Genomic DNA, 68,220 nt, shown 5'->3' with positions numbered 1-68,220 from the left:
GGATACAGTGGTGAGTGACCCAAACAGAGATGCCTGTGCCACACAACCGGCTGTGTGATCATTGCAGCTGTAGTAAGTACTGTACAAGAAAAGGGCAGCAACTCCACCCCTGCGGATACACCCCAAAGAACTGAAAGCAGGCACTCAAACAGATGCTGGTACACCCACGTTCACAGCAGCACTATTCACAACAGCCAAAGGGTGGAAGCAACCCAAGTGTCCATCAGTGGACGAATGGATAAACACAATGTGCTCTGAATATACAATGGCCTTAAAAAGGAATGAATTCTGACACATGCTATCACATGAATAAACTTTGAAGACATTATGCTAAGTGAAATAAACCAAAGGCAAAAGGACAAATCTTGTATGTTTCCACTTCTATGAGGCACCTAGAATAGACAAATTCATAGAGACAGAAAGTAGGAGGGGGGTTCCCAGCGGCTGGGGGAGGGGGGATTGAGGAGCTCGTGTTTAATGGGGTCAGAATTTCAGTTTGAGATGATGAAAAAGTTCTAGAGATGGATCGTGGTAATGGTCTCACAACAATGTGATTGTACTTAGTGCCACCGAACTGTACACTTACAATGGTAAATTGTATGTGATGTATCCAGTGTATTTTACTACTGAGGGGAAGAAAAGTTTTGCCTCTGCTATATTACAAAACAAAACAAAACACAAATTTCCCAGGGACAGAAATTAAAAAAAAAAAGAAAGAAAGAAAGAAGGAAAAAGACAGTGGTCACGAGAAGGGGCCCTATTGGGTGTGGGGCAGGCTCATTTCCAAGGAGGACCTCCCTGAAGGGACAGCTGAGGCCTGGAGGACAAGGAGTTAGCAAGACAAAGAGGATGGGTGTGCGCTCTGGAAGGGGCCAAGCACTCCAGGGGACCAAAGTGTTTTAAGGAAGGCAAGTGACATGAGGTGGCAGTGCAGAGCCTGGTAAGGATTCTGGACTTAGGAGGAATGGGAAGCCAAGGCAGGGTTTCGCATGGGTAAACAATACAATCGGATTTGAAAGTTTAAAATCACTCTATAGGGACTTCCCTGGTGGTCCAGTGGTTAGGGCTCCACGCATCCACTGCAGGGGGCGCGGGTTCGATCCTTGGTTGGGGAACTAAGATTCCGCATGCCACACACAGTGCGGCAAAAAAAAAAAAAAAAAAAAAAATCTGTAATTTAAGTGAGAAATGGGTTTAAGGAGGGTTAAAAGAGGATGAGAGAGACCATGCATGTTTCCAGGGAGATGGAGATGATCCCACCCACCCCGGACTGTTGGAAGGAGGACCCAGAAATAGCAGGGAAGGGCCCAGACCCACTAGAGCCCCTCCTAGCCCCTCCCTGAGCTCCCTCCTGCAGAAGGGTCCCTCCAGGCGTGGCTCCTCCCTGCTTCGAAGGTGATGCCTGTGTCTTTCTGGCTTTCTGGGATCACGGAGGGGAAATGGACAGCAGGGGCGTTGTGTAAACACTCCTACAGCAGGAATCACTCAGAACAGGCCTTGCAGCTGTGCCAGGGGATATTGAACACCACAGAGCGGGGAGGTCTGGACTGGGAGCCACTGGGTGGGGCTCATCTCCGTAGCAACCAGAAACAGCCCCAGACAAGCCCTGGCTGGGCTTACTGATGGAGGAGCAAGGAACTCGTGTTACTGAAATACCCGTGGCCAAAATGACACGCCCTGAAATAGCTCACTTTCCCATCACCAGCGCCCCATGTGGCATCTCCCACTCTGTCTTCAAAGCCCAAACAAACAACAGCAAATGGCACAAAGTTGAGGGTTACCAAGAGTTTTCTTTCTCTTGCTGGCTTATTGGAAGATGATGACTGGCTGAGTGATAAAAAAAAAAAAATACGGTGTATCAAGCATGAACTGGGTCCATACACTCAGGTACAAAAAATGTCAAATTTGGTATTTTTCCTAAATCATAAAATTTGATTATGAGCTGCCCTTTGCCAAGAGGGAAAGGAATTCAACCTCAGGCATGTTTTGGGGTTGGGGTCTTCTGTCCACTGGGGCAGCTGCTGAGATTGCCCGGTGTCTGAGCCCAAGTGGTCCTTGTATGGAGAGCTTCCTCTCCCTTGAGCCAAGCAAGGTTTAGAGATTGTGACCAGCTGTTGTCTTTCTGCTCCAGCCCCTTTGTGTTAGTCTGCTAGGGCTCTCGTAACAAAGTATCACAAACTAGGTGGTCTAAACAACAAAAATGCATTGTCTTCCAGCTCTAGGGAGGCCAGAGTCAGAGATCAAGGTGTTGGCAGGGTTGGTCCCTCTGAGGCTTCGAGGCAGGATCTGTTCCAGGCCCCTCCCCTAGCTTCTGGTGATTTGCTGACAATATCTGGCAAAATCCTTCTAGCACTCTGCCGTTGTCTTCATGTGGCGTTCTCCCTGTGTGTGTATCTGTATCCAAATTTCCCCTTTTTAAAAGGACACCAATCATATTGGATTAGGGCGCACACTAATGACCTCATCTTTAATTATATCTGCCACAGCCCTGCTTCCAAATAAGGTCACAATTTGAGGAACTAGGGGTTAGGATTTTGACACATGAATTTAAACGGGGGACAAAATTCAACCCATAATATCCACCCTCTAAGCTGGGCTCCGTGATACAGGGGCTGGGACTCTGCATTTCTCCACTACCTGCTTCTCCCTGCCGGGCTCTGCCATCAGGGGGCGCTAGAGGGCTTGCAGGGCTGAAGGAGAAGGGGCTGGCGGCTTCCCAGCTGCTGGCGGTTCCATCATCACTGGAAGGCTTCTTCACTGGGGCAGCTGCAGTTCCTTAGCGGCAACTAAATGCACTTTGTAGTTTTTCCGACCCTTGCAGAACCAACTGCCTGGAGCCCCCTTCAGAGACACCAGCACCAGCAAGAATGTGCCCCCTTCGGAGAGTTGGGTTTTAGTTCCCAGCGGCTTTCCCTTCAAGCGTCTGTGTTTTAATTATTCCGACTTTGCCTTTTGGTCCCCCAGTCCTAGGTTCAGGCACCTCTGCGGCACCTTAGAATTATTTTTTTTCACCTTTTCAGTTACCTAGCGACCTAAGCGACATGGCTAGCTTTATACCTGTGTTAATTCTTTTTTGCCTCTCCCGTTGCGGAGCACAGGCTCCGGACACGCAGACTCAGCGGCCATGGCTCACGGGCCCAGCCGCTCCGCAGCATGTGGGATCTTCCCAGACCGGGGCACGAACCCGTGTTCCCTGCGTCGGCAGGCGGACTCTCAACCACTGCGCCACCAGGGAAGCCCGGCAGGCGATTCTTAACCACTGTGCCACCAGGGAAGTCCCTAGTTAATTTATAATGTTGTGTTAGTTTCAAGTGTACAGCAAAGTGATTCAGTTACACCTACATATATATATTTTTTTCTTTTTCAGATTCTTTTCCATTATAGGTTATTACAAAATATTGAGTATAGTTCCCTGTGCTATACAGTAGGTCCTTGTTGTCTACCTATTTTATATATAGTAGTATATATAGTATATGTTAATCCCAAACTCCTAATTTATCTCCCTCCCTCCCATTAAGCAATTTTTAGATAAATTTTAATGGCATTAAGATTTATTCTGGGGGACTTCCCTGGTGGTCCAGTGGTAAAGAATCCACCTTGCAATGCAGGGGACGCGGGCTCGATCCCTGGTCAGGGAACTAAGATCCCACATGCCGTGGGGCAACTAAGCCCACATGCCACAACTACTGAGCTTGAGCGCCTCAACTAGAGCCCACATGCAGCAAACTACAGAGCCCACGTGCTCTGGAACCTGCGCGTCACAACTACAGAGTCCACGCGCCCTGGAGCCTGCATGCCACAACTAGAGAAGAGAAAACCCACACGCCACAACTAGAGAGCAGCCCGTGCACCACAATGAAGATCCCACATGCCACAACTAAGACCCAACGCAGCCAAAAGTAAAATAAATAAATAATAAATAAATCTTAAAAAAAAAAAAAAAGAATTTGATCTGGGAACTTAGTTACCTCTCCCACCTACCTGGTTGTCTTCAATCAGAAACCCAGTGACCTCTGGCCAAGCAGTGGCTCTCTGACCATACTCCTATAAATTGTCCCTTCTAAGAGGGAACCTCTGAATTGACCCTCAAGGGAGCTTTTCCTTTGCGTGCAATGTTGCAATAAGATTTTTTCTATGCACTCATAACTAACTCATAACTAACAGTGTTCTTCAGCAACATGTAGTAGGGTAGATATCGTTTCAGGAAAGTTGTTTCGGTAAAGCCTCTGCAGCCAGCCACCAGGGGGCACAGCCTCCAGGGTTGCCCCAAGATGCCCAGCCATCCATGAGCGGGAAGAGGGAAGCTCTTTAGAAGACAAAACTCAGGTTTGTCTTCTAAAAGATTCTGAGGAGAGTCTATGGGAAGCAGGGACCAGTTCTGGAGTGGGTGCTGCTTCTGAGTGGGGATTAGAAGCACTGGGGATTAACTAGGGACTGGGGGCCATCACGAGGTGAATGGTTTAGTATTGAGGCACCCCCGCCAATAGTTGGGAATTGCAAAGCTTGTCTAGGGGTATCACTGGTAGGAAAGCAGCAGTTGCTGAGAGAGAGGGGTGTCGTTCCCTCTTACGACTGCTGCTGACTCTGGGAGAAACCAGGTTTCCTGCTGGCTCTGCTGCAGGCTTTGTCCGTGTCTCTGTGAGTCTGTTTGTGTTTTGTAGGTAAGTTCATTTGTGTTGTATTTTAGATTCCACATATGAGTGATATCATATAGTATTTGTCTTTGTCTTTCTGACTTACTTCGCTTAGGTATGTCAATCTCTAGGTCCATCCATGTTGCTGCAAATGGCATTATTTCATTCTTTTTTATGGCTGTGTAGTACTCCATTGTATATATATACCACATCTTCTTTATCCATTCAGCTGTCGTTGGACATTTAGGTTGTTTCCACGTCTCGGTTATTGTGAATAGTGCTGCTATAAACATATAGGTGCATGTATCCTTTTGAATTACAGTTTTCTCCAGATATATGCCCAGGAGTGGGATTGCTGGATCAGACAGTAGCTCTATTTTTACTTTCTTGAGGAACCTCCATACTGATTTCAATAGTGGGTGCACCAACTTACATTCCCACCAACAGTGTAGGAGGGTTCCCTATTCTCCACACCCTTTCCAGCATTTGTCATTTGTAGCCTTTTAATCATGGCCATTCTGACTGGTGTGAGGTGGTACCTCATTGTAGTTTTGATTTGCGTTTCTCTAATAATAAGTGATGTTGAGCAGCTTTTCATGTGCTTCTTGGCCATCTGTATGTCTTCTTTGGAGAAATGTCTATTTAGGTCTTCTGCCCATTTTTCAATTGGGTTGTTTGATTTTTTGATGTTGTATGAGCTGTTTGTATATTTCCAAAATTAAGCCCTTGTCAGCCACATCATTTGCAAATATTTTCTCCGAGTCTGTAGGTTGTCTTTTCGTTTTGTTTATGCTTTCCTTTGCTGTACAGAAGCTTGTAAGTTGACTAGGTCCCACCATTTGTTTATTTTTGCTTTTATTTCTATTGCCTTGGGAGACTGACCCAAGAAAATATTGGTACGATTTATGTCAGAGAATGTTTTGTATATGTTCTCTACTAGGAGTTTTATGGTGTCATGTCTTATAGTTAAGTCTTTAAGCCATGTTATTTTTGTATATGGTGTGAGGGTGTGTTCTAACTTCATTAATTTACATATATGGCCGTACAGCTTTCCCAACACCACTTGCTGAAGAGACTGTCTTTTTTCCATTGTCTATTCTTGCCTTCTTTGTCAAAGATTAAGTGACTATAGGTGTGTGGGTTTATTTCTGGGCTTATTGGGTCTTTTTTTTTTTTTTTTTTTTGAGTCACCGTGCGGCTTTCAGGATCTTAGTTCCCCAACCAGGGATTGAACCCGTGCCCTCGGCAGTGAAAGCGCAGGGTCCTGACCACTGGACTGCCAGGGAATTCCCTTATTGGGTCTTGATATAAAATGTACTTCTTACTGTGGGTCAACATTAAAAAAAAAAAGGAAAGTCACCATCTGATAAACTGCTCCCTAGTCTTTTCAACATCAGGACACACATAGAAAATGATTATTTGTTTAACACAAATGATACTTGTCCAACTTACTGGGGCAACTAAATGAAGCTTCTTCGAGCTTAAGAGGTGACTGGAACAGGGTCACCCTGGACCCTGCCTGGCTGTTCTGTGGTGATGGGCACAATATCCCAGGCAAGCCCAAAGCACTCAAGGAGCTCCAGTCTGCAGAACAGGAGCAATTACAGCTCAGCAAAAAGCGATCATTTCTGGGAACAGCCAGAGCCTGTGTGCACTAGAAGGCAGGAGTGATCTGAGTTCTGAGACCTGGGCCCAAACAGGGCCTTTTGCCACCGACTTGGTTCAGCAACGAACTGCCCTTGAGCCCCTCAGTGTGGGTCCTGGAAAGCACCTGACCTCTCCACCGCCTGGGAGCGGTCCTCACAAGGCATTCACATGATCACATGGTTTTATAAAATTTGCAAAATTTGGACACTTAAGCCAGAATCGGTTAAGCCTGCTATCTCGCTCCACTCAGACTTCCTCTTCATCATGTTTCCCCTCCTGCTAGGAGGCCTCAGTGTGGCCACAGCACTGTGTGTTCATAATCGTGTATCTTAGTTCTAAAACAGGGCCTCCAACGTTGGAGAGGCTTCAGGCCCCACAAAACCCGCCTCTGCCTCTGCCACCAACCGGGGTCGCAAAGGGGTCAGGGCAGGACTGCGCTGTTGTCCCACCTTCCCTCTTAGGGTCCTTGTAGCAGCCATTCTTGCACACCCATTACTGGGTGGGTTTTCTTTTTCTTTTTGAAATGTATTATTAATATTTAAAATGCACACAGTAAACAAACAGTACAAAAGAGCATGCAATGCACAGTAAGTCACCTGCCAACCCCAGTTCCCAGAGCTGAGCTTCAAAGGGACAATGCCCAAAACAGTGTCTGGTGGATCGTTCAAGAAAATATCTAGATCTAGATCCTATCCTATTTTTTATACAAACAGAAGTATATTTATACACCAGTTGTACAGACAAACCTTAGCAATCTTTCCACATCAGCACGTAGAATATGACTTCATTCTTTTCCACCGCTACATAGACTGTATGTGTGGAATTTACCCTAACCCATTAGGGCCGACTTCATCATGTCCATGACGCACTACTGCACTGCACTTGTCCTGCAACTTCCAGGTGGTTTTGCGCAAGACCTCACAGAAGGCTGTTACCTGTTTCATAATATTTTCTAGTTTTTGATCCTTCACCTAGGAAATCTCACTCAAAAGTCAAGTCAAGCAGGTGGATCCCAAAGTTGGCCACCACGTGTCAGGAAATCAGCTGTTTGCTAAAAAATCAAACTCCGATCCCTTAAGATTAATGTTGCACCTGCGCCGCCCCGTGGGGAGTAAGACCCGTCCCCTCACCCCCACAATTGCGGGTAAAGCTCCACCTCGGAGGTGCGGCAGTTTACATAACTACCGCGGCCGAGTGGAGGCCGCCCAAGTGCTGGGTCACAATGAGTCATTCCCAGTCTGCAAGCTCCGGGTGTCACAATTATGCCCAGTTCCATTCAGCTCCTCCGCGTCCGGTTTAAATCTTCCAGCCCGTTAAACGCTGGGAGGGCGGGACTGCAGAGCCAGAGCGTTCTAGAGCGAGCAGCGCCACCACGAGGCCAGCTGTGGTGGAGGCGGCGGTCAGGTGCCGGCGCTGGGCAAAGGTTCTCCTCCCCGCACGGAGATTCTCACCGCCCACTTCGGAGGGTGTGGGTTTGATTTCAAGGGAGGGATGGCAGTTTTTCTTGACTGTTCTCTCCCAGAACAGAGACTGATTCTTGGACTCATCTCTCTAGCTCAGTGACTACCCAAGTGTGTGGCGGGGAGCAAAGTCATACAGGAAGTGCTCCCCATACGTTTGCGGACTGAATGAAGATGCCCCAATAAGTGTACAACGCTCCCACAGCAGGTGTAGGTTATAGTCCCCATTCCGTGCGTATGAACTTTTGCGTCCAGGGCCTTTACGACGAACTTCCCTGTGACGCGCCCAACTATTTACGCCGGTCCCTCGGAGGACCGGGTGGAGGAGGGTCAGGATTAGTTATGCAACAAGCGGAGTCAATCCGGGCCTATGGTCTTGGAGACTACAAGTTCCAGAATGCAGCCTTCCGTTAGCGTAGTGAGAGGTCGAGGGAGCATTGCCTTCTGGGAACTACAGTCTTGAGTTTGTTTGTGATGCGAGCGAAACTAGGGGGGAGGGGGAGAGGGAGTAAACTATTAGCACGTGACGCCAGGGATCAGGTGGTAGGGCCAGCCTCCGCGCAAGAGCTGATTGGCTGACTCTAATACGAACGACGCCACTAGGGGTGGGCCGAGGAAGGGCGCAAGCGCACTGCGTTCCGAGTCTCGGGACCCTTTTCCGAGAGACTATGGCGCTCAACAAGAATCACTCGGAGGGCGGCGGAGTGATCGTCAACAATACCGAGAGGTGAAAACACTACGGAAGGATCCTGGAGAACTGAAGGGCGGGCGTCGAGGGTGTGGGTAGTGGGTGGTGGGTGAGTGGGCGGTGGAGAATAAACCCGTGAAGAGGGGAAACTGATGCGGGGGGTGGGGGGTGGGGTAACGGCTGGGGGCGGGGCTGAAGGAAGGTGGGTGAGGCGTGAGGGAAGGGCCGGGATGTTGCAGCTGTGGGATGGGGGTGGGGCGGCTGGCTAGGGTAGGGGTTTGGAGAGACGGGTGGGGGTTTGGAGAGACAGGCGGAACCTGTGGGTAGTTCTTGAGCCCCTGTCCCAGAGTAGGTGACTTTAAGAATTGGGAAGCGCTTTAGACAGAAATAATTGCCGTTTATTGGGCGTTTACTCTGTGTCAGGGACTACACCTCTTTTGCTTTTCTCAATATGTAAATCCTGTGCGGCAGATACTATTACTATCCACATTTTACACGTAGGGAAACTGAGGCACAGAGCTTAAGTAACTTGCATGAGATCACAGAGCTGTAATAGGAAAGGAGTCCGGATTCCAAAGTCAGTAGCGTTAATTCCCAGTATGTAGCCTTCCAGTATATTCCAGAACTGCTGTTTCCAGATGAAAAACTGAGGCCCAGAGGTGAAATTACATAGCTAACGTTTGTCACATGTTTGACACGTTTTCTGTAAAGGTCTGTCTTTGCCTCTTTCCCTTGAATTCCTGTTGGCTTGGGTCACTTCCCAGAGCAGAGGTCCGCCAGCTTCAAGGTTCTTCCTACCCACCCCCCGACAATTCTGTCTCTCCTCCACCTCTGGGCTCCTTGGATGACTTCTCTTCTCTTGCTCCTTGGGCGCTGAGAATCAGACCAGCCAGCCCTGGTTGAGCTATGCTGACCTGAAAGCACTTTTTGAAGGAGCATAGGAGGAATCTGAGTCCCCACAGGAGACTTGGTGGGATCAAAGTCTGGTAGCTGATTGAGGCCAGCACCCAGCCCAGGGCTGTCATCCGGGAATGCTTGATGAGTCAGAGGAGAGCACCCAGGGAGCCCAGACCTCAGAATATTGACTCTTCCTCCATCTTACCTGCTCAGCGACTGGCCGTCGCAGCCTGTTCCTGGTAATGACCTCTTTTCTCTGAGCTGTATTTTTCTCTTCTGGTACTGGTTCTCTTTCCCACTTACCCCTCCCCAGTGAAGGAAGTTGTGATATCTGGGAGGCGAAAGGAGACAGATGGAGCCATGTGAGCTTGGCCCTTGCTGTCTTGTAATCAGAGAAACTTCACGTTGCCCTTAGTGTGTAGCTGCTCGGTGCGCCAGTCCTGGACCCGGACGGACCCTTTTGATGCCATTTGGTAACATCTCCTGGGACTATCTCTTTCTCTCTCAGTGAGACTTTTCTGGGCCAAGAATGTATCTATCCTGCTGGGCCTCCTACCCGGTTTAGGACTCATTGCTGCTAAATAATGATGTGCCTTGTTTCAGAAACTGCTTCAGCCTCATTTCTGAAAAAATTATGTAAACAGTAATTGAAGTCCACATTCAGCATTTAAAACTTGATATGTAAAATAGTGAACCTTACTCTTCAAATCATGAATCCCTTTGAGAGTGATGAAAACTGTGGTCTCTCCCAGGAAAAAGCACGTACGTGATCATCTCAAGGGCTAGTGGACTGATACCCCTGCAGACCCAGCTTCAGAACCCCAGGTTTAAAGGAACCCTGAAGTGAGCCCTTTGGTAATGGGTAGAGTCATGTATTAAAATGTTTGTATATCAGATTGTAAAAAGTAAGCCAACAAAAACAGAACACCTGTCATAAGGACCTAGAAGAGCATCGAAGAGCTAACCCAGATAATCTAACCTGATTTGAGGGATTATGGCGTCTCCAGAGCCCTGTGGCTCTTCCATGGCACTGGTCACTTTTTTTTTTTTTTTGGCTGTGCCTCTTGGCTTGTGGGATTTTTGTTCCCTGACCAGGGATTGAACTCTGGCCCTCAGCAGTGAGAGCGTGGAGTCCTAACCACTGGACTGCCAGGGAAGTCCCTGCACTGGTCACTTAGGGGCTGTGTGTGTGGGGTTTGGGGGAAATTCTATGGACCCCCAGCTTGCTTATCTCTTCCATGGCTGTGTTAGTAGTTTTCTCACATCAGTGTTGAAGCGGATGACTTGCTGGCAGCTACTAATAAGCAACTGCTACCCAGGAGGGTCCAGTCCCTGAGGGTGACAGATTGTGACTCCAACTGTCTCATCAGGGCATTTCCTCTTTTCTCATCACAGCATCCTGATGTCCTATGACCATGTAGAACTTACGTTCAGTGACATGAGGAATGTGCCAGAGGCCTTCAAAGGGACCAAGAAAGGCACCGTCTACCTTACCCCGTACCGGGTACGTTGTACAGCGAGACGGTTGGTTTGGCGAGTCAGTTGTTTTGGAGACTCATGGCTCCTGGAGGCTGATGGAGTCTTCGGTCAGCCTCAGCCTCGTGAGTCTAGTGGCCGCTGAACCCTGGTGAATGTTAGCGTGTTTCTGTCACATGCTCCTGGTTCTAGAACCACCAGCCTCTCTTCGCACAGCAGAACTGATGGCAGTGAATCCGTGTAAGTTCCAGAGCTGCTGCTGCAAAATCTCTCTGTAGTTGGATGCAGCTGCTGGGATGACCTGGGCCTGGAGGGGATACAGTAGCCTGGCTGCAACCTCGGGGGTGGGCAGAGAGACCGGCCAAACCCTGCAAAGCGAGAAATGCCAGACTGCAGAATGGGCCTTGCCTGAGAGTTCCCCAAGCAGACTCTGAGAGACTTCCAGAGAAACACAGATGGATATTCTTGGGAGAGGATCGCTGCCTGCAGCTATCCCAGAGTTAGACTTAAGGATCGTTAGAGGAAGAGGAGCACAGGCTTTAGTGGAGACCGGGGTGGGGGGGTGTCTCAAAACCCTATCTCTGGGGGTTCAAGCTGGCATCTTCAGTCACAGATTGAAGTCATGGGGGTAAAGCAGAATGTTCCCCACGTGCAGGGTGGGAGACGCTGGCTGTTGGGCAGAGTCTGCAGAAAGGTTAGGATCATCCCTTCTCCTGGGATCTGCCACCCGCTGCCATTCCCTCTTCTCAGTTCTGTGAAGCTCAGGCTGAGCTCTCCCTTCAGGAGCCCTTCCCTGCTTCGGCCCTGCCTCTCTGCCCTGGCCTCGCAGGCCCTCCACTTAGGCTCCACATCCGCCGTCTCCTCACCACCACGTCTCAGTGGCAGAGCAGTCTGTCTTGCTCCCACGTGCTGTCTGAGCCACACATTTTTCTTGTGAAGTCACATGTCTGGCCTCTCCAGCCCGGCTGCATCTGAGGCTTTTTACTCTAAAAAGCGCTCTCCGGGGCTGGCTGGTGCAGAGAGCGCCCTGGGGCTGCCGGGTGCTGGCTCGGGCCACCCGCCCCGGCCCTGGGAGGTGATGGCCTCCCGCACATAGGAGGCGATGGCCGGGCAGGCCATGGTTCGGGTGGGGATGGCCCTTGTTCTCTCTCTCTGCAGGTCATCTTTCTGTCCAAGGGGAAGGATGCCATGCAGTCCTTCATGATGCCGTTTTATCTGATGAAGGACTGTGAGATCAAGCAGCCTGTGTTTGGAGCAAACTACATCAAGGGAACAGTGAAGGCTGAAGCGGGAGGTAGGTGACAAGGGAGCTTGGGGACACCGACGGGGCTTCCAGAGAGGTGCTCTGGGGCATCTCTGACTGCTGCCCTGGAGGTGTCCTCTTTGGACCCTATCACTCTAGCCGTGTCTTCTTCCTGGCTCTGGATCAGCTTCCAAGACCAGCACTTGGGCTGCCAGCTGTTCAGCAGGGGGAAGTTGCCAAGAGCTGGAAAGTGCTAACGTTAAAGATGACGGCTCAGGTCACCTTTTCAGAGAGGGAAGTCAGCAGGATGACTGTAAACCAAGTGAAAATGCTTACTGTGAGCTGGGGAGTGTGTTCAGATGTTAGGTGTGGGAGGGAGCTGTATCAGGTTCTTGGGAAGGGTCTTTCCCCTAGAGCCAGGCAGAACCCGCTGCCCCTCTGTAACGCCCGGAGAGGCCCTGCTTGGTGTCAGGCTCTTTGCAGACCCCAGAGACCCCTGCGTCGAACTCGCCTTCCCGCTCACGTTCAGCCTGGCCCGAGCCTTGCTGTTGAGCTCACAGTTCCCCTTTGGACAGAAGCCAGGCTGGAGGGGCCCGGGGTTCGTCCTCAGGCCCCCGCGGGATGAGAGACCTGTTCTGAACTTGAACGTCAGTTGTTGCTGGGCGTGCTTGTTGCTGAGAAGCTGCCTTACTGGGGGTGGGAGGCCTGAGTGCAGACGTGCTTACAGGGCTGCGCAGTAAGCGGGCAGGAGGTGGCCGGTCTGCAGCACTGGCGTGCGACGTGGGTGGTGAGCCTCCTGGCCATTGGATGGGGCCTGAAGACGATGAAGAGCCATCTCTTCAGACGTAACCTAAGTTCTTTTCTGGAGCTGTTGATGCCCTGTTCCCTTCTCAGGTGGCTGGGAAGGCTCTGCATCGTACAAGTTGACCTTTGTGGCAGGGGGCGCCATTGAATTTGGGCAGCGGATGCTACAGGTGGCATCTCAAGGTATCAAGGCTCTAAAAACCAGGGGCCAAGGCCGCATTGAATGTGTGTGCTGTTTGCTCATTTGGGTTTGTTTACTTTTTGTTTTGTTTTTTAAGCAGTCAGGAGATGAGCTTCTGGGCCCCAGGCTGCCCAGGGCTGGGAGTTGGGAAGGAAGCCTGTAATGAAATCACCCTCCTGTACCTCAGAGGCTGGGTTTCCCCTGCCTGGAGCAGCTATAGGACATTTTAGCAAAGCTGTTTGGACTCAAGGACATTTTACTGTGGCCTCATAGAAACAAACAGAAACTCAACCATTAAGCTACCATCAGGCAACCATTTTAAGTCCCCAAGGGCTGTGTTCAGCAGACCTCCTCACCTCGTCCCCAGCCTCACCCAGCTCCATTCTCTACCCCACCTCTAGCCTCCTTCTTCCCTCCATCCATCCCTCCACCCCTGTCCTGGACCTCCTCCACCCCAGCTCTGACCTCTCTCCCCATCCAGACCCCTCGCCTCATTCCTGACCGAGGCGGACTCCAGTGGGGAGGGGTGAGGTGTGTCTGCTGTGCGCATTCCTGGGACCCTGCAGCTCCCCTCGGCAGGCGGTGGGAGCGCCCTCTCCCCAGAACCCAAGGCCCGCGACACTCATTTCTCTCTCCCCTTGTGCTATAGCCTCCCGAGGTGAAGCCCCCAACGGAGCCTATGGTTACTCTTACATGCCCAGCGGGGCCTATGTCTTCCCCCCACCAGTCGCCAATGGAATGTACCCCTGCCCTCCTGGCTACCCCTGTCCACTGCCCCCAGCTGGTGAGTGTGTCCTTTGCTACCCACGCCTCCCCCTCCCACTGACCACCCTCACCCAGGCCAGGGGATTGTAGAGGGGAGACTTGTTCTTTGGCTTCAGGACTGACAGAGCAGCTGGAGGGGCCTGGGAGGGTACCAGCTACAGGAGCCGGGGCTGGGCTGCTCACTGGGTCCCCGTCACTCTCTTGCCGAGCAGAGTTCTATCCGGGACCTCCCATGATGGACGGGGCCATGGGGTACATGCAGCCCCCGCCGCCGCCCTACCCTGGGCCCATGGAGCCTCCGGTCAGCGGCCCCGATGTCCCCTCCACTCCTGCAGGTGAGGGCCCTGGCTGCTCCCCGTGGTTGCACGGAAGCCCCAGATAACGAATGACCACTGGCCTAGGGACGATCCCAGGGGACCGGCAGCGTGGTGGCCTGGTGGCGAAGGGGTAGATTCCAGCCCCCACTCTGTCCTTTAGCTGGCCACGTGCCCTGGGCCCAGGAAGGTCCCCCTCTGCACCGGAGTCTTCTCATCCACAAAACGTGCCAACGGCCCCACCTGTGGGGCTTGTGGTGAAGATGGGGGGTGGGGGGCAGGAGGTGTAGAGGGACCAGATGGGACGGTGTGGCACGCGGTAAGTGCTCAGGAAGGGTTCTCCACTGCTTTAGTGATGGAACTGCGTCCTCAGCACCCGCCGCCCCGAGCACCAGGGGGCCAGGGCCGTGGGGGCAGCGGAGGAGGCGGGGAGGGCTTGTCCCCGGGGCTCTTCCCCAGTTTGTGTGTTCTCACAGCTGAAGCCAAGGCCGCCGAAGCAGCCGCCAGCGCCTATTACAACCCAGGCAACCCACACAATGTCTACATGCCCACGGTGAGCGGGCTGGTGAGCGGGGGCGGGCGTGGCACTGGCGGGACCCCCGCAGCCCCAGTTTGCTGGGATTTAGGGTCAGGAGAGACCTCGGCTTATTCCGACCCTTCTAACGTGATCTTTCCTTTCTTCTTCAGAGCCAGCCTCCGCCGCCTCCTTACTACCCCCCAGAAGATAAGAAGACCCAGTAGACCGCTCACACCCACCTCCTCCCGCCTCTCTTTGCTCTCTCCTCCCCTCCCCTTGGGGCTGAGTCTGGGGTGGGGGGCGGGCCTCGTCCTTTCTCCAGGTCTGATTATAAAGCAGTCGCCAGGAACTAGCCTGGCAGGGGGAGGGCCCCTTGACTTGGATGAATATAAAGCAGTCGCCAGGACCTAGCCTTGAGGGGTGCGGGGAGCGGTGCCTCCCAGCTTCCCACGTGAGCCCAGAGCCCACAGCGCTTCCCTCTCAGCATCCCCGGGGGGCGTCCGCCTCGTTCCTGTCCTGCTCTCATAGCTTCTACCCACGGAGGGACTCTCTGGCCACCTCCTCCGCCGCAGTCCAGCTCTCTCGTTTTGTAGCCACTTCATCCTCACGAGCTTTGCCCTCCCCAGGGACCCTGCCAGGCCCTACTCACATGCCATCCACCTGGCTGTGCAAGGCCACCTGTCTGCCGGACTGTCAGCCCACGTTCCATTCCCAGCCAGCCTCAGCCCCCGTCACGCTCGCCTTCCCTTCCCTGTCCTTGGTCATCCTGTTGCCACTGCTTTTGACTTCTGGAGCTTTCCCACGAGCCACCAGGGGGTGGGTGGCGTGAGGGCCAGGCTGCTACAGCTGGGGAGGGAGCCCCTCTGCTTCCCTGCTAGTTTTTCTGGAATTTGTTTCCCTTTGCCTTCTCTCTTTTCCCTCTAGAAGGGGCTTCTTGGACTGGAACTGCAGAATGCATGTCCACTTGGGGGCTGCCGGGAGGGCTGGGAACAGACCCCTGGGGCGCTGACCATGACCTCTCGCCAGCCCCTTAGCCTGCCCTCTTCCCTTTAAGCTTCTTGCCTGGTTGGTGATACGCCCCCTGGATGCACTAAAATTCGCTCCCGTTTGCTCCTGGCCTGGCTGTGAAGAGAGGAGATGGTTATTTAAAGAGAATTCCCTATTTATTTGACAAAAAAATTCAGTTAATATATTAATGTGAAATAAACCCTGTTTGCACCTTGATTTGTCTGCTGAAAATGTGAACTTGTGAAAATGAGTGACTGGACCCTGCCCGGCTCTGCGTGTGGTGACGAGGCTCTTGGGAAGGAGAGCCATCTGGCTGCTTGGGGCCGGGGGAGGCAGTGTTCCCTCCCGTGTGAGAGTCCCTTGTTCTCTTGGCCTATTTGGGCCCAGGATGCTAAGGCCTCTCCTGTGTCCATTCTGTGGCAGTTGCTCAGCAACTGTGCCCACCCGCTGAGTCCCCTGGGGCCTGGCACAGCCCAGCAGCTGCTCTGGGTGGGAGGCGTTGGCAGGAGGGGCCGGGCTGGACCGGAGTTCCTGCGTCCCCGGCTGCTGTGCTGTGCTCACCGCCTTGCCTCGTGGGGGTTAGAGAGCACGTCAGTGAAGGCCGGCCCTTCAAGACTGGCCCCTGCAGCGCGGGCTCTGGTGCCACCCTCCTTGTGAACCCTGGGGCCGGGGCGGGTGGGAAACGGCCACCGTCCATGCCCAGGCCTGCACCCCCTGGACCCTGGCCTGGAGGGCGGCCCTGGGACCCTGTGGTGGAGCTCAGCCCAGCACCGATGCGTCCATTTTCCTGTCCCTTCTGGGCCAAGTCGCCCTGTCAGGAGAGGCTAGGCAGTAGCGTCCCCAGCCTGTTCCTTCTGCAGCCCCGCCCAGCAGCTCCTCGGGTTGGCTGAGGCCCCTACAAGGGCGTTTGAAGGGAGCAGCCGCCCGACCATCCTTATGGGGGCCGGGGCCGTGGGGCCATCCCTGCCCCGCGCAGCCTGGCCCTGTCACCTCGGTGGAATGTCACCTGGGGAGCAGAGCCGGCTGAGCGGTTGGCTGACGGCTGGGGAGGCGCCTCTCCGGAGCCTCCACCCTGTGCCCTGCCCACCCCTACTCCAGGTCTGCGGCCGGTTCAGGGAGACCTGAGGTTGAGAACCCCACCGGCCAGGGGAGCGTCCCCCGTCACCTGGATGCAGCAGGCCCGCTGCCCCCCTGCCCTCATGCCCGCTGCCCACGGCACTGGACCCTCCCCAGGGCCCCTGTGGGAAGGTGGGGTGGGGCGGACCCGCCCACCTGGTCTACCTCTGCCTCCAGCCCAGCTGAGTTCCTCCCAGGAACCCAGCCAGTGGGAGGGAGGAAGGAAGGTGCAGGGGCCTGGGAGCCGTGGCCCCCCAACCCCAAGGTGGTGAAACCCCGACCTGACCCTCCCGTGACCTGCCCTTCCTTCCCTTTCCCCTGGCACCGGTGGCAGCCCTGGGCTCTTTGCATAACCCTGTGGCTTCCCTATCTTCACCCGAGGCAGCGGCACCACAGGCGGAGGGGAAGGGCAGGGCTGGCCACAATGGCGACGCTCTTCTCCCAGACCCAGCGGCGCCCTCCCCTTTCACGCCAGGCCATCAAGATAAGACGCCGCAGAGTCAGAGATCTGCAGGAGGCCCTGCCCCACAGGGCTCAGGAGGTAGGAGGGACCTCAGTGGGGAGAAGAGCAGGCCTGGGTGGGGCTCTGCCCCCTCTGGGTGCGGGGTCCCCCCTCTTGTGGGCTGCGGCTGAGGATGTGTGCCCCTCTCCTGCCCACCCTAGCCTCTGGCAGAGCCTTTGGGGTCTGCAGAAGAGGGTCTGCCATGTGTTCTCTGGGCCAGCCTGGGCCTCAGGTCTGGGATCTGAGCCTTTCGGTGGCCCCTCCCTCTCGCACCCCAACCCCAGCCATCCGCTGCTTCTCCAGTCCCAAAGATACCCGCTCCACTAGGCAGGGAGTGTCCGCTAGGGGCTGGGCCTTCGGGGGCCAGCTGAGCAGCCCCCAGGCCTGCTTGGCATGAGCCCCCAGTCTCCCACCTCTGCTGCTGGGCCTCACTTCCGCCGCCGGGGTGCGGAGCGGAGCCGCCCGATAAGCAGCGCTGTTTCCTCTGGGCAAGGAAGGGAGGTTGGGGGAGGTTGAGGCCACGGGCGCCTGCTGGTGCAGCTGAGCTGGCACGGCTGAGCGCCAATGGACCCGAGCCACGGCGGGCCAGGGGATGAGGAAGGTGGCCCGGGTGCCGGACCCCCGGGAGCCCTGCTGTGGGAACAGGTGTGCGGCACTGGTGGGGCTGGAGGCCAGGTGCTGGGGCCCCCTCAGCCCTCGGGCTGGGCCTGCTCTGTGAGGAGCCGTTCCCGCGTCCGAGCCCTGGTCCAGGCCTCTGGGACACCTTGTCTTTCCACCTCGCTCCCCAGATCGAGCCAACATCCCACCACTTGTCCCCTGAGGAGGTAAGAATCGGAGTGTTTCCGGGGCGCAGAGGGGTGCTGGGAAGCAGCCCTGCATCCTCCCAGACATCCCCCTAGGCTGCTGGCCGAGGCTGGGTCTCAACCCCCTCCCCTCCGCTGCGCGTGTGGACGCCTGGTCTCCACCTTGGGCATGTGCCGTGAGTGCCAGGGGTGGCTGGTGGGGCTCAGACCTTGTGGTGGGTGGACGGGGGTTCCCAAGGTGACCCTGCTGTGTCTCAGCGGGCCCTGCTCTACGAGGAAGCTCTCTACACGGTCCTGTACCGCCTGGGTCAGCCCGAGCCCACCCATGTCGGGGAGTCCTCTGAGCTGCTGCGATACCTGCAGGAGGTGAGGCCAGCCCCCACTCCACCTGCCTCCCTGCAGCCTGGCCGTGTCCCCCCACTCCCACCCCGTGCCCCAAGCTTCCCACACTCCTACACCACCAGGCCTTCCATATGGAGCCCCAGGAGCACGAGCAGATGCTGCGGCAGGTCCAGGAGCTCGAGGTAAGCCTGCCAGGGCTGTCCTGAGCAAACACGGGGGCTGGGAAGCCCAGCTCCCTCTGGGACTCAGGCCCCACCACTTGTCGCTCCAGAAACCAATATTCTGTCTGAAGGCCACGGTGAAACAAGCCAAGGGCATTCTGGGCAAGGATGTCAGTGGTGAGTAGGCCATGGGGGGCCCTGAGGGCCTTCTTCCTGGCTCCTTCCTCTCCCCATCACAGCCTGTCCCAGAGCTTGTGATGCAAGTTCCCATCTCCCAAACATCCCCTGGGGCTCACTTTGGTGCTGCTGGCCCCTTGTCCTTGGAGCCTGGGATGGAGAGGGGTAGGGGGGCGTTAAGGACTCTCCCTGGGAGCCTAGCCAACACCCCTCCCCTTCCTCCCCAGGGTTCAGTGACCCCTACTGCCTGCTGGGCATCGAGCAGGGGGTGGGTGTGCCGGGGGACAGTCCTGGACTCCAGCGGCGGCAGAAGGCCGTGGTGAGGCACACCATCCCGGAGGAGCAGATCCACCGCACCCAGGTCATCACCCAGACACTCAACCCCGTCTGGGACGAGACCTTCATCCTGTACGTCGCCCTGCCCCCGTTCCTACCCGCTCTGGGCCAGCAGCACTTCCTGGCTCGGGGGAGGAGCTTGGTTTGACTGGAGGAGGAGCCTGCTCCCGAGGCAGGCAAGACTGACAGGAGGCCAAGCAGGACACAGCAATGGCTTAAATGCCACGTGCTGGTGGGCGGCGGAGGGTCAGGCACATCTGGGTTGATCTGGGGCGTAGCCTGAAGCCTTACTTTAAAGGAGAGAGAGATGCCGTTGGGAGGGGAGGAGGGTTTGCAGGGAGGGACTAAGACTTGGCAGTGGGTGATACTGGGTGGCAGTTTTGGGGGGCAGGCTCGGGGCTGAGGGAGCCTGTGGCCTGGCCAGGGGTCTATCCCTCCAAGACCCTCAGCCATGCTCTCTTCTCACTACAGGGAGTTTGAGGACATAAGCAATGCCAGCTTTCGTCTGGACATGTGGTGAGGAGCATGTCCCCCCCCCGCCATGTAGGGGTTGGGAAGAGAAGGGGGCCTGGAGGTGAGGGTGGCAGAAAGGGGTTGGGGGCTCCCAGGACACCCTCTCCGCCTCCTGCTCAGACCTCTGCCCCACCAGGGACATGGACACCGTGGAGTCCGTCAGACAGAAGCTCGGGGAGCTCACAGATCTGCACGGGCTGCGAAGGTGAGGGCCGTGGGTTTCCCGGGGAAGGAGTCGGGGCTCCTGCTGCCCTGCCCCCACATGCATACTGGTTGTTGGGCTGCAGGCTCTCACCTGGGCCCAGGTGGCTGCAGGTAGGGAGCAGATTCCAGCCTGACCCGGTCAGGCTCCTGGTCCCTCTCCCTCACGGCACCCTGCCTGGAACAGGATCTTTAAGGAGGTCCGGAAGGACAAAGGCCAGGATGACTTTCTGGGGAACGTGGTTCTGAGACTACAGGTGAGTGGAGTGGGGAAAGGTTCCCGGGAGAGAGGCAGAGAGGGGGTGACGAGGGGATCAAGGGAGGGGTTCCAGGTCTGCGCCAAGCGGAGCCTGGGGTCTGCCTCCCGTCACCTCCCCTGCCCCCGACCGGGTGAGGCTCCTGCGGCTCACAGGTGTGGGCATCCCCTGCCCGCCCGGCCTGCCAGGATCTGCGCTGCCGGGAGGATCAGTGGTACCCTCTAGAGCCTTGCACGGAGACCTACCCAGACCGTGGTCAGTGTCACCTCCAGTTCCAGTTCATTCACAAGCGGGTAGGTGGCCCAGCTGGGTGGGGAGGAGGGGTGCACTGGGCGTGGGGTCCTCTGCTCACGGCCGCGCCGGCCCCCCTGCAGAGAGCCACCATGGCCAGCCGCTCACAGCCCAGCTACAGAGTGCATCTCCACCTGCTGCAGCAGCTCGTGTCCCACGAGGTCACCCAGCACCAGGTACTGCCCTCCCAGGGGTGGGCAGGGCCAGGGTCTGCGTGTCAGGTCCTCACACCCTCCGCCTGTCCCCTCAGGCGGGCAGCACCTCCTGGAATGGGTTGCTGAGCCCCCAGGCTGCCACCGTCCTCTTCCTCCACTCCACGCAGAAGGACCTGTCCGACTTCCACCAGTCCATGGCGTGAGTGCCCTTCCGAGCCCGAGTGCCCGAGGGCCGTCTGCGCCACACCACCCTCTCCCTCCCTGAGTGCCCTCCTGCAGGCTGACAGCCCGAAGTCTAACCCTCAGGAGATTTCTGTTTGGGGCCCAAATTGTATTTTAAGTTTTGAGTCAGTTGCCGACTTTTAAAACTCTGGAGGTTTGCTGTGCAGATTCACATCACCAGTTTCCCGTGAAAGCTTCGTGCTGGAATTGCAGGGCTGTCGCTTTGCCGGGCTGCAGGTGGTCAGAGCAGAGCAGCGTGCCCTCCCCCATCCATCACAGTTGCCACCTGGGCGCTTCGTCCCCTGACACTACCTGAGTCCTTCTGGGCAGTTGAGTTTGCCACCCCGGGCCCAGACCCCAGGGCCATTGAACAGATCTGTGCGCTGATGCTCCTGGATCCGTGTTGAGGGCCTGTCACCTCCCCTGAGCCTTGTTAGATTACGGGAATGCCAGGAAGGACACACAGGAGTTTGTAGATTTTTCCATGCACGAGAGGAGTAGGGGCACAGCCCGGGTGCTGCCAGGAGGAGGACTGAGAGTGGGAGCTGACACTGGCATTCAGTAGGGGGTCAGAAGGAGGCTGGCGGAGAAGGGCAGCTTCTAGGACCAGGGGCAGGTGTGTATTCCTGGATGGCTGTGGGGAATGCAGGTGAGGCTGGAGACTGGAGCAGGCACGGAGGGTGAGGGCCTCACTTGCCTGCAGGGCCTCAGCAGGGAGTGCGGCGCTGTATCCCCGCCTGGCGGAGGCCTGTCCCTGGGCTGCTCTTCTGCCCCAGCCTCCTTCGCCCTCCCTCTTGTCTCAGTTCGGTCACCTCTGTGAAGTCTCCCCTCGACTCTCTGAAGGGATGCTCTAGCTGAAGTTTTACATGTACTTGAAGGCTCGAGTCTCCAAATCTGATTTCTCAAAAGAAGCAAGAAGTCCTGAATTTTAAAATCACAAATATTCTAATTTAAGAGATGGACAATTCATTTACATGTTTGAAAAGCACTAATGGGAACAAAAACAATCCTGTGGGTTACCTTCAGCCACAGGTTTTCAGCCTCTGCGGGTCGATGGGGATCCCCAGGAGGCTTTGGGGTGGGGGTGGGGTGGGGATAACGCCGCGCCACCTGCCCCTACCCCACCCCCACCCCCTCCAGGCCAGGCCAGGTGAGCTGTGGGAAGGAACGTGCCCCACTTGGCCAGGCTGAGGGCTTCCTGTCTGCCGCAGGCAGTGGCTGGCCTACAGCCGTCTCTACCAGAGCCTGGAGTTCCCCAGCAGCTGCCTCCTGTACCCCATCACCAGCATCGAGTACCAGTGGATCCAGGGCCGGCTCAAGGCAGAGCAGGTGGGCTGGGGCGGGGCGAGGGGTGTTGGGCAGGCAGGGCTCAGGGAGCGGCTCCCCGGGCCCCATAAAGCAGCCCCCGCCTCACAGCACCGTCCTGGCCCTGCAGCTGGAGGAGCTGGCCGCCTCATTCAGCTCCCTGCTGGCCTATGGCCTCTCCCTCATCCGGAGGTTCCGCTCTGTCTTCCCCCTCTCCGTCTCCGACTCCCCAGCCCGGCTGCAGTCTCTCCTCAGGTCAGTGGTTACCCCCCGCTTCAGTGGAGTCGGGGACGGGGAACAGCTGGGGCACCTCTGGGGTGGGGAAGCCTGCCGGCGGAATGAGTGGGGGCTACGGGGCAACGGGCATCTTGCACACGGCTCTCTCTCCCCACAGGGTCCTGGTACAGATGTGCAAGATGAAAGCCTTTGGAGAACTGTGCCCCGAAAGAGGCCCCCTGCCCCGCCTGGTGACCGAGGCACTGCAGGTATGGTGCCCACCCTGTAGGTGCGGTGCCTGGGCCCAGCAGCCCTCCCTGCTCACTGTCTCTCTGCCCACAGACTGGCACCACTGAATGGTTCCACCTGAAGCAGCAGCACCATCAGCCCATGGTGCAGGTGAGGGGGCTCGGGTGAGGAGGTGGGTGGTGGGACAGGATGCTTGCCCCTCAGAGCCCTGCCTGGCTCACCTCTGCCCCTGCCAGGGCATGCTGGAGGAGGGCAAGGCCTTACTGAACCTGGTACAAGACATCATTGGCGACCTGCACCAGTGCCAGCGCACCTGGAGCAAGATCTTCCATAAGTGAGCAGGCGGCCGGGCCGGGAGGCAGTGCAGCAGGGGCTCAGAATGGGGACCAGAGGGACCCCGCTGTGTGCCGCCAGGTCACACCTGCTGCCTTTCCTCCAGTGTCCTCAAGATCGACCTCTTCTCCATGGCTTTCCTGGAGCTGCAATGGCTGGTGAGCCTCACCCACCCCCCGCCCCACCCACCCACCCACCGCGTCCCAAGGCCACGCCCTCTGCCCTGGCTCTGGAGCTCCGCCCACCATGCCTTCCCTTCGCAGGTGGCCAAGAGGGTGCAGGACCACATTGCTGTGGTGAGCGGTGCCGTGACCCCGGAGATGGGCGAAAGTCTGTTCCAGCTCTACATCAGCCTGAAGGAGCTCTACCAGCTGGGCCCGGTCCCCTCGGAGAGGTGGGCAGCAGACTGGCTGCAGGGAGAGGAGGGCCCGAAGCCCGCAATGGCCCCGGCTTTCCCCAGGCTGACCCTGGCTCTCCCCAGGGATGGCGTCCTGGCCCTGGAAGGCTTCCACCACTGGTTCCAGCCGGCCATCCCCTCCTGGCTGCAGAAGACGTACAGCGTGGCCCTGGAGCGGGTGCAGCGCGCTGTGCAGATGGACGAGGTGGGGTTGGGGCCTGGACTAGGGGCAGAGTCCCACATTTCGGGGTGTGGCTTGCAGCTCTGCCAACCGTGTGGCACGTGCGGAAGCGGTTAACCAGCTTTGAGCGGTGCTCTCGAGGCCAGCTGAGTGCAAAACCCTGCCTCCTGTTATATTGGGTGGGGGGGACTTGGCCTGGGGGCTCTGGGCAGAGCCCTGCTTGTTCGCCTTGCAGCCCCCGGCCCAGCTCTGGGCTTGCTGTGGCTCTAGGAGCCCTGGATGCTTGCAAGTGCAAGGGGGGAGGGAGAGCATGGATTTGGCCAGCCTTGAGCCCTCCTTTCTACACACTCCCCCGTCTCCTAGCTGGTGCCCCTGGGTGAACTGACCAAGCACAGCACATCGGCTGTGGACCTGTCCACCTGCTTTGCCCAGATCAGCCACACTGCCCAGCAGCTGGACTGGCCTGACCCAGAGGAGGCCTTCATGATCACCGTCAAGTTTGTGGAGGTGCAGCCTCATTCCCACCCCACGATTTCTCCCCAGTTCTCATCCTAGCAGCCTCCAAAAGCCTATGTCCTAAATCCCCCAAGTCACTGAAATTCCTTTGCCTCCCCCCCCCCGCCCCCCGCATCTGCCTCTCCTCGGCACTCCCCACCCCCATTGATCACGCCCTCCTCACCCCAGGACACCTGTCGGCTGGCCCTGGTGTACTGCAGCCTTATAAAGGCCCGGGCCCGTGAGCTCTCTGCCGGCCAGAAGGACCAGGGCCAGGCAGCCAACATGGTAAGGGCCAGAGCTGGGGGCTGAGGCTGGGCCGGGGTAGGGGTGGAGCCTGCCAGTCCTGGCACCATTCAGGAAGCTCGGCATCCCCGTGCCCACGCTCGCCTGCAGCTGTGCGTGGTGGTGAACGACATGGAGCAGCTGCGGCTGGTGATCGGAAAGCTGCCCACCCAGCTGGCATGGGAGGCGCTGGAGCAGCGGGTAGGGGCCGTGCTGGAGCAGGGGCAGCTGCAGAACACGCTGCATGCCCAGCTGCAGGGCGCCCTGGCTGGGCTGGGCCATGAGATCCGCACTGGCGTCCGCACCTTGGCCGAGCAGGTAATTTGTTTGACCCACAGTGACCCCACCCCACCCATCCTCAGCCTGAAGTACCCTCCAGCAGGACTTGGGCCAATGTCCAGCCCCCTTCCCTTCCTGAACCTAAACTCAGGCCCCAAGCAACCTCTCCTGAGCCCCGACTCACACCCTGGCCTCCCTCCTACCGTTTTGTGTCTCCAGCTGGAGGTGGGCATTGCCAAGCACATCCAGAAACTCGTGGGCCTCAAGGAATCCGTCCTGCCTGAGGATGTGAGTGGCCCTCCCTGCGTGCTGACCTTTGCGAGCAATGTGGGTCAGGGATTGCAAAGGGGCTTAGGGTGGGCAAGGGGCTGAAGGCCATGGGGTGTCAGAGATAAGTCCCCCAGACTTGGGCAAGAAATGTTCCCTCCTGGCCTCGGTTTCCCCCTTAGATGCTAAGAGGGTGGGGTTGGGTCATTCCACCGGCTCTCCCAGCACTGACCGTCAATGTGGGAGCTGCAGTGGGGGAGGCTTTAGACCTTGCAGCCAAACAGCCCCGGGCATGACTCCTTCTTAGCTGCCTGCTAGCAGAGCTGTTCTATTTATATAGGTCAGCTGACCTCAGGCTCGTCATCTGTCAGCGGGGATAATAATTACACCTGTGCTTGCTTGGGAGCATGCTACTCATTAATTCATCAACTATTTAAGCACCCACTTTGTCCCAGGTATTGATTTAGGCACTGGGGATATATATCAATGAACAGTGTGACAAAAATCCCTGCCTTCCTAGAGTTTTCATTCTAGTAGAGGAGGTGAAAAAAGAGCTAAGTAGATAACTATAGCTACGGCTGTTATTAGAACTATACATATATGTGTGTGTGTAAACATATATATATGTATACACACACATATCATATGTTAGTTAATGATAACCCCTCAAGAGAAAAATAAAGCACACAAGGGAATGGAAAGGGTCAGAGGACTGTGTTTTTAGATAGTGGCCAGAGGAGGCCTTACTTGGAGGGTGACAGCTGAGTCAAGACCTAAAGGAAGGAAGAGAAGGAGCCGCGAGGATTTCTATGGGAGAGAACAGCATGGGCAAAGGCCCTGAGGCAGGACCAGGTCTGGCAGGTTCAGGGCTATAGAAAAGGCTATACTGTCTCCAGTGTGGCTGGAGCCGACTGTGGTCAGGGGCTGGCTCTGCACACATTCCACAGATGCGCAGGAAAGCTCCTAGCCCCGTTTCCTCTCCGGGCCAGGGCAAAGGCATGGGGGTGGGACCAGAATGGGCCAGAACCAGATGTGCTGCCTCCCCTCCCCAGGCCGTTCTGCCCCTGATGAAGTTCCTGGAGGTGGAGCTCTGCTACATGAACACCAACTTGGTGCAGGAGAACTTCAACAGGTCTGCAGCAGCCGCCTGCCCTGTGGCGCCCCATCACCTCCACCTCTCCTCCCACCCGCCCCTCCTTCCCGGCCTCAGCATCCATCCTCAGGGGAGGATGCAACCAGACTCTCTTAAACGCTTGCTCCAAGGGTCAGGGCGCTCATGGCCGCACAATGCTATCCATTTCACCTTAGGCTGAGCTGAAACCTGTCTGTCCTTTCTCCCTTAGCCCTGGGCTGCGTCTTCGGGAGGCTGCAGCTCTGCCCTCCCTAACATTACAGGCAGCTGGTGTTCCAGGGGAACTTCTCGTTAGGGTCTCTCTCAAAACAGGGCCCAGCACACTGGGCAGCCGTGGGTAGAGGTCAAGGGCATGGGCTCTGGACGACCTGGATTCATACTCCAGTTTCACTGCTGCTTGGTGGGTGGCCTTGAGCAGATTACTCAAGGTTTCTGTGCAGATGGTCATAGTTCTGGCCTCTACTGAGGACTAAATGAGTCATGTGAAGTGCTGAGAGCAGTGCCTGCAGCAAAGGAAGTGGTTGATGACTGAGCTGCTGTGACGACGGTGACGGTGATGATGACAGGTCCTCCACATGGGGCTGCTGGCCCCCAGAGTTCTGCTCCTGGTGGGGCAGCGGGGCTTCAGGAGCCCACCTTCTTTATTTCCTAGGCCCGAGAATGCCATTAGTTCAGCTCTAATCTTCACACAAAATAGAGTTTAATGTCTACTAAGACAGGGGCTTAACGTACCACTCACTGCCTCAGAACATTTAGAACAGTGTCTGTGCATAATGAACACTTAAGTATGGGGACTAAATTAACTACTTTTATTTTTTTTATTAATTTATTTTATTTATTTTTGGCTGCGTTGGATCTTCGTTGCTGTGCGTAGGCTTTCTCTAGTTGCGGCGAGCGGGGGCTACTCTTCATTGCGGTGCGCGGGCTTCTCACTGCGGTGGCTTCTCTTGTTGCGGAGCATGGGCTCTAGGCGCCGGGCTTCAGTCGTTGTGGCACGAGGGCTTAGTTGCTCTGTGGCATGTGGGATCTTCCTGGACCAGGGCTCGAACCCATGTCCCCTGCATTGGCAGGCAGATTCTTAAGCACTGCGTCACCAGGGGGAAGTCCCCAAATTAACTACTTTTAGTATGGACCACCCAATTTTTTTCTAAACTTTAAAAAATTTTTAGACCTCCCCCATTCTTTTTTTCTTTTTTTTTTTTGGCCACACTGCACAGCTTACAGGATCTTGGTTCCCCAACCAGGGATCAAACCCACGCCCCCTTGCAGTGGAAGCGTGGAGTCTTAACCACTGGACCACCAGGGAAATCCCTAGATCTCCTCCATTCTTTCATTTTTTTTAATATTTATTTTTATTTACTTACTTATTTATTTATTTATTTATCTTGGCTGTGCCGGGTCTTCATTGCAGCATGCGGGCTTCTTAGTTGCGGTATGTGAACTTCTTAGTTGTGGCATGCGGACTCTTGGCTGCAGCACACGTGAGGGATCTTAGTTCCCCAACCAGGGATCGAACCTGGGCCCCCTGCACTGGGAGCACGGAGTCCTACCCACTGGACCTGGACCACCAGGGAAGTCCCATCCCCCCATTCATTTTTTTTTTTTTTAATTTATCTTTGGCTGAGTTGGGTCTCCGTTGCTGCGCACAGGCTTTCTCTAGTTGCGGCAAGCGGGGGCTACTCTTCATTGCAGTGTGCGGGTTTTTCATTGCAGTGGTTTCTTTGTTGCAGAGCACGGGCTCTCGGCATGCGGGCTTCAGTAGTTGCGGCGTGTGGGCCTGGTAGTTGTGATGCACGGGCTTAGTTGCTCCGTGGCATGTGGGATCTTCCCGGACCAGGGATTGAACACGTGTCCCCTGCATTGGCAGGCGGATTCTTAACCACTGCACCACCAGGGAAGTCTCCTGCACCCCCATTCTTTTTTTTTAAAATTTATTTATTTATGGTTGTGTTGGGTATTCGTTGCTGCACGCGGGCTTTCTCTAGTGGCGGCGAGCGGGGGCTACTCTTCGTCGTGGTGCGAGGGCTTCAGTAGTTGCAGCACAAGGGCTCAGTAGTTGTGGCTCGTGGGCTCTAGAGCACAGGCTCAGTAGTTATGGCGCACAGGCTTAGTTGCTCCGTGGCATGTGGTATCTTCCCGGACCAGGGCTCGAACCCATGTCCTGCATTGGCAGGCGGATTCTTAACCACTGTGCCACCGTGGAAGCGCCCCACCCCCGTTCTTAATTACACATTTTTTGTGCTTATCTGCCTGACTCCACTTTGACAAGTGAAATTTCAGTTATTTCAGTTGTTATTAGGATGGACTGTGGCTTGGTTGCTATTTTTTTCTCGCCGCAGGTAGTACATGCTTACCCATGCTGTGTGCTGAGATCCTATTCATTTTGGTCACTCCCATCTTGACTCATGATTCTGTCCTTGGGGGACCACCCTTCTGCTCCTTTTTTGGTTGGGGTTTGTTAATCCTAGTGAGAAGGATCCTTCACTAGCTTCCGAGACATGTTGGACAGGACTAGGCCTGTCTGCCCCGCCCCCTGCCCTCCTTCCCTCAGCAGACCAGCCCTCCCTCCCTCCCCTGCCTGCAGCCTGGGCCCCAGTCCCACCAGTGAGGCAGGTGGAGGGTGGGGGTGGGGAGGCACTGGCGAACGGGGGTGGGCCTGGGTCCCACGAGGCCTCTTCTTTCTCAAGAGCATCTCCGCTTCCTCCTCCTCTGTCCTCCTGTCCTGTGTCCGGCATCCCTCTGCACGGCACCCCAGCCTTCTGACCTTGCTGTGGACCCACACGCTCACGGTGCTGGCGGAGGTGGCCGCTTCCCAGCGGAGCTGCCCTCTGGCTTCTAGCAGGCTGAAGATCGCACTACAGGTAATAATACCAGTGACAACAATAAAATCCCTGGTGGGAGAGTGCCTGGGGGTCACCTCTGATGTCTCGCCCCCTAGAACCTGGAGGTCTGCTTCTACGCAGAGGGCTGTGGCCTGCCGCCCGAGGCGCTGCACACGGCCACCTTCCAGGTAGGGGCCTTTTGGTTAGCTGGTGGTGTGGGGAGCCTGCCTTCCTGTGCTCACCTGTGTCCAGGACCAGCTACGTGATTTACAGGGCCCAGCACAAAATGAAAATGTGGGCTCCTTTAAAAAAACATAATTGACGGCGCCTCCCTGGCGGTCCAGTGGTTAAGACTCCGCGCTTCCAATGCAGGGGGAGCAGGTTCCATCCCTGGTCCGGGAACTAAGATCCTACATGCTTCGTGGCACAGCAAAAACCAAAAACAAACAAACGCCCCCCCCCCCCCACCAAACCAACAAAAAACCCCTCCACGTGTGAAGTTCTTCTAAACACGGTTGGGGCGGGGGCGGCTTTGAGACACACCTGTGGAGCCCACCCTGTCGGTGCCTCTGGCTGTTGCCAGGGCAACCCTGCCTGTGGTCCCCCAGCGCCCAGTGCTTTCCACTTCACGTTGTCGTCTCCCGTTGGCTGCAAGCTTCTGAAGGGCAGCACTGGGCTGCGACTGTGTGACAGTTCAAGTGACTCCTCAGCTGTGCCCCATCCCCAGGCTCTGCAGAGGGACCTGGAGCTGCAGGCGGCCTCCAGCCGGGAACTCATCCAGAAGTACTTTTGCAGCCGCATCCAGCAGCAGGTGAGTCTCCCTCCTCCGCCGGGCCCCTGCGCGCCTGGAGCCCCGCCTCGCCCGCTCAGCCCCTGCTGACGCTGCCCCTGCGCCCCGCCCCCAAGGCAGAGACCACCTACGAGGAGCTCGGGGCCGTCACAGTCAAGGCCTCCTACCGCGCCTCCGAGCAGAAACTGCACGTGGAGCTGCTCAGCGCCTCCAGCCTGCTGCCCCTGGACTCCAATGGTGAGTGGAGGCTGCCCCAGCCACTCTCCGTGTCCCCACTCTGGTCCCCCGAGTTCCCGGGGGCTCTGCTCGTCCAGCCTGAGCACTGGGTGCATTTCTGCTGGATTACCAGGAGGGGGCAGTGCTGCTGAGCGGGGCACAGCTGCTGGCGTGGGCACCGGCGGCGGGGCTGGGATATCCTCGGCCAACGTCCCCTCCCCGGCCACTTGCCAGGCTCCAGCGACCCCTTTGTCCAGCTGACCTTGGAGCCCAGGCACGAGTTCCCTGAGCTGGCCCCCCGAGAGACCCAAAAGCACAAGAAGGAACTTCACCCACTGTTTGATGAGACCTTTGAATTGTGAGTGGTCCCACTAGCCCTGGACCCGCCTCAGGCCTGCTCCTCCCAGCTGAGGCGGGCCGAGGGGCTCCCCTCAGAGGACTGGGTTTGAGTCCCAGGGAGGGAGCACTTGGGACAAGTGTTTGCTGGCACAGGCCTCAAACCTGCTCCCCTACAGGTGGAGTGAGGCTGCTGGGGAGACTCTCCCAGTCTGAGTCCAGTGTTAGAGGCTTGCTTTCAGGGAAGGGTGCTGCCCCTGAGGTCCTCTGTTCCACCAGTCAGGTGGGCCTGGGTACACAGGGGCCCCTGGTTTAAAACATCGGCCCACAGTCAGAGCAGGCACCATGGTGTGTGGCCCAAGGTACACCAGGCTGAGAGCTCTCAACCCTAATCCCACGCGTCTGGGCGAGCCCGCGTCGGGGGCTGTGTGGCCACGGCAGCACGTGGGGCAGGCAGCTGAGCCCGGCTCTGCCCCCCGCCCAGCCTGGTGCCTGCTGAGCCGTGCCAGAAGGATGGGGCGTGCCTTCTGCTCACGGTGCTGGATCACGACACGCTGGGGGCTGATGACCTTGAAGGGGAGGCCTTCCTGCCGCTGTGCTCGGTGCCGGGCCTGACGGGGACTGTGGAGCCCGGCGACGTGCCTCAGACCCGCCTGCCCCTCACCTACCCTGCACCCAACGGTAGGCCTGAGCCCTGTGAGTGTGGGCCCTGGCCCAGCACTGGGGATACAGGGGAGGGGCAGCCGTGAAAGGCTCAGGGGCCCCCAGAGGCCGAGTTGGGGTCAGAGGAAAGCCTCCTTGGAGGTGGAAGCCTGTGGAGCCAGCCTGGGGGCTTGTGTTGCTGAGATCTCGCGCCTGGTCAAGGACCAGTGAAGGTTAAGTTAGGCCAAGTGTGTGCGACTCTCTCTGGTGGGATAAGGTCACCAACAAGTTTGCCTGGGGAGAGGGGCCATTTCTGTGCCCAGGGGGCACGTTCTTGCAGGGCAGTCCCCAAGCTTGATAAGAGGGGTAGGTCTTGTGTTTGAGCGCTCACCATGGGTCAGTTCTAAGCACTGGACACATGTTAACCCTCAGTCCTTACAACCACTCAGTGAGTCAGGTGTTATCGCTACTCTCCGAATGAGTAAACTGAGGCACGAATTGGTGGACTGGCCCAAGGTTCTTGTATGGAAAGGAAGAGTCGCCACCTGAGGCACGTCAGCCTCTCGCGCCGCAGGTGCGCCCCGCTGCCCAGGCGTGGCAAACGCGTTTCCTGCCTCATCTGTCAGGCTGTCTTGCGAGCTTGGCTGGTGTGGGCCCATGGCTAATTTCTGGAGAATGGGGCAGTGCTGCAGCCCCTGCCACTCCCCGAGTCTGACCCCCAAATGCCTCTCTTTGCAGGGGATCCAATCCTGCAGCTGTTAGAGAGCCGGAAGGGGGACCGCGAGGCCCAGGTGTTTGTGCGGCTGCGGCGGCAGCGAGCCAAGCAGGCCTCCCAGCACGCCCCGTGGCCAGGGCGGCAGCAGCGGGGCTTGGGTCCCTGGGAGGCCTGTGTTCCCCCCACCACAGCGCAGCCCTCCCACCTGGCCTAACACTCCAGGAGGGCCCTGCAGGTCGGGGGAGTCCCAGTGTGCGGGGTCCCGCTGCCAGAGCCGGGGCCCACAGTGATGGGGGCCCCATTCGCAGTATTTATACCCCCTCCTTCCTCCCCTCAGCCCCAGCCTCAGCATTCTCTGCCAAGTCCAGCCCCTGGGGGAGCAGAGACAGCTGTCTGCACCCCTTACCCCTGCTCCCCTCGTAGGGAAAAGCCGCTCTGGCAGAGGAGGGGCTCAGCCCTTCCTCTCCTGGCAGGCCTGTTCCAGCCACTGAAGTGGGGGGCCAGGTGCCTTGGGCCCTATTCTTCAGCAGCCATAATGAAGGGAGCCTGGGTCCTCTCCTGAGGGAGCTGCCAGCACCCAGGCTAAGGAGCCTAGAGCCAGGGACCTTCTGGCTCTGAAGGGGTGAGAACTGGTGGGCAGTGGGGCTGGCACAGTTTGGCTATCTGTGTCTGCTGAGGACCGCTCCTCCTTGGGACAGTACCTAGAAATTTTCTTAGCAAAAATAAAAAAATTAACAATACATCGTCCTCTTACTAAACATACTGTTGGCCTGCAGCGGGGCCTAGGTTACAGCCAAGCCATCACAAACCCCTCCTCAGCCCTCAGGAGAGCCTGGGCTGCCCCTGACTCTGGGCCCCAGCCCACCGCTCACTCCCCGTTACAGAGCAGCGGGGTAGGTGTGGAGGTAACTGACGCAGCAGCAAAAGCTTCGAACCAAACACCACCAGACGTATCAGGTTCTGTCGCCACTGCCCAACACAGGAGCCTGGCACTCGTGGGGGCACCCCAAGAGTGGGGGGGCCTCCCAGGGGTGCAGGCTGAGGCCGAGGGGCTGCTCTGAACAGCAGGGCTTAGAGGAATGGGGCCCCAGACCTGCCTGGGGGAGTGGCCCATATGCTGGGAGTCAGAGCCTGAGGCTCACTTCTCATTCCAGTGTGACTGTGGTTGAGTCACCTAACCTCTCTGAGCCTGCACAGGTATGATGAGTGGGGGGAGGTCAGATAAGACCATGTCCAAGGCTTTTTTCAGCGCTGCTCCTCTGAGACCCATACAGAAAGCCCACAAGGTGTGTGTTTTCCCACCCACCTAACAGGCCAGCTAAGAGCAGGGGAGGGGAGGTGGCTGAAAGGCTCCCTCAGGGGGCAGGCCCTCGATGCTTTTATGAGCAGGCACTGTCTGTTCCTCTGAGAAGCTAGTAGGGGCCTTTTTGTCTTTTGGAAAACATTAAGTATACCAGTTGCATCTGACGATAGAGCTCTGAAGAGCCCTAGGGCCTGGGAGGTCTCTGGGTCCAGGGCTAATGGTCCCCATCCCATCAACCCCAGCAGGCCTGCGTCAGAACACTCAAGCTCTGTCTAGGAGCCTGGAGCAGCCTTTGGGCCTGGATGGGCCCAGAGTGCCTCAAGGCCTCTTCAGCTATCTAGCCACACCTCAGGGGTCAGGCACGAGCCTTTCCCATGGCTGAAACCTGGGCTGGGCTGGCTGAGGCCCTCCTTTAGGGCCCAACTCCCTCCTGGGTTGGGTTGGCAGAGGCCCTCCTTTAGGGCCCAACTGTCCCTCACCCCGACATAAACAAGCTACCACCGCAAGTTCATATTTTATTTCCAATACGTTTGGAGCTTTGATTTTTGCGTTTTTGTAAAAAAGTTTTCACTTAATTCGTTGAAAGCCCTTTCGTGCTGAGCCCAAGGGGGCGCCTGGGCCGGGCCAGACCCTTTGCAGCCCTCTTGCTCCCACCCCAGACCCCCAGTGCTGGGAGTGGGGTGGCTTCCCTCTGCCCACTCTGCCCTCCCACCCCCTGCTGCATCTCTCTGTACAGAACAATTTTAAAAATGGAAGCTAAGACACAATATACATCGGACAGGCACGCACACACATGCACACAGGCGTCTGCTCCAAACGGGCAGGACGTCAGCTGCACTCAGAGAGCACCAAGGAATGCATACGGAGCCCCTCCTGGGGAGGAGGGCGGGGCCTGAGCCCCACCTTGGTCCTCACAGTCCGCAGCTCCTCCCCACCTATTGCCCTGCTAGCTGCCAGAGGGAGGGGTGGACAGCACGGAGGGCTGTGCAGAGGGGAGACAGCTGAGGGCAGCTGGGGGGTGATGGAGAGGGCAGTGCCAGCCTGGTAGGTCGCCCTGGGGCCAGGGAGGCTGCTCTAGGAGCCCGGGGGTGCGGGGAGGACTGGGGTACACCCCCGGCCTCAGGTACCTGAGGGGTAAAAGGCCTGGGCTTTGCCCCTCGAGGAGCTGCAAGGGCCCAGGGTTGGGAGTGGGGCTGGCCCCACGGCTTTGGCCCGCCAGCCTGGACTAAACACGCGCTTGGTAACCCTAGAGCTCGGCGGGCTTGGATCCCCCGCGCTCAAGCCTCACAGCTGGGAACCAGGTCTGGGCCCAGGTCCTCCACACCCCTGGCTCTCGCCCTGGCCTGGGGAAGTGGGGTGAACAGGGCCTGCCCTGAAGGCTTGTCCCCTCCCCTTGGCCCCTTCTAGCTTTCCACCCTTCCCTGCTCAGGCCCCAGGAAGAAGTTAAAAATAGTTAGTTCCTACATAAAAAAAGAGGCTGAAACAGATTCCCTGCCAAAAGGCTGGTGGGAGAAGAGGGGCCTCTGTCTCTGCAGTGGGAAAGGTAGGGAGCGGGCAGAGGGAGGACTGCAAAATAGTTTTTTCTCTTAAAAAGTGCTTGGTGAGTCTGTTTAAAGTGTGTGTCTATATCCACGTATAGATATACACACAGACACTGTTCACACACTGGCCGCCCACGCACACCTACACACATACAGAAATGTATACATAATCATATACATACATACATACATACATACATACATACATACATACATACATATATATACTTTAAAAAGTCCTAGGGGAGAAGATCTGAGCCAGGCCGGGGCCAGGCCTGCAGGGTCACGACTGGAGGGCGTGGGCCCGGCCTGGCTGGCAGACGGGGCACTCACTGCCCTCGGCACAGAGCTCACACAGCACGGCGTGTTGGCACGGCAGCACCGCTCGGTTCTGCTCCTGACACTTAAGGCATTTCACCGACTGCATGTGGAACACGGCCTGTGGGGAAAGGGACATCACGGTCACCGGCCCAGCCCCATGTCGGACAAAGAGCTCCCCCAACTCTCACTGTAGCCCCTTGGGATGAAGAAACTCGACAGTGTGCTTACAGGCCCCAGCTGATAAGGAGGAGGGCAGGGTCAAGGGGCTGGCTGATCACCTCAAGGCGCCTCATCTCTGCTTTCAACTGCAAGGCCGAGTGGGGCTGAGTCGGAGCTGCGCGTGGGGGAGTGGGGAGGGCCAGGGCCGCTCTACAGCTCCAGCCGGACAGGCTTTCCCTCGCACAAAGGCTTCTGCCTCTTGTCTCGTTTGACCTTATAATGACCCTAGGTCCCCAGTGAGAACTGTGGGGTCTGGAGAGGGTAGTGACGGGCCCGAGGTGACACGGCTGCCCAACGAAGGGAAGTATACTCTTCCCACTGTGCCGCACTCCCCTGGGGACCCAGAAGGGCACCGAGGAATGCAGACAGGAGCCCTGGGGACTAACCATTCTGGAATGTCTGCTGGCGTGTGCAGAGCTCACAGGAAGAGAAACTTAGGGCCCAGGCGTACTAATGCAGCTCAGCTCAGTGCCTGCCCTCGAAAGTGCCAGGGGTGGGCCCTGGTGTCCATCTACCTCCAGGTTTCCCACCTCCCCAGTGAGTGACTTTCTATTCCGAGCTCCTCTCCAGCAGGCTGGCATTTTGTGTGAGCTCAGCGGGGACAGAGGCTCTTAGGAGGGTGGCCATCCCTGGAGCAGCAGGGACCCATCCAAGTCCAAGCACTGGCTGAGCCCACTGTACCTCCCCACCCTGTGCTCCCCAACCTCCTAAGCTGACCTTGTCCACTTGCTCCAAGTGAGCCCGCAGCTGCTTCTGGAGAGAGTAGAGGGTGGAGAGTGAGAGGGCTTCCAGGTCGGGGAAGGTGGGCAGGGCCTGCGGGTCGGGGGCCGAGTGCAGCCGCTCCAGCTCCTCCTGTAGTTTCTTCACCTGCACCTCCAGTGCATCTCGCTGCTCCCGGGCCAGCTCGCACTCAGCGCCTGCCGCGCTGGCCCGCTCCCCGGCCTCCTCTGCCTCCTTCTTCCAGGCATCACAAGCCTATGGGCCCAACACGCAGCACCTTGTCATGATGGCCCCCCTGCCCTTGCCCCCCACCCCGAGAGTGCATCTCTGGGAGCCCGTGTGGGCCACTGTGGCTGTGGGGCCTGCGGGGGAGCTGGGTCAGGTGTCTGGGAAGTGGGGCAGGGAGGAGGGCTGATGCTGCCTGCAGAGAGGAGAGGTTTCAGGACCTGCAAGAGACCCTCTGTGGGCAGGGAAAGGGGCTGAGCCCAGCACAGCAGAGGAGCACCAGGCAGAGCTGGCCAGCACCTCCAGGGGCAGCCATGCTGTGGCTGGACATAAGGCCCATCTCAGAACCTAGAACCCTGGACCTAGAGCCCTGGAGAGTCAGGGCTTCTGGGCAGAAGCAAGCAGTGCTATGGGCCCAGAGCAAATAAGCAGCTCACAGAGGGAATTCCAGGCCTGGGATACCAGCCACCCCAGGGTCCTGACCGGCAAGGCAAGTTTTTCCACAGGGGGAGAGAATAAGCCGAACGGAGTTTCTGCTCTGTTCCCCAGGACCCCTGGCCACCCCCAGCCCCTGTGCCCACTCTGTGTAAGACGGGCTTGGGCTAGATGCCACAGGCCCCGGGAAAGGCGGGTGGGCGGGGCCAGTACCTGTCTTGCCTGCTTCCAGGACTCCTCCCACTGCTTGATGGTGCCGTTGGCTTCATCTAGCTCTTGCCGAAGCCGGGCCAGCTCGGCAGCCCCGGGCCCTGACAGGAAGGCAGGGGAAGTGCCCGGGGAGAAGCTTCCAGAGGCAAAATGCTCCCAGATGCTGCTATTCATCCCATTCAGACCTGCCCCAGGAAGGGGAGGAACATCAGAGCTCCGAAGAGCTTTGGGCTTGGGCCTGGCCCCCGCCCTGTCCAGCCCTGCCTGGGGGCCTCCAGGGGCTGGCTGTGCAAGGCTCCAGCAATGTCAGGCTGGGGGATTTCACAGGGATGCGCAGGTGCCACCTGTTACTCATCAGCTATTTAACTTCCAAGTCTCAGCATCCCCGTCTGTAAAGTGGGGCTCCCATCACTTGCCTCACGAGGTGATTCAGGGGACTTGGGAAGTGCTGTAGGGAGAGCAGTCTGGGAATGTGGCAATTTGCGAGCCCAACTTCACTTTCAGCCTAGAGAACGGGGAGCCTTCTTGCACCCTGATGTGAGGCCCAGGAGGAGATTCAGGAAAAAAGACTTGGGTCAAGAGCCTCAGATGATGGCAGAGCTGGAGCCGGAAGAGCACAGGGAGCCCTTGGTCCATCCCCCTTGTTTACAGTGAGGAAACGGACATAAAACGTGTTGCCAGGAATCACAAAAACAGTTACATGGTAGAGCCAGGACACAGCCAGGGCGTCCGGCTCCAAAGGCCTACTCTTTGCAAACAGCTAAGCTGTGTGCTCATCCACCGCCCCCTTCACCCACTCATTCAGCAGATGTTTAACTAACACCACGTGCCGCTGCTCTGTGGCCCCCAGGACGGCCCCTGTCTTCTGAGGGAGACTCATATCCACCTCTGGCCTCATTCTGCCCACACATATCATTCTAATGACTTCTTTCTTGCTTCCTTTCCCACTAATCCAGCCAGGATGTTCTGGAACCAAACGGATTTAAGAGAGTCTGTCCTCCAAGCAACACAAGTGCACCTACATGACCAACGTCATCCTGTATGGAGATGCGAGGCTCTCCGCCCTGTCCTGGAGGCGAGAACTTGGGGTCCCTGCTGAAGCAGCCCTGGCCAGCGGCAAGCCCCACCTGTGCTTCTCCTCCCGCCCGGGTGGCATTTCCGCTTGTGGAGAGGCGCCACTTCCTCGGGGAGCCCCACCCAGGTTAGGTCCCTCTATTATTCTGAATCGCAGCACCCAGCCTGTTGCCTCCACATGACAGTGATGGTCTCTAAGTATGATGTAATGCCTGGGCGCCTCTGCCTCTCCCGAGAGACCGTGGCTCCATGCCAGCAGGGACTGCTGAGCTCACCTTGTATCCGTAACTATGTGCGGAAGGAAGGAATGCGTGGCCAGTAATAGGGCTGCAATCAAGATACCTCCAGAATACGGGCAAGCCGACAAACATAACAGCAAGCACCTGAGCCGGCAGCATCACCACCAGCGGTGAAGGGGCACCTGAGCCGGCAGCATCACCACCAGTGGTGAAGGTGCTGCACTCATCTTCAGAGACATTAGGGAAGGACCCAAAGCTGCTCAGAATGTCAAAGCGCAGCTCAGAGGCTCAGGCTCAGTGTGACCAGGATGGCCAGCACCCTCAGGGAGGGTGTTTCTGGTCTCCTTGAACAGCTGCTGGGGGAGGGGGAAGTAAGAGTAGCAGCTGCTGCTGAATGAGAGGCAGCAGGTTGGGCGTCTGCTGCTTTACGTCTGTTACTTCAGCAGACGTTCGCACTGGCCCCACGCACACACGCAGGTCTCCACCCACGCTTCTGGACCCTCTGCTCTGATGTGCCCTCCAGAACCCCTGGTCCACACAGTTCTAACGCTGGGTTCAGCCAACAGCCTTTGGAGCTACAGCTGGGTCCGCTTGGTGTTTCTGCTGGACAGGGAGGCCGCCCTGCGCCAGGGCCGAGCCTGTTCAGACCTCTCCCTTGGCCCCGAGGAGCTCTGGGTGACTAGGCAGAGCTGCCACACTGGCACGGAGAGCAGACCTAGACCCTGGCAACTCTCAGGCCACACTTCTCACTGTGCACTGGCCCGGGGCCTAGCACTTCATTCATGTTATTTCCTTTAAGCCTCACAACCACCACACGAGGTGGGTGCTGCCATTATACCCATTTCACAGAGGAAACTAAGACAGAGAGACTAAGTCACTTGTCCAGGTTCACACACCTCAGAGAATCATGGAACCGGGGCCTGACTCGCCTCCGTGCCCAGAGCCCCTACTCTAACCTCCACTCTGCACTGCCTCTAGCCGTGGACAAAATGGCCAAAGGCACTTTCCAAAAGCCCAGATGCCTGCCCCAGGCCTTAGAGAGCCATACCCCCTCTTACCCAAAGATCCATGAGATGCTGACGTCCCCAAAAATGTGTTTTCTGACTGGCTCAGGTGGCCCTGGGGCTGCTGCAGGAAATGCGAGGAGAGGCTGACAGGAGGGGACGGGGATGCTGAGTGGAAGGAAGCAGAGCTGCTCAAGGAGCCAGGGATGTTCACGGGTGCGGAGCTCTGCAGCAAACTGCCGCCTGCAAGAGAGGCCCAGGAGCGTGGCCGAGTGAGGGGCGTGGCCGAGTGAGGGGCGTGGCCGAGTGAGGGGCGTGGCCGAGTGAGTGCCGGGCAAGCCACGCGGGGCCACACTGAGCAGGGCGTGGCTCGTCTGCCCATCCCCGGGCCAGGCTGGACCCCAGGGGCCCTCCCAAGCCATCCTGCCCACCCATGCCCAGTACCGATTGTGATGCTGCCTGGGTGGGGCACCGTGCTGTTATCGAAAGTCTTCTCTAGGGCAGCTACCCCAAACTCGTTCAGGTCCAGGTCATCCAGGGCAGACTCTAGAGACAGAGTGACTGGAGTGTGAGCCTCCCAGCCTCCCGAGGGCCCACACAGTCCCGAGGTTCCAGGCCTCACCTCCTGGACCCACCTGCCCTTTACTGCCTCTACTCCTGCCCCTGCCTCATCTTTGAGCTCAGTCCCACTGGAGCTGTGCTCGCTCAAGCCTCTGCTTGTGCCTGGGCTGCCCCTCTGCCAACACCGATCCCCTAGCCAAGTCCCACTCAAATGGCTCTCCTTTCAGAAGCCATCTTCGATACACCCGGGGGAAATGAGTTCTAATCCAGCTGACAGAGGTCTTGTCCCCTGACGTTACAGCTTGTATGTCTCACCCCTGAGCTCACTGAGGGCAGGCAGGTCTCTGGACCCTCAGTGGCTAGTGTACAGTAGTTGCCCAACAAATGTCCACTGCGCTCTGAGGAACTGGACTGGGAGGGCAGGAACAGCATGTCTTCATCTCTGTCACCCCAGTGCCTGCAGTAGGACCTAGCACAAAGTGGCACCCATAAATGACTGCTGAAAGAGAAGGGCAGTGGCTTCTGATGACCAGGAAAGGACAGCTGTGCAGGTTTTTCACAAGGATACCTAGCTGGGGTTGAATGACGTATGTCATGGAATGAGACTGCACAGACCCATGGGAAGAGGCGTTTCTTTCTAATCTGCACAGAAGAGCAAACTGGAGGGCTAATTGGCTATAAAGGCTAGTCTTGGCCCTACACCTTGGGCTCATGTTCCATTTAGGTCAAAGGGCTCAGAATGCCCACCCTCTGACTCTCCCAAGACAGATGTCTAAAGTGACCAGTATGCTGGTTTGAGTCTCACTCCAGAGTCCTAGTATCTCCGACTCCAGACCTGCTCCTAGACTTAGCAACAGAAATGGCCCAATTACCTATGACCGACTCTACCGTGTCGCTGGTGGGGTAGAAGGGCAGAGCATTTGCATTCATGCCAGGAACACTGCTGGTGCCGGCGGGGCTAGGGGGAGTAGCTGCTAGGCTGGAGGTGATACTAGAAGAGATGCTTGAGGTCAGGGGGCTGCCCACAGGGAGGATGCCCAGCATATCCTGCAACGAGAGAGTGAAGAAGAGACATAGTGGGATGGCTGCCCACGGATGGGGGCTGGAGGCGGGGGCTGGCTAGGGCAGAAGGTAAGGGTGTATCCCAGCTCTCGCCTGGTTGCCCTCAACACCTTGTTGGGAGGCTGGAGTTGGACAGGTGTGGCTTGGAGGCTGCAGGGCCTACTCATCCCTAAAGTTCTGCAGTAGGGGAAGGGAGAAGCAAGTTCAGTGCAAGGACAGATGTTTAATATTTTTTTTGACTGGCTAATGAGTGAGTCCGGAGATGAGGGGCTCAAGGGCCTGACTCCCACCCTCTCTGAATTTGGGGCTGAGGCCCCACCTTAATCCTGCCCTCAGTTTGTAGAGAAAGCGGTGCCCCGTGCTCCCCGAAGAAGCCTCCTGGGGTTCTGGGCCTGTCCTGTCCACAGCAGGTGCCAGAAGGGGAGAAAGGGGGCTGAGGGCTCTTTACCTGTTTGGGCTGAAGCAGAGGCTGCTCTTGACTCCTGGGCTCTAGTGAGTGGGGTTTTAACTTGGCCTGAGAGAAAAGTCAGGGAGCAGGAGATGAATGTGGTGCTAGGGAGGGACCCTGAGCCCATGAGTCCTCCTAAGCATCAACTTGCCATGGCTCACTGAGGGGGAAGGAGGCACCAGACACCTGTTGTACAGTCCCCCTTCACACACACGCACCCTCCTTCCCTACCCTGGGAACCCGGGGAGCTGCTCCTCTCCTCCCTGTGACTCCAAGTCACAGATAAGCCAGTTCCACACCCCTTGTCCTGCTCCCCAAGGCCCTGCTGTCCCATCAAGGCAGCACAGGGCAGGGCAAAGTCCGGACGTGGGGTCAGAAGACGGAATAGTACCCTTTCCCCTCTATTAACTGGCTCTGACACTGGGTGAGGTGCTCAGCCTCTAACCTGCCTGTCTTCATCTGTAAAATGGGATGGCCTCACCCGCTCCGCTCAGTCTTGAAGAGGCTGGGAACAGGGGCTTCCTATCTCCCAGCCACATTCCCCATAGCTGGGCCAGGACAACCCTCCAGGTCTTCTCTTGCCGCATGCAGGTTAGCCCATGCTAACCTCACTGGGCTGCCCCCTCATCCCTTACCTGGCATTTCAAAGTTTTCAGGTACTCAGCTCCCACCTGGTCTTCCCTCTCGAAGCCAGGAGCCTTCTTATAACTGCCAGGGGCGAGGCCGGACTCCCCAGGGAAGACAATGCCTTCCAGATTCGGGGGCTTCCTGATGGAGCCCGGTGGGGAGCCACAGAGGTTAGATGGGCTGCCGAGGCTGCTGTTTCTACAGAGGAGCTGCAGAGAAGGCAGAGAGCAGGCTGGTGGGCAAAATGCAGGCTGCGGCACGGCCCATTCTCCGTCCCTGCGTGGGAGGGAGACCCTTCATCAAGGGGCTCAGTTCCTTTTTAACTGGCCAGGGGGCAGCAACCACCACCCAGGACCCAGAACCCCATGTGGAAGCTGTGTGTTGGGGGGCAGACAGGCTTTGTCCCTTCTACTACCTGTGATCAGCTCTACCCAGGCTGATCGCAGGGCTCTGGGGACACCACTCCAGCCACTATCAGCTTTTGACAGAAGAACCCTGGGGCAGAAAGGGCAGCACCCTTGGGCGGAGGCCTCCTCCCCAAGCACAGGGCACGAGAGGCAGGTGTTGGCTCTGGGCAGGCATGGTACCCACCCCACCCCCTGGACAGGCACGTACAGCGCTGAGGTCAGGGGCATGCGGGCTGGAAGGGCTCACGGGCACCGAGTCTCCGGCAGCAGACGGCATGTACAAGACGGGACCTGGCTGGGTGGGGCTGGACACAGCTGAGGAAGGCTGCAGGTCGTCACTGAGGGGTGGCTCTGCAAGAGACAGGGGCAGGGTGTCAGCAGGCTCCTGAGCCAGCTCTGTCCCTTCAAAAATGCATCTGGGTCTCTCTTAAAGGAGCGCATGCATCCCCCATGTATAAAGGGAAGGCTTCTGTTTCTATTAATATCACGTGCTGTGCACTTATGTGTGCCAGGCAATTTGTATTAATCGTAAATCTTCACAATGACTGGAAGACAGAAGTGATACCATGGTCTCCATTTTACAGATAAGGAAACTGAGGCTCAGAGAGGTAAGGTATATCTCCCAAGGGGGCTGAGCTAGGAAACAGAAGAGCTGGGATTTGAACCCCAATCCACACGCCTCCAAAGCTTGGGCCATTCATTGCTTCTCTGTGCTGCCTTGGCTGGGCCCACCTCTGAGCCACATGTGTGCTTCCCCCTCCCTGGGGCCTCAGTTTATTTTTCACTCTAATCCCACAGATAAGGCCTAAGGCTAGAAAGAGGTTAAGGACAAACAGAGCAGTGGCCTGGGGTAGACACAGGTTGTAACTCAAACCCGTCTCTGAGACTGGCGGTGGTGGTCTGGAGCGGCACCGAGCAGCACCGCAGCCCAGGACCACATGCAGCTGCTGAGCAACCGGAATGTGCCTAGTCTGGACTGGAATGTGCTGCAGCTATTCAAGTACATGCCAGCTTTCAAAGACTTGGTTTGGAAAAAAAAAAGGAAAATATCTTGATTTTATGTTGACTGCATTTTAAATGATATTATTTTATGTTGGGTTAAATAAAAATATATTATTAAAAATTGACCCATTTCTTTTTCTTCTTTTTAGATGTGGTTACTAAAATATCTAAAATGACATAAGGGGGGTTGCATTAAATTTTGATTGGACAGCTCTGCTCTCAGCAGGGCAGAGTGCTGTGTTCAGTTAGTGATGTCTGCCATGGGTGGGGCACGGGGTGGCTGCTGGGATTTGCCTAGTTGGCTCGGGGAGGGTGCCTCACCCTGCCTGGGCCTGTGAGTGTGCAACCAGGGGCACAGTCCCTGCTGTCTCACGGCCTTGGAAGCTCCAGGGTTTTGAGACCAGTTCCAGAGAGGTGGGGCGGGCGGGTGGGGGAATGGAACTTCCAGGGGGGACAGGGGCCCACTGCTGGCTAACACTGAACTTAGGGGGAGGGGGGACGGAAGGGGAGGGTGGAGAGGGCACTGCCCCAGGGCAATGGGAACAGCATACGGTCTACGTGGGCGAAGGCGCAGAAGGGTCCTCGGGGACAGCTGCCCGACTGCTGCATGTCGTTGCACTTGGTAGATTTATAGATCTGGAGGGCAGAGCAGAACAGAGGTGGGTCAGGCTTGGGCAGAGAGAGAAAGGCAGCCAGGGGTGCCTTCAGCATGGCTGGGTTAGCTTAGAAATCTCTCCTTTCTCCTCCCCACCCGATGCCGCTTCCTTAAGTCTCTCCCTGCCAACTGCTTACTCAAGCCAGAGTGAGCAGACACTGCCGCCCGCATGCCAGGGACCACCCCCCTCCTGTGGTCACAGGCCCAACCAGCCCTGACCCAGCTCTCACAAAGGGATCTTCTCCATGCTACTCTCAACTCATGATCTTGGCCAGGGCTGTGACCTTCCAATGTAACTCTGGGCATTAAGGGAGCCAAGTTCACAGGCAACACCCATCCACCCTGGAGCACTCTGGGTTGGGATCTACGCTGGGCCTAACTTTCTACCCTGCTGTCTGTAGCCCACATCACATAGTTTCCGTCCGTGTGTCTATCTCAGGGTGTCCTGACCTCCATGGAACCAAGGGAAGGGACAGCACATGCCTCTACATACCGTATGTGAGACTGTGGCACTGACAGAGCCCAGGCCACACCGTGGGGCTAGGGGCTGCACCAGGGAAGCTGCTGGTACCCTAGGCCGTCATGTGGTACAGGACAACGGTAAGGGGATTTCTTATTTTTTAAATCTTGATGCTACGTTAAGTACCACAAGTGGTGCAAAGCCCAGAACGGCCAAGTCACCATGCCCAGTGCGTGCTCTCCCTATCAGGGGGGCTTGGGGAAACAAAACCGGGGGCCAAGGGCTGCTCGGTGAGTGTGGAAAGCTGCCGAATCAGGGTGTGGGGCTCCTTTACGTACTGCCCGGGGGGAGCCTGTGGCTACAGACCCCTCCCAGGATGGTGTCAGGATGGATTCTGCCAGCATCGGCCCGGACCCTCCTTTCCTTCCTCCTTGCTTTCCGAAGAGGATATGTTAAGCTACCCCCAACCCTCGAAGGGCCGCAGCTCGGGCGCCAGCTCCAAGGCCCACCTCTGGGTGGAACTGCTGCTCCGTGCGGGTGTGGCAGTACTGGCAGGAGTCTCCGTTCTCACACTTGCCAGGGTCACCCCACTCGTCCCCGTGTTTTACGTTCGGACATGGAGATGACCTGGTTAAATAAGAGGGTGGGGTCAGATGGACGCAGAGCGGATCTGGGGGAGCCAATGAGATCGCTGCTGTTCAGGACCCCTCTCTGGTCTCCCGGCTTTGCACAGCCAGGCTCAGAAGTAGGAAACATCAGCGGCAGAGTGAGGGCCTTACTGGGGCCAGAAGCCTGGCTTTGCTTCTCTGGCCCAACCTGGCTGCATCACCAAGAAGGACACTGTTTTGCTCGCTTTAGCCAAGTCCTCCCCCCGAGCACTGTGCAGCCCAAGGAGAGCCAGGCTACAACCACACCACAGCTGGGCCCTGGCAAACGCCCCTCAGGATCCGAACTAGAGGGGCTTCTAACCCAAGATCCTCATTTCATGCCAAAGGAGGATCCAGGAAGGCCCCCTATCGTTCAGCTATCCTGACCATTCTCTCCCCTCGTACCTGGGTGCTGTGATTCTGTGATCCCCGGGCTGGCCTCCCTGAGAGCACAGTGCAAGCAGCCCCTGCAGTGATCCCTTCCCTGCCACCCTCCCTCCCACGGCTGGCCTGCTTGGGCCAAAGGACCTGTATTTGTGTTTCCGGGGACTCCGCCGCCGGTCCTTGCTGTTGTGGTAGTAGGGACAGGCATAACCCTGGCGGCACAGCCGTGGGGGCTTCTTGCACGGCTCCGTCTTATAGTTCCCCAGCACATAAGCGGTCTCTGCACAGGGGGCCAGAGGCAGGGGTCAGGTGGATGAGGCAGGGGCGGGGTGCGGGGAGGGGAAGGAGAAGCCACTAGGAAGGAGTCTAGGAGCTGAGGCTTTTGTGAGAGGTATGAGCAGGGCCACCTCCTCGTGGGCCAATGCCAAGACTGAGACCCGGGAGAGAGGTAAGGAGGATGCCGCCGTCCCTCACTGGAGATACTCACAGCTCAGAGTTAAAAGGGCGTCCGCAGGAGGGTTGAGAATACACCTATGTGTACTCATATACGTGTACGACTGTGTATGTGTGAAAGCCTCCTGACGGAATTTAGGGAGCACCTGGGGTGACGGGAGCAGGGCAAGGTGTGTCTGGGGAGACTCCCCCAGAAGTGCCACCGGATGCCAGGGCTGCAGTTGGCGGGATGTGAGGTGGGATGAGGGGGCAAGTGCCTCCCAGCAGAGGCGGTGGCTTGGGCTGGAGAAGGCAACAGGTGGTGGTGAGCCATGTCCTCAGAGCAGCCATGGGGAGGAGAGGGGGGAGGACAGACAGCTGGTGGGAGGGGGCATGGCCATTTGTGTGGCCACCTTTACCTTGCCACCGAGGCTCCTCACTGAGGATTTTTTCTATCATAGCGTGGCTTGCGGCCCCAGCCGACTGGCCCTCTATGCTGCCCTCTACTGTGGTCTGGCCGTTCTGCAAGGCCTCCATTGCCTGGAGCTCCCTGGGAAGAGAGGAGAGGACAGAGAGAGCGGGGAGAGGGCATGAGGAGGAAGGAACCAGAGTGCCAGCCCTGCACTCCGTCGGTGGTACTCACCGCGTCTGCAGCCAGGCCCCCACCCCGGCCCTCAGCCATCAGCCCACCTGATGTCGTAGACAGGGGAGCGGAGGTCATGGGGCCCATGAGCAAAAGCGCAGTGCAGGCCGTTTTTGGTGCAGTTGCCTTTTGAGTCTGTCTCGTGGATGCAGATTCCAGTCTTATAGTAGCGCAGGTGGTACCTGCGCTCAGTGTCCCCTGTGGTCCTGTGCAGGAATGGGCACCTGAAACACAGCAGCAGGGGTGGGGGTCACTCACCTTCGCCCCCTGCAGCCTGGGCTACCAGCCGTGCCCTTCCCTGCCCGTTGAAGGCTTTCTCATGACCCAGCGGGTGTACTGATGGTGGGTCAAAGAGGCAAGCAAGTGACGAGTCCTGCTGAGGTAACAGAGCCACCCTCCCACTGCCGGTGGGTGCTGTAGCCCAAAGTGGGCCCTGAAAGGCCTGGCATTCCCACTGCAGCTTCTCAAAGACTACTCAGCCAGTGCCCTGGGCTGTCCTGAAGAGAAGCTCCAGAGGGGGGCACTCTTGGGAGAACAAACACTGCCTAGGTCAGGGGTCTTCAGAGAAGCAAACGCCCTCGGGCCCTGGGTGCTTCATGAAGCTGGGGGGGAGGGGTGAGCAAGCCTTTGACCCCTGGGAGAAATGGAAGAGCTGGTGTCGGGTGGTTCAGTGAGGTGCACCCACAGAACACCCTGCAGTGCCTCCGTCACCACCTCCGCACGGCTGAGACACTTGTTAGGCAGGGTCAGTAAGTGCTCCCTCAGTGACGTTCCCAGGTTTGCCACCTCATGTTTGTCATGTGTTATGCCCTGTCTCTTCACAGAGCTTTGTGGCAAAATATTTAGGGTCAGCAAAAAGGGAACTAGAGAGGCTGTATGTCACTAAACAGCCAGCCTTGGTGGGAACTGCATGGGATGGAGTGGGTAGTACGGGCTGGGGAGAGGGTCCTTGTGACCTGCAAGGGACCAGACAAGAAGGCCCAGGAAGCCACTTTGGTTCAGATGTGGCCCTTAGGCTTAGCGGAAGAAAGGCCTGTGTAGGGCTTCCCAAAAGTAGGGAAAGGAGAAGGGGTCTCCCCCAGATGATGGCGGGGTCTGAACCCAGGTCCAAACCATAGGACGGTGGGCCAGGCTGCAGCAGGTCCCCAAAGGCAGGCTCTGGCTGGCTTCTTGGACTCTGACTGGACTATTGTGAGGGCATCTGATCCAGGAGGCAGGGGGCTCCTCTGAGGGCAGGCTGGGCAGCACTCACTCGTCGCCCTCCGGGCAGAGGCCTGTGGCCTCGTCGTACTTGGTGCAGTAGACGTCGGGGCTGTAGTTGAAGGTGCCGTCCCGACGGCGGATGGACCGGCGGCGTCGCTGGTTCACGAAATGCCAGTGGAAGCAGGTGTAGGGCCGATGCTGAGTACATTTGTGTTGCACAAAGAGCGGGCACTGCTCAGTGCGGAATTCCTTCAGGTACCTGCAGGGAGAGCCCCGAGTAGGGTGGGCCAGGAGCGGAGAGGTAAGTCCCTTGTTTCCCAGCAAGAAGTTGGCCACCAAGTCCCCCAAGGGCCCTACTCTGGGGGGGCTAGTTCAACTGAGACACCAGAAAAGACCCAGAGCTAAGGCAGGCCCTCAGTATCAGGATCCTTCCTAATACGCGGGTCCCCAGCCAGCCTGAAGGGCAGGAACCATAGACCACAAGGGCCCTCAGTGGTCAGCTGCCTCTGCCACGGTGACCAGAGGAGCGCTTCGTCAGTGGTTTGTTCTCTGAGCGCTCCCCGAGGTTTCCCAGGCCAAACCACTGATCACAGGGAAAAGGCTGCACACCAGAGCTCGAGGAGCCTCTCCTAAACTTCCTGCAAGGGTCTCTGCTGCCCAATCTGCCTGCCAGTTCCTGGAGGCCTCACTTGTCTCAGGAGCAGGGCTGGGGCACAAGGCCAAGGGCCAGGACGGCTGCTGCTCTAGAGCTGAGAGCCCAGGTCACAAGGTGTCCTTCCGGACCACTGACACAGGTCATCACTGTCCTGTCCGCTGACCTCCTTCCAGAGACACTTCCTAGCATTACCCAAGTCTGTTTGTGAAGCTCATGTTGGAAGCATCTGAAGAGACTCCCTCTCAGCCTTGCCTCCCACAACAGTCTTGCAAATGAGTACCTGCAGCAGCTGAGGTATTCTATCTCTGTCCTAACCTGGGGGTGGGGGCTCTGTCTGTCCTCCCAGCCTCCTCCCAACCTGCATCTCTCTCCTTTGCTCTGCATCTAAAAACCAAGACAGGGCTTCCCTTGGTGGCGCAGTGGTTGGGAGTCCCCCTGCCAATGCAGGGGATGTGGGTTCGTGCCCCTGTCTGGGAAGATCCCACATGCTGCGGAGCGGCTGGGCCCATGAGCCATGGCTGCTGAGCCTGTGCGTCCGGAGCTTGTGCTCCGCAACAGGAGAAGCCACAACAGTGAGATGCCCGCGTACCGCAAAAAAAAAAAAAAAAAAAGACGACCCGAAGCTCCTCCCCCCACACCCCCCAGTGGAAGGCCTGACCCACTTAACCCCCTTACAGAACCAAACCACCCATCCGTGTTTTCATTCACTTTGTGTCCAGGTGGAGGGTTTCTTAGATTTACCGCCACTGCCCCCCCACCCCCCGACACACACACACAGACACACGGTGGGCACAAGCAGGCAGCCCAGTTCTCTATATTCATTCCTTCAAGCCCTAGCAATGAAGGCAACAAATGGCTTGATAGAAGGCATTTGATGCCAGTGAGGAGGATGGTTCTAGAAGGCACAGAAGGTTGTGTGCAGAAGGGAGGGTGAAGAGAGCAGCCACCTGGCACTGGAATGCCTGGGAAACAGGCGAGAGGGTCCAGCCCATGTCTTTGGCTCATGCCAGGCTATGCAGGGCCTTATCAGTCTGGGCATATGGAAGGTGTGGGGACAGGTAGGTCCAGGGCTGAGACTTTCCAGACAGGTTTTCTTTAACGCTAATGAGAGTGCTGTAAAATCCTCCCAGACAAGGGGAATTGCCTGGCAGTCCAGTGGTTAGGACTCCATGCTTTCATTGCCAAGGGCCCGGGTTCAATCCCTGGTCGGGGAAACTAAGATCCCACAAGCCATGTGGCGTGGCCAAAAAACCCCAAATCCTCCCAGCCCTGAAGTGTGGAGAAGTGTCCAGGCGTGTGTACTGGGCAGGGGGAAGCTGGAGCTGGGTGCTCCCTAAAGAACACAGATGGGGGTTTAAGGGGCAGTGAAGCTCCCAAACAGCATCCTATTCGTTCAGCACCTATTTACTGAGCACCTACTAGGTGCAGGCATGGTGGTGAGCACTGAGGACACTGACGTAGCAGGTCCTTACCCTTAGGAAGCCCATATTTTCATGGGAGACACACCAGTAACAGGTGGAATCAATCAACTGTGGAAAAGGTTATGAGGAAGGTTTGCAGAGGGCTCTTTGGGAACCCAGAGGAAGGATCCTTGACCCAGGCTGGCACAGAGGAAGGGGAAAGGGAAGGAGAGGTACTTGTGGGTGAAGAATGTGGGAAGGGTGTTTTAGGCAAAGGGAACGGTACGAGCTTAGCAACAGTATGCCTAAGTCAAAGAGCTCCAAGCGCCTTTGTGGAATGTGAATGGGGTAGAACTGGAAAAGGGAAATGAGGATGAGGTGAGGTGTGGGAGGAGCCACATTTCAGGGATATCATCTCCAGGCTGCAGATATATTCTGAGACACTGGGTTGAAACCTGGAAGGCTCCGTAGAGCCTCTCACAGCCCCTCTGACGTTGGAACGTAAGGTCTTCCTGTCTCCCTCTCTGTCTGGTTATAGACAGAAATCTGCCCTGCATACTGTACACAGGTACAGCATGTGGCGGTATCAAACCCTGGCACTGAGTTGGGACACCAACCCCCCGAACTGCTAGACTGATCTCTCCTGCGCAGCACATACGCTACCTGACTCCTGACCCACAGGAGACTAATTCAGGAGGTAACAGGTAGGAAATGGGAGCAGATGAAGCTGATCCCAGGGCCAGGGAAGAATGAGAAGTATTGATAGTTAGGACTGACAGACTAAATACAGGACATCCAGTTAAGCTGGAATATCAGATAAATCAAATATTTTGTGGGACATGCTTATACTAAAAAATTATCCATTATCTGAAATTTCAATCTAACTGGCATCCTCTTTTTTTTTTTAAAGCACAGCTTGGGTTTCTTCTTTTATTTATTTGGCTGCGCTGGGTCCTAGTTGCAGCACACGGGATCTTCATTGCCACGTGCAGGATCTTTAGTTGAGGCATGCGTGTGGGATCTAGTTCCCTGACCAGGAACTGAACCCAGGCCCCCTGCATTGGGAGCACGGAGTCTTAACCACTGGACCACCAGGGAAGTCCCTGGCATCCTCTATTTTTGTTTGCTAAATCTAGCAACCCTAAGAGTGGCATCTGCCTGCTTAGTAATCAATGCCTCAGTAAAAACCCAGGGAGGCAGTCCAGAGAAGTGACTGTGGACACAGTCTGTCCTCTCGGAGAGAGTTCCTGGCAAGCCTGCTTCTCTGGGGCAGCCATGTCCACAGTGTTACCTACAGATGCTACGGCTCCAAAGGGCTCCAGCTGGCAGAGGTGTCACAGAGGAAAGACATGGAGGCAACAAATTACCTCATTCTAAGCCTCTTCATCTCCATTCCCACCACCATGGGTCAGGCACTTGGTACCTCTTAATAAACCGGTCTCCTTGTATCCGGCCTCTCCCCTGTCCAGTTTATGTTGCACAGTACTCATCATTCTTCCCAGAACCCAAATGTAATTTTCACTTTCTTAAAAGCCTTTAGCTTCCACGAGTAGCCACTGATAAAGACCAACTATGCGGCCTGGCACTTCAAGCCCTACACATCCGGTCCAATGAACGCTTCCAGCCTCATTTCTCTTGAATCCAGTAACACTGGAGTCCTTGGTGTCTTGCAAAGAGATCTTTAACTTCCCTGCCTTTCCTCATGTCCCCTTCCTCACCTGTAGAAATCTTTCAAGGCTGAATTCAATGGTAATTAATCTTCTGATGCCATCACTTCCATGAAGTTTTCCTTGACCTCTACCTATCCTCCCCCTCCTGCCCTTGTCTCCAGCTAAGTTATCATCTCTAAGCTTTTACAGCACTTTCTCTGGACATTTCTTATAGTCCTTATCCTGCACTGCATATTAATAATGTGTATGTTTTCCTCTATTACTAGATTATAAAGTCCTTGGCAGCAAGCATGTAATAACCCAGTACAGTGACAGTTTGCTGAATGAATGTAACAAGAAGTCACACAAGAGGCAAAGTCTACAAAGGTATCAACAATTTTATGATGCCGCGCACAGGCAGACATTGAGAGCTGGAAGCTTAATCCTATTCCCTGGTGAAAAACACTACAGTGCAGGAAATTTGTAACTCTGCAGACAGGGCGGACTGTCCTGCAGAAAAGCCTCTCACGAGAGAAGGGGCCAAATGACTGAGTCTAGGCCAGCAGAATACCCACTTTCAACCAACAATAATCAATGAGAGAAATGTCTAACCTTCTGCTTAAGCCATTAACAGAACTGCGCCATCCTCCACCTGGGAACCAAAATGTTTAGTCAGAACTTCCCACTCTCCCTGTCCCCCTCTAACCCTGTGCTAACCAGCAACGCACTGCCCAGACAGCAAGGAGAAACGCACTTAGCAATCACTCTTTTCTACTTTCATGGATTGAAATGAAACAAATTTCAGTGGAAATGAACAACTGTCTCCACTAAGCTCCAACAGATCTTTCCATTTTAAAGGTTTGAAAGCATAAGATCTAAGAAAATAGGCTGAAACTTACTCGTTCCAATTCAACCAGCTCTCAGGAAAACCAAGAAGTCCTGGAATCCCTGGTTAGGAGAGAAGACTCGCCAACCACCCCTGCCCCACTCCAAGATCTGGGGGGCGCACAGGGCCACAGAGCTCAATTCTTCACACTTCCATCTCCCAGGAATACCCGCACTCAAGGATAAAAGACAATAAATGTGGACTAGCTTCAAATTGCAAGGCCTCAGTGACCTACTGTGGCCAGGATGAGTCAAGAAACCACTCAGGCCCTGAATCAGTAAGAGTTGATGGAAAAAGCCACATCTTCGTCCTTCCCAGGAGGATCAACGAAGGTTGGAGGAACACTGAGGTTGCTCAGAGTCTCACCTTGACTAAGGAGCAGCACCTGCATTTGTCCCAACAGGGGCTGACTTTCAAAGTTATCTTTCACTCCTTTTTAAGACATCATATTAATTATCCTATTAATGGTTTATCTGTAAATGTAAAGGATCATTGTGCAAGTAACATGCCCACTTACAAAAAGTTTTTAAATGTAGAAAAGGGGGGACTTCCCTGGTGGCGCAGTGGTTGAGAATCTGCCTGCCAACGCAGGGGACACGGGTTCAAGTCCTGGTCCGGGAAGATCCCACATGCCGCAAAGCAACTAAGCCTGTGAGCCACAACTACTGGGCCTGTGCTCTAGAGCCCACGAGCCACAACTACTGAGCCCGCGCACCTAGAGCCGGTGCTCCAAAACAAAAGAAGCCACCGCAATGAGAAGCCCGCGCACCGGGACGAAGAGTAGCCCCCGCTCACTGCAACTAGAGAAAGCCCGCGCGCAGAAATAAAGACCCAATGCAGCCAAACAAAAATAAATTTTAAAAAATATATATTTTTTTTAAAAAAGGACGAAATCACCCTTAATCCCACCACGAATAATGCTAGACTTTTGGTTAATTTTCTCCCAGTACTTTTACACAAATATAATCATAATGTATCATATTACTGAACTGCTTTATAAAACTAATACCTTTCCCTAAAAACTTTTAAAATCAAATACATGCAAACATTTTTAAAAAAATCAAATGATACTTTCAATATTTACTGGATTATCTTTACTTTCCAAAATTCTAAAACAGCAAAATTCAGGCTACTTGAAATCAAAATTCAATCACTTGCCCCATTAAACCAACAGTGATAACATAAGGAATTAACAATATATGCAGTAAATTACATCACTTTTTCTTTTTCTAAGACTTTTTTGATGTGGACCATATTTAAAGTCTTTATTGAATTTGTTACAATGTTGCTTCTGTTCTGTTTTAGTTTTTTGGCTGCAAGAGGCATGTGGGATCTTAGCTCCCTAACCAGGGATTGACCAGGGATCGAACCCGCACCCCCTGCATTGAAAGGTGAAGTCTTAACCACTGGACCGCCAGGGAAGTCCCTACATCACTCTTAAGGTGTTAAATCAAGTGCTAACTGCTACCAGCTCAATTTCCAGCTAAACTTTATTTTTGGGGCTGTACGCTCAGCTTGCGGGATCTTAGTCCTCTGAGGACCAGGAATGGAACCCACGCCCTTGGCAGCGAAAACACAGAGTCCTATTAACCGCAGGGAATTCCCTCCAGCTGAACTTTAAATCCTATTCTAAATTGTCTCACTTAATAGCTTTACCTGTTTGGGTGTTTCACTCTCCTCTGGGTAGGAGGGTGAGCAGAATTTGAATAAACTGAATAAACAGAAAAGTATTAGAGATGACTGTTAGAAAAACTACATAAATTTATTTTTTTAATTATTTATTTTTATTTATTTTTGGCTGCATTGGGTCTTCGTTGCTGCGCGTGGGCTTTCTCTAGTTGCGGGGAGCCGGGTCTACTCTTCATCGCGGAGCACAGGCGCTAGATGCACGGGCTTCAGTAGTTGCGGAGCACAGGCTCCGTAGTTGCGGCTCGCGGGCTCTAGAGTGCAGGCTCGGTAGTTGTGGCTTGCGGGCTTAGTTGCTCCTCAGCATGTGGGATCTTCCCAGACCAGGGATTGAACCTGTGTCCCCCGCACTGGCAGGTGGATTCTTAACCACTGCGCCACCAGGGAAGTCCTTTTTCAGTTTTTTTCCAAGATTTTTTTTTTTTTTTTGACATGGACCAATTTAAGTCTTTATTGAATTTGTTACAGTATTGCTTCTGTTTTCTGTTTCGGTTCTTTGGCCGCAATGCATGTGGGATCTTAGCTCCCTGGCCAGGGACTGACCCCGCACCCCCTGTGTTGGAAGGCGAAGTCTTAACCACTGGACCGCCAGGGAAGTCCCAAAACCACGTAAATTTAGAGGCAATGGGGAGGACGTAGCTGACGTTTTAATCCATATCTATCTAGTTCCCCCCTGCTTCTAGAATCGTGCTTAGCATGGCCTCACTCTGACTCTACCTCCCCTGCTGCCACTGACCTGCTCCTCTCACCAACAGCAAGCTAAACTCTACAGCAGGGTCAGCAAACCTTTTTCTGTAAAGGACCATAGAGTAAGTATTTCAGACTTTGAGGGCTAAAAGGCCAAACTGAGGATATTACGTACGTACTTACGTAACAAGAGAAAAAACAAATTTCCACAGATTTTTTATTGGTGAAAATAATAATTGGCTATAATTTTTGGTAACACAGGTCTACTAATAAGAATGGACTTAGGGTGGCAGGAATAACATTTGCAAAGCTGGGGGTCCCTTTCACCAAAATTGGTTACGAATGTTCATCTGTTAATGTTGATTCTGTAATAAGATTTTACTTATTTCACCTTTGAAGATGTCTTTTCACATAGATAGGTACTGACAAATGCTGTTATCATTCTACAAGCATGATTTTAATTGAGTATATTGCTCTTAGAATACATTTATAGAATTCTACTGGTGTCTTGATACTTTTTTAAATATCTTTATTGGAGTATAATTGCTTTACAATGTTGTGTTAGCTTCTGTTGTATAACAGTGAATCAGCTGTAAGTATACATATATCCCCCCATATGATGCTTTTCTTTTAACTACTTCCAATTGAAGGTTTGGCATGAACTCATTTGCAAAGGTACATGGATTTTGAAATATGGAAATTTCCTTTGTATTCCTATCAAGATGCAAAATCACTGCTCAAACTATAATTTGTGTTCAGAAATCATATCCATGGTAGGGACTTCCCTGGTGGTCCAGTGGTTAAGAATCTGCCTTCCAGTGCAGGTACGCAGGTTCGATCCCTGGTCGGGGAACTAAGATCCCACATGCTGTGTGGCACTGAGCCTGCGCGCCACAACTAAGACCCGATGCATCAATCAATGAATGAATGAAATCACATCCATGGTAAATTTGTGTAGGGATAGAGGGCTCACCTTTGTTTTAACTTCTGGCAGCAGAGGAAGTGTGTAAGGTAGTTTGACATGACATGTTTCAAACGTTAGTTGTCAAAATGACTTTACTGCAACATAAGGTTTGCGTATAAGTGATGTTTTGTCTTGTAATTTTAGGGTGAGTTCATTAAGAAACATTATCAAGCCTGCAGTAAAAGCTAACTTCCAAAGCCATTCAGCATTCGGTAATAGTGGTTGAGAATGATTCTTCTTTCAGAAAAATTTCAATCTCAGCCCTGAACTCAAAAAATTACAAGAAAACTTCACCACTGCTAAGCTATCTAGTTGTGTAGTAGGGCATGCCAGAATATTCAGCTTTTATTTTTGATAAAAATTCATGGAATTGAGGATTGTTAAGTCCACAAGAGGAAGTGAAGCTCATCACTGATCCTAGCAGTTCAAGAACTCATGACAGATTCGAATACTTTCCAGAGTCCCTGCTGATGAATACAATGAATAACCACAGGCTTTAAACACCTTATGTTTTCATAAGCTTTGTAAATTTGTCCAATTAAATCTTTTTCTGCTCCACACATATTCCTACCATCATCAGTTGTAACAGATATCAGCAGATTATACTTCAGGCCGTAGTGAATTAAGTGTTTTCTTAATGTTTTTGAAAAGAAAATATCCTCAGCTGTAGTTGTTTTAAGTAGACTATTCATAGAAGCTACTTCTCCAGTCACTTCATACGCGGCACTGACTTCATGAATAAAACAGTAGCTTCTGTTGACACATCAAGAGCCAAGAAAAACCACACAAAATCATTTGCCTTGTTTTCTAATTGACCACTGATGTTTTTCCCATTGACCTCAACATTTTGAGAAATTGTTCTTGCTGAAAGGCTAATGCTCTTAAACAAGTTTGTTTTCTCTGGACATGTTTCTTCAGCTTCTTCCCTCGAACATAATTTAATTAATTCTCTATCCGTAAATGGCTTTCCTTGCTTAGCTAACACATGAGCCACTCAGAAACTTACTTCAGTTATAGCCTCGTTTTCATTTTTGTGAAGAAATTCTGCTGTAATGAAACAGTCTCTTTAGAATTTTCTGATTTTTCTGACCGTTGCCTTCCTATGAGTTGGGAATATTGTGACAACTACATAGTCTGGTAATGTTAATGGATTCTTTCAGCACAGCTTTTTAATTACAGATAGCTTTGCCAACTAATTCAGTGACAAGAAAATCCACACTCCCGTGCCCTAAAAACACGACATTCCAAGTCCATTCTTCTCTTCTCGTTTTGACGTGATACTTAGGCACTGGTAATAAAGAATAAATAAAACGTTGTGGTATGCTAACACACATGGCGCCGGAAACACTGTCAAGTTGTAACTGTGTCATCATGATTTGTAGCGCACTGAAGAGCAATGCAGAGCAACAGTCTGGTCTCCATCAGAACTACTGAACTCTGTGGTTAAACTGCAAAAGCAGCCATAGACAATATCTAAACCAATGAGCGTGGCTTCCAATAAAGCTGTATTTATGGATGCTGAAAATTAAATTTCTTTTTTTTTTTTTTTGGGCCACACGGCATGTGGGATCTTAATTCCCCAACCAGGGATCGAACCCACACTTCCTGCATTTGAAGCACAGAGCCTTAACCACCGTACTGCCAGGGAAGTCCCGAAAATTAAATTTCATATAATTTTCATGTGCCATGAAATATTCTTTTTCAACCATTAAAAATGCAAAAACTATTCTTAGTCCACGGGCCATACAAAAGCAGGTAGCAGGCTAGATGTGTCGTATGAGCCATAGTTTATTGACCTCTGCTCCACACACCATAGCCTCCCCTCATTTTTGACCTCCATACTTTCAATCATGTTGCTCCTGTGTCTGGATCGCCCTTCTGGCTTCTCTCTGCATAAGAGTTTCCTGCCCTGCCAGTGGTATTAATTGCCCTCTCTTCCATGTTTCCACCATACTGTGTGAATACAGCAGGTATGGCCCCACCACAGTTGATTTCAACTGCTTTGTATACAGCCAGGTCTATTCATCTTTGTACCCCTGCACAAAGCCAGCTTGTAGCAGGTGTTCAGGACATGTTTGTCCAAGAAAAAGCAAAAGTGTTAAAGCAACCCAAGTGGTACAAGCCTGGTCCACAGCAGCTATGCACTAACCCAGCAAAACACAGACAAGCAACTTAGATGCTTCTCCTGGCAATTAAGAAATCAGTAACTGCTCTAGCTACTTTGCCCACAAAGTCTGCACAGCCTTGTTCCTCACCCTCAACACTAAATTTAAGATCTTCAGCTTCACATGCAGACTAGAAAAGCAACCAGTGGGATGGCTCACTCTGTAATTGCTGCTGAGAATGTGCAGAGATAAACAGAGATGTATTAAATTCCTTTTTCTGTTTCCTCAAACAACTAAAAGGTATTATGATGACTATTTGGCAAAAGCTGGGTACAAACTAGAGATATATTAAGTGAAAGAAAAAAATATATATATATAACTGGACAATTAGGTAAACTATATGCAGAAAGAAAAACTGGAAAGAAAACTACACCCAGTATTATTGATTTTAGTGGTTATCGTGGCTTTTCCAAAATTAAATGAAAGATATATGATGCTAATAAGTCAGAAGAGTTCTTTTAAGTTAAAAGTGAACTGTGGTAAATCTTTTTGTAAAACAAATGACTATTAGAATGTCATCCTGCTTATGATTTGTAAAGTCTGATTGGATACGTATGTAAAATGGTCAGATTTGAATAAAAAGGCACATAGGCAAGACAATGATGGCCTCTGGAGAAGCAACAGGAAGAGATGGTGTGTGCTCGGGACTTGATCCCAATGTGCACAGTGAACAGCAATCTGTGAGCCCAACAAAAAGGGGGCAACAGACAGAGCTGACAGTAGAAACCCACCCCTGACACCTCGCAGACTGAAGGTCATGGCTCTGCTCCTGGGGAGCCAGCTGCTCTCCTGGCTAGTCAGTGGTCACTGCTCACGAGACTCACACAGGGGTAGCAGAGATCTGGCAACGTGACAGATGTACCCATATCCCTAATAAGCCACCGCTGTTCATCTTTATTACAGCTAGTCTTATTAAATCCGAATTTCATCTATTTCAAGCAATAATCAAGCTTTATCACGGAAACAGAATCTTAAAATGCAAGAAATGGTCCTGTTCTTAAATATTGCTTAATGAAATCTAGCCACAATGTGATAGGATTCTGAAACTAGCAAAGGAAAGAAAAAACAAAACAAAAAACCCAAAAAAATTCCAGTCACTGTCGAAGACAACACTGTGGTGTCCAAAGGCTCAAATGACACTTATTTATAATCTGTTTTCCATATTTATATTAACCCTACTGGCTACTTTATTTTCCCCATACATAACTCCTATAAAGAAATTTAGTCACAGAGCTCATAGTTCATGACTTACCAAAGATTCTTCATTTTTAAGTTTGAGAATAAAATCTTTTTTAACTTCAAGGAGAATATTGTAAGAGCAGATAAGCAGTAGATTAAGAATCCTAAATTACTTATCCAAGTGTGTGTGTGTGTGTGTGTGTGTGTATGTAAAAATAAATATTTCTTACAATTTGCTGAAAAACCTTTCCTCATTTTTGAAGAGCTTTAGGTAAACTATTAGTTCTGGATTCAATGTTTGTAAGGATATACATACACATTCTGTTTTGACACCAAACATAACCCAGAAACCATACAACTTTATGACAATAACCACACCAGTAAGAGTTACAAAAAAAAAATGGCTTTTTAAAAAAACGCCAAATAAAGCTAAAATTAGTTATTGGTAAATATTTGGACAATTATTTGTCCAAATCTTTATTTAAGATAAGATAACATGGGCTTCCCTGGAGGGGCAGTGGTTGAGAGTCCACCTGCCGATGCAGGGGACGCGGGTTCGTGCCCCGGTCCGGGAAGATCCCACATGCCGCGGAGCGGCTGGGCCCGTGAGCCATGGCCGCTGAGCCTGTGCGTCTGGAGCCTGTGCTCCGCAACGGAGAGGCCACATCGGTGAGAGGCCCACTTACCGCAAAAAAAAAAAAAAAAAAAAAAAAAAGATAAATAAGATAACGTGCTATCTTCTGAAGTGATCCTGGTTTAGAACACTCTCTCTGGCAGAAAAAGCAAGCCCAGATAGTATTATTCAGGCAAACAAAATAAGCATCTAGTGAATTTCTGCATGTGTCTAAATCTTTAAGACAGGCTTTAATCCTATAACCGGGTTTTAGCCAAAGACCTTGGGGCCAGTACCAACCTCCTAGATACAATGAAACTATCTTAACACACAGTTACATACACAGGAACCCACAGTACAAGCACCACAGGCACTTAAGCAAGCAAACACTTTAAGGTGGGGTGGAGTCACTCACCAGCAAATGATTTCAGCCCATTCTCACTGGGAAAAAGCTGATATCTGTGACATGTCCCGGCCCCAAGAACTAACAAGAACCATGAACGGTGCAACGTTGGTGTTCCTGGTTCCTCCTGTCTATGATTTTCACTTGCCCTAAGGATCCTGGAAGTGGTAAAACTGAGGAAAGTTCATGTGATCAGTGACTCAACGTCACTAATTCTGGAGAATCTGTGAGCGGTACTGAAAACCCTGGTTCGTTCCCTAAATTAGATAACACCTTGCTTTGGTTCAGAGTTTTCCTGTAAATAGCTGGCCTCAAAAGCTTCCAATTTGACAAACATTTTAGTATAAAGGTTTTAACTGATGTGTTATTTTGAACACTTCTGTACAACAGTCTTGATCCCTGAAAGAGTAGTTCCGTTGAGAACACAAATTCATTGTCTGAGATATAACCAGGCTGATGGAGGCTATAAGAACTGCGACTGAAGTGAAATTCGAATGGACAGGGAAGAGAGGAGAGTGCTCTGAAGACAACACGGACCCACAGGCTGTTGAAGGAGGTAGCAATGCAACTGAAAGCAGTAACCTGAGCACTGTTCAGACATTGATAAGAATAGTACTTACACTGTGCTAAGTGCCAGGCACGGTTTTAAGCACCTTATATACATTAACTCACTGAATCCTCATAACTACCCCTTGGCACAGGTATCATTGGTATCATCAGGAAACTGACACACAAAGAGGGAAGTCACTTGCCCAAGGTCCCACAGCTAGTAAGCAGCAGAGTTGGGCTTCAAACCCAGACAGTCTGGTCCTAGAGTCACTAGTCTTAAACACCATGCTGTTAACTATGCTTTTCTTAACTGAGCTACAGGAAAAACAAGAGTAGTAACAAATAAGCATAAGTGGCTCTCTAGAAGCTGTTGAAAATATGTCTGGGAGTTTTTGACAGGCCATAATTTCAATACCATAAAATAAGTTACTAAAAACAAAAACAGAAATGTTAACTTCAATGTACTCTATTGGATATTTAATATTCATTTTATGTGTTCATTATAAAAGTTCAATAGTAAAATCTGTTCTGTTTGGTTTTAAATAAGAAAATATAAGTACAAGTTTCTAATTCATGTTGTTTGACTTACACAAATCCTAAACTGGCAGGCTACCAGATGCTTGGCACCTCTTAGCACTAAAAGTGAAATAAAAACGATATAGTAATGTTCTTACCAAAATTAATAAAAGCTTAGATATAAAAACTACTACTTAAAATTTTTAAGTCATAGAACACCATGCCAAACGTTTTTATCAACCTCTTCCTTCCTAAGCATAACTATCTCTCTTCAATGGGGTAGTTTTGTGAATAGGCCAAAATTTCATAGGAAGGTGGGAACATGGGTCTTCCCCTCCTCATTAGAAGTCATTTTGTTAGGACTTATGGTGACCATATGGTGTTTCAAATACTAATAGGAAACAAATGAGTCAACTTATGAACACAAAAAGCAAACTGTGATGTAAAGAATAAGGGAGGAAAATAAGCTCAGATATGACATGACGGTACTATCACAGGCCTTAGTATCTTCTTTGTCTCCTAAATAAATTGAGCCACCAACAGGAAAAAGGTCACCTCACAGAACGCTATGAGATTTTTAAGTTGCTAGACTCCTTTCCATCTTCTCCTCCTCATCAGCTCTTGATACTGCTGTCAAATTCTACACACTGGCAAAGAAAAAAGGGGTGAAAGTTGAGGGATTTTATAGAGAAAATATTAAAAGTTTGTTGAGATTATTTGAACGAAAATATTATAGCCATTGATATCACTTTAAATGCCTAAAACACATGGCATATTCTTACAGAAATGCCCATGTGAACATCAGAACAATCATCACAATACCTGATGAACAGAATCAATTCATTTTAGCAGAACAGCAACCTCTTCTACATCCCACCCACCCTAGGAAGTAAACATAATTCATTTTATGAAGGTATTGGGAAAAGTGTGCTTGTTCTTTATAACGGTTACCAATTCAGAGACAATTTAAAGTACAACTACCAACAACTAGGAGTCTCACACTTGCTGAGTATTCACTTCTTAAAAGCATCTCCTCAGACTTACAACATGGAGGCATTCGCCTAGAATGGATACACGGAGACGAAGCCATTGAGAAGGCTGGGAAAAGGGTGCCAAGAGCTCTTCACAAACTGCAGGCTTTCCCATGCTGACTGATGCTGCCAAGCCCTCATAGGCCATGTGTCTAAGGCCTCTCTAGTAGGAGGGACTCATATACACTGATTATAACAACGCTTTTGTCCAAAAAAATTGAGATGTAACTTATACAACATAAAAATCCACCATTTTAAAGCGTACATTTCATTAGTTTTTAGGATATTCATCATGTTGTGTAACCATCATCATGGTCTGATTCCAGAACATTTCCATCCCCCCAAAATAAACCCCATACCTATTTTCATATGCAATGATTTTACCCAAACTTTCTCCGTAGATCTCTCTGTTGCCCATGCAGGTATTTTAAGATGGCTGGCTGAGGTGAATCTATAGAGTATCTATATGGTAAGAAAACAAGAAAACTACATTGTCCAGAAAGATACTGAACGCAAATCCTTGGCATTTTTAGCAATTAGGCTAATGTAATTTTTATATATTGGCTAAGAATGGCAGAGAAACTTACATTCAACATCCATCTTCACATAACACATTAATGTGCCCCAAAATTCATCCAAGGTGTTAAAAGAAGGGAAGACAATCTACTATGATTAGCCATAACTGTCCATAGTTGTAATTTCAAAATACAGAAGATGCATATGTGGGAAAACCTCCTTTAGTATCAAGCACAGCTGGATCAAAAAAACAAAAAACAAAATGAAAAACTTTATGATTAAGCAAATATTGTCCCCACTTGAGAAAATAATCCCTAGATCAGTTCTCTATTTAAAGTAATGTAGCTTTAAATGCAACCTTACTTTTATCAGTCTTCTAACCTAGAGTCTCTCCTAATGAGAAAAATAACCTTTAGGCAAAGGTCTGGTAGGAAAGCCTGCAGATGTGCGGTGCTCAGGCTGTCGCAGGCCTCTCATTACCTAAGTGAGCTCACAGCTTCTAAGACACACAGGAAGGAGACCTCACCTTCAGGCATCAGGGTGTTGAAAGCGGGAGGAAGTAGGTCCACGAGGGTGTCTTGCTTTTGTGCACTTATCTGGGGTGCTATTTGCAGAGAAGGAGCTCCTTTATAGAGTGTGCCCAAGATGGATTTCTCTAAGTTGCTCTCAGAGTTGTCCAGCTGCCCTCACCAATAAGCCACAGTCTTTGTAGGTTGATAGAAACCACCAGTCAAAGCAGATGCATATGGATTGTGGGGAAGCCTTCTTTAGTATCTAACATAGCTGGATTAAAACAAAAAAACTTAACCATTAAGCAAATCTTCACTTTAATCATTAATTTAGATTATAGCAAATATCAACTAGGTGCTAAAATTGAGTCTACCCTTAGCATGGGCACTTAACACTTATTAATGGGGATTTTGTGGACTTGCCTGAAGGCCACAGTGAGCTCTCAATTTTTGTCCTGCAAGAAATTAGTTCTCCTTGATAAACAAGTAAACAAGATCCAGAAATGTTTATTGGTAATTTAACTCATTCTTGCCAAGGCTGCTAAGCAATGCTTCCAATGACTTCCATTGTGCAACAAGTTGTGCTCTAGCAATGTATTTACAAAGTTATTGCAATCTGCAATAATGATTTAAATACTGTTCATTGCCTGGATTTTCCAAAACACAATCAGATGCAATCAAGTGAAGCTCACGACATTTATATAATGTATAAACTAACAGATTTCCCTCAAAGTAGTTTATCTATGGAAGTACTGCTACATTATTCTTCTTTAAAGATGCCCAGGAAACAGTCCTAAATTAAAATGACACCTGGCTAGATGAGTATAAAGCACTTATCCTCTGTCTACCTATAAGAAATCACCCAGTGGCCAGAAGCCTCCAAGTAACCGTCAATAAACTAGAATTTCATTTTCCTTTAATACAAGAGAATTAAGAAGTCTGAGAATCAATTGCAGGTAAAAGAATCCAAAAATGATTTAATGTCTTTGAGGTTTATATCCTCTTATAGGGTCAAAATAATGAGGTCAAAAACTTAATTTTTTTTTTTTTGCCATGCTGCGCGGCTTGCGCAATCTCAATTCCCAGACCAGGGATTGAACCTGGGCCACGGCAGTGAAAGCACCAAGTCTTAACCAATGGACTGACAGAGAATTCCCAAAACTGGGATTTTTTTGACCATACCACGCAGCATGCGGGATCTTAGTTCTCACTGGGGGTTGGACCTGTGTCCCCTGCAGTGGAAGCGCAGAATCTTAACCACTGGACGGCTAGGGAAGTCCCAAAACTGGGATGTTTTATTAAAGATGGCAGGTTTTTTGGTGACCTTTCAGCTATACACTTTTAACAATATAATTGTTATGTAGTAAGAAAGCCCAAAGTCAGCTAAATTTGTAGATACATTTCAGAATGTAAATTGCTCCAAAATTTCCCATTCTTCAGTCTGTTTTTATAAAACTCTTCTAAAATATGATGGACTTGTTCTAAATAAAGCTGCATTAAATTTAGTCTTTGTCAAAAAAAATAGACAAATTACCTAGCAAGAGGTCACATGGTTCTTGTGTTGAAAAGTACTAATACATGCATATTATCATTTTACTTAGTGCTAATCCAATACTTGGAAGTGTACAACAGAGGAAATTCTGATATAACCGTTATCTAAAAGGGATGGATTCCTCAAGTCTAGCACAAGTGCCCGCTACACCAATTTTCTGAAAGGGTTAATTCCAAGTTTCCCTTAAAGTAAGAATATTCAACAGCTTACAAAAAAGAAAAGCCAACAAAATAATTATCCTTCAAACTATGTTACGAATAATCCTCTTGGTTTGGGAAAAGGAGGGCTCAAACTCTAGGACTTTAGTTGTGGTATAAGAATAAAGGGCAAGAAGCAAGCCAACAGGAACACAATTTTTGCTTTTGATGGATTCAACTGTGTTTGCCAAGACTGACATTATGATGAGTGGGATTCAATTTTAATGCAAATCTCTTCTAGATTACTGCAAAATTAATGCATGTCACATAATCTCAAATAACATCAGGTACAAAAAAATACACAAAATTAACATATCAGAAAGTTTTAAAATGTAAAAAAATTTGACGGTAAAAAAATACAAACATTCAAAAAACAACAAGGAGTCTATATCTGTATTCAACAATGGGATCAATGCACTAGATAAGGTCATATTCAGGTTGGAACAAATTCTGGAAATTCATGCTACAAAAGAGAATGAAAAAAATGCTCGGCAGCTCAAAATTTTATAGCAAATATTGAAATCAAAATTAAAATGTTCGTGTCTCCTAACCCCCAAGGAAAACAAATGGGTTCACCTTTAATAAATAAATTCAGAGCCAACAAGTGTACTCGTGCCATCATGTGTCCTCATGCTCCCTGCTCCTCAGACCTGAATGAAGCTTTCCACATCATCAAGGTTTCTGAATGCTCATAAACCTACCAAGAAAGACAACTGACACACACACACACACACACACACACACACACACACACGCACACACGCACACACGACCAGATAACAGAAAATAAAGAGATGGGAACACCTCCAACCACCAACCACCCAATCAGGCCTGGGTGTTTCATCTGCTGCTAAGCCACTTTAAGAGCCAAGACTGATTACTCTGTGCTTACCCCACGAGGAATGGAAAGACAGTTTTTAAACAAATGAGCATCAAGAGGACAAAGACTCATATTAACATTTACACAGCTGTTGACTTGTTTCATCTCTCAATTCCAACATGATTAGAAAGCCTTTCTAATATAGACTCCATAATATACTCAATGACAATGACAACACAACACAGAAACAGAGGTTGCTGAAACCAAGATTCACATTACTCAAAACGTTATCGGTATTTTTCTGAAAAAACGTGATCTGAGCAACCAGTGATTATAAATAAGTTCCAATAAGGTGAAGTTTGCAGATTTCCAAATCAAGACCCTACTGTTGCCTGACCACACCATTCATCTGACCACTGAATTCTCTGAGATAAGACCATCTCACCAAAGCCAGCGGCAGGACTGCAGAAAGAACTCCAGTAAGAAAGCAATGCAAATGGCCATATTAAAAAAGTTATAGTTAACATGAGTCAGACTTAAGTCCACAAAAAGTTTCAAATGATTTCAACCAGTAACAGAGAATCTCAAAGAAACCAATACACTTCCTAAAATCGATGTTCCCTTATCCCAGAAGAGTCTCCCAATGGGTCTCACTTCCATCAGTGACAAACAAGCGCTCCTCTTGTCTACTTCCTTCTACTCCAACACATGCTTCTTGCTCTTGGTTCACCAGGCAGCATTACCGTGTTCCCCTTAAGGGCTGTTCAACCCCCAACTTCCAAAATCTCCAGCAAGACTGAGGTACACTTGGGGATCCTTCTAAACTTGCTCACAACTTGGGAGACGAAGGGGATGTGGGGCACTCAAAGAGCATCATGGAAAAATGGAAACCAACATTGTGCTTAACAGGAGGGCCTGCCTCTTTTTCTCTTTCTTTCTCCCAAAGCATCTAGCACTAGGCAGTTGCTTGAAGCGCCTTGAGAGGCAATATTATAAAAAGACGACAGGGACCTACATTTAGACACAAGCAGATTCCCAGGAAGAGGCTTCCCATCTTACTGGACTCTCGTAGCATCAGCATTTGGGGCTCCCTCTGATGCCACATTTGGCTTGGGCCTGGGGACACATTCGGACCCCATCACCCTTGGGATCCCTGACTAGGGCTGGGTCAACTGTTTAAGTGAATTCAAACAAGAGTGACCTCTGTGGACAACACACGGACCTCACGGACACAAAAGGCCCCCTGTGCACACTACATGGGTCGCCTGACAAGACTTCACGCTAACGGTCATTTATAAGCGGGTCTAGGGCTGGCCCCTTAGGAACTCATTCTGGTCGCGTCTTAGACTTCTTATCGCCCCTAAAGTGCCTGGGATTGTGGTTTTATGGTCTGAGGAACAGTTAGGCCTCGAAGGCCCGGCCTAAGATGTGTGCACTCCGCATCCCAAGCTCCCGCCTTCCCCACTCGGCGGCGGGGACCGGGTTTCCCGCCCCTCGGCCGACCAAAGGTTGGTGGCAGTTGGAGGCAGTTGGGACCGGCCCCAGCAGGTTGGAACCGGTCTGGGCCGGGCCGGAGGAAGAAGGGGGGAGGGAGAGGCCGCCTCGCGCTCTCCCTGCGCGCGTGACTCACGCTGGCCGCTGACGTCAGGCGTGCGCGCGCGGCGGGGGGGGCTCTACGTACGTGTAGTGCTGCGGTTTCTCGGGCTGTGCCTGCAGCACCTGAGCGGTGGCGGCCGGGGGCGCCGAGGAAGCTGCGGAGCCGCCGGGCCCTGGGCCCTTCGACATGGTCCTGTCTTCCTGCCTCTTCGCCGCTCCCCTTTTATTATTCAGTCTGCGCGGTCCGCGCCGAGGCCCCAGTGCGCCTGCGCCGCGCCACGAGAACGTGAAGACCCCCCGCACGGCAGCAAGGGTTGCTGGGAGTTGTGGTCCCAGGTTCGGCTGGAATTTTACCGTCAGCCGAGGGTTGCTGCCGAAGGAACGGACCACAATACCCAGGGATCCTTGCGGACGGTGTCCCGGATGCTGAGGGCCCGCGACGGTTTCTGGGGATTGCAGTCCGGCTGCGTTTCTTCTTAACTGCGTCTTTCCAGGTTTGTAGTCGGGAGCCTTTCCCTGAAATTGGAGCCCCTGGAGTAGAAGAGGCCCAGAGCCAGGGAGGGTCTAACGACTGCTGGGAAACGGTTCCAAGTGTAATTGCACTGCCAACAGTGTAACAATTACCTCGCCTCCATACTTAGCACACCCTGGGCTCGGTTCTGATGCCGGCCCTGAGCAGTGGGCCTTTGAGCTTCAGGCACCTGGAGTCCGCCAACATCCTCATTCTTGTAGTGGGACCAAGCTGAGAGGCGTGAAGGAAAGTCTGCCCGTTGGAAGTCAGCTTAAGAAACCTTTGCTAACGAAGAGCTACACTACACAATACTCTGTTCCTGCGCCTTTGCTGAGGCGCTCCGTAAACCTTTACCAGCCCTGAAACCTGGAACTCCACGACTTGGGTCCCTTCTCAACTCGACACCTGGCTTGACCAACTTGTTTCCAGTACATTAAGGGCCAAGGACGAATTTAATCTCCGTCTAGCATAGTCTCAGGTACACTGGCAAGTTGCAGGGGCGTCGAGAAGCATCACAGTGTCCAGAGGAAGGGCCTGGGTTTGAGTAGGGAGTGCGATTTATAATCCACTCCAGTTTCCTGCTGCGGATGCCAGTGCTTCTACTGGTGAAAATGTCTCCTCCCTGCTTCCCGCCGGTTGGGCGAAGTTCTTCATAGATATTTTAACACTTGTTATTTAACTTTGTTTTCCATATTGAATCTATTTGAAATCATTGTTTTACAGACTAATTTACATTTTATGAGATAACGTTAACTAAGGTTAATCTCATTAAAGAAACACATTCCGAATAACGAATAACCTTACCGGTGAAGCAGGGTGGGGTGAATGGAAAATTGTTAATGTTTAAGACTGATACATATCTATTTTATTTTGTTACGAGTAACTTCACATCAGAATCCAAATTGTCAGCCTACAAAGTTGAGAAACTGGTATTTCTTAAACAT

The 68,220-nt window shown here is 53.0% G+C and overlaps 3 protein-coding genes across 5 annotated transcripts; 2 read left to right on the top strand and 1 right to left on the bottom strand.

Moving 5' to 3' along the window:
- Positions 1-8,308: 8,308 nt before the first annotated feature.
- On the top strand, positions 8,309-15,844 carry WBP2 (WW domain binding protein 2). The gene is made up of 8 exons (XM_082679227.1): positions 8,309-8,468; positions 10,722-10,830; positions 11,961-12,096; positions 12,940-13,032; positions 13,680-13,814; positions 14,008-14,130; positions 14,586-14,662; positions 14,797-15,844. The coding sequence occupies exons 1-8, from the start codon at positions 8,410-8,412 to the stop codon at positions 14,848-14,850; spliced, it is 786 nt and encodes a 261-aa protein (XP_082535353.1). The 5' UTR covers positions 8,309-8,409; the 3' UTR covers positions 14,851-15,844.
- Positions 15,845-17,156: 1,312 nt separating this feature from the next.
- UNC13D (unc-13 homolog D) lies at positions 17,157-32,094 on the top strand. The gene is made up of 32 exons (XM_082678988.1): positions 17,157-17,291; positions 18,041-18,076; positions 18,314-18,421; positions 18,520-18,579; positions 18,669-18,735; positions 18,963-19,143; positions 19,543-19,587; positions 19,721-19,789; positions 19,973-20,042; positions 20,231-20,335; positions 20,417-20,509; positions 20,584-20,687; positions 21,922-22,039; positions 22,146-22,270; positions 22,410-22,500; positions 22,574-22,630; positions 22,717-22,814; positions 22,920-22,971; positions 23,077-23,207; positions 23,295-23,415; positions 23,755-23,898; positions 24,076-24,174; positions 24,283-24,489; positions 24,670-24,738; positions 25,770-25,849; positions 28,605-28,710; positions 28,788-28,859; positions 29,399-29,482; positions 29,578-29,698; positions 29,912-30,035; positions 30,498-30,694; positions 31,394-32,094. Exons 1-32 carry the CDS (start codon positions 17,175-17,177, stop codon positions 31,582-31,584), a joined length of 3,342 nt encoding a protein of 1,113 aa, XP_082535114.1. The 5' UTR covers positions 17,157-17,174; the 3' UTR covers positions 31,585-32,094.
- Positions 32,095-33,175: 1,081 nt separating this feature from the next.
- UNK (unk zinc finger) lies at positions 33,176-66,971 on the bottom strand. 3 transcript variants are annotated; one of them, XM_082678986.1, is made up of 19 exons: positions 66,851-66,942; positions 62,618-62,874; positions 62,163-62,328; positions 61,935-62,037; positions 47,242-47,451; positions 46,037-46,213; positions 45,766-45,896; positions 45,059-45,194; positions 44,393-44,510; positions 43,320-43,404; positions 41,975-42,117; positions 41,368-41,568; positions 40,733-40,798; positions 40,095-40,269; positions 39,106-39,207; positions 38,716-38,904; positions 36,348-36,529; positions 35,472-35,729; positions 33,176-34,653 (listed from the first exon to the last, which is right to left on the bottom strand). In XM_082678986.1, the coding sequence occupies exons 4-19, from the start codon at positions 61,991-61,993 to the stop codon at positions 34,498-34,500; spliced, it is 2,388 nt and encodes a 795-aa protein (XP_082535112.1). In that variant the 5' UTR covers positions 61,994-62,037; positions 62,163-62,328; positions 62,618-62,874; positions 66,851-66,942; the 3' UTR covers positions 33,176-34,497. The 3 variants fall into 3 exon arrangements, with proteins under 3 accessions (XP_082535112.1, XP_082535113.1, XP_082535111.1); XM_082678987.1 differs by lacking the exons at positions 61,935-62,037; positions 62,163-62,328; positions 62,618-62,874 and having other exon boundaries at positions 35,472-35,507; positions 35,622-35,729; positions 66,851-66,971; XM_082678985.1 differs by lacking the exons at positions 61,935-62,037; positions 62,163-62,328; positions 62,618-62,874 and having other exon boundaries at positions 66,851-66,971.
- Between the last annotated feature and the right edge of the window lie 1,249 nt (positions 66,972-68,220).

Source organism: Grampus griseus, assembly GCF_964374135.1.
Source record: "Grampus griseus genome assembly, chromosome: 20".
Classification (NCBI taxonomy): domain Eukaryota; kingdom Metazoa; phylum Chordata; class Mammalia; order Artiodactyla; family Delphinidae; genus Grampus; species Grampus griseus.
Note: the sequence above shows the minus strand (reverse complement) of the source record. Positions and strands in the feature narration are given on the sequence as shown.

Bases quoted from the DNA above. Each gene is read 5' to 3' on its own strand.
- WBP2 (XM_082679227.1), top strand. From the start codon at position 8,410: ATGGCGCTCAACAAGAATCACTCGGAGGGCGGCGGAGTGATCGTCAAC. The intron at 10,831-11,960 runs GTACGTTGTACA...CTCTCTCTGCAG, and splicing joins TCTACCTTACCCCGTACCGG to GTCATCTTTCTGTCCAAGGG. The intron at 13,815-14,007 runs GTGAGTGTGTCC...CTTGCCGAGCAG, and splicing joins CTGTCCACTGCCCCCAGCTG to AGTTCTATCCGGGACCTCCC.
- UNC13D (XM_082678988.1), top strand. From the start codon at position 17,175: ATGGCGACGCTCTTCTCCCAGACCCAGCGGCGCCCTCCCCTTTCACGC. The intron at 22,271-22,409 runs GTCAGTGGTTAC...CTCTCCCCACAG, and splicing joins CGGCTGCAGTCTCTCCTCAG to GGTCCTGGTACAGATGTGCA. The intron at 22,972-23,076 runs GTGAGCCTCACC...TTCCCTTCGCAG, and splicing joins TCCTGGAGCTGCAATGGCTG to GTGGCCAAGAGGGTGCAGGA.
- UNK (XM_082678985.1), bottom strand. From the start codon at position 66,954: ATGTCGAAGGGCCCAGGGCCCGGCGGCTCCGCAGCTTCCTCGGCGCCC. The intron at 47,452-66,850 runs GTACGTAGAGCC...CTCTCCCTGCAG, and splicing joins GAGAAACCGCAGCACTACAC to GTACCTGAAGGAATTCCGCA. The intron at 36,530-38,715 runs GTAAGAGGGGGT...TTCCTGGGGCAG, and splicing joins AGCATCTCATGGATCTTTGG to GTCTGAATGGGATGAATAGC.